Genomic DNA, 55622 nt, shown 5'->3' with positions numbered 1-55622 from the left:
TGGTCCAGTGATGGAGAATCCGCCTGCCAATGCAGGGCACGTGGATTTGATCCCTGCTCCAGGAAGATCCTACATGCCGTGGAGCAAGTAAGCCCATGTGCCACAACTACTGAAGCCCTCGTGCCCTAGAGCCTCTGCTCCACAGCAAGCGAAGCCACCGCAATGAGAAGCCCATGCATTGAAACTAGAGAGTAGTCCCCTTCTTTGCAACTAGGGAAAGCCTGTGCACAGCAGCGAAGACCCAGCACAGCCATAAATAAATAAATAGATATTTTTGTAGGTGTTTTTTTAAAACACCTAAAAGTTAAAGAAAAAATACAACAAACAATGTTTTTGAGTTTTCCCTAGGTATTTACTGCTTGTTCAACTGTTGTCATCTTCTAAAGTTACTAAAAGGCAAGTGATATTTGACTCCAAAGAAGAGACGAAGGATTATGGAAGGTGAGAAAATACAATTCATTAACTTAATTTTATCTATGAATTAGGGGAAAGATCACCATTATCAAGTTGAGCAGTAGAACATATCTCCGTTTAGTTCAAAACTGAGTTCCAAGGGAACCTGTTTGAGAATTCCTATTCTAGACAATCTTGCTACCTTCTCTGCTTATCTTGTACATTGCTGGCGTGTTGCAGAGCAGTCTTCCCAAACTTTAATGTGCACAAGACACATGTGGGCGTCTTATTAAAATACACATCTGATTCAGCACATCTGGGGTGGGTTTGGGGTTCCACCTTTATAACAAGCTCGCAGGTGATGCCAACGCTGCCGGCCTGTGGACCACACTTTGAGTAGAAAAGGTGCACAGAGACAGACCAGGAATCAGCAAAGCCTCGGGATTAAGAAAATAGAACTGCAGCCAAAGATACTTGAGTTCAAATCCTAGCTCTACCCCGTCCCATCTGTATGCTGTTGGAGACATTACTTATTTTCTGTAAGTCTTAGTTCCTCATCCATAAGATGGGAATAATGGTACCTTCTTCATAGGGTTCTTGTGAGCATTAAAAAGAACAATGCGATTATAAATCTCTAAGTATGTAGAAATAAAAAGTCTTTTTAAAAAGCAGTTTCTGGGGGCTTCCCTTGTGGTCCAGTGGTTAAGAATACATCTTCCAATGCAGGGGACATGAGTCCAATCCCTGGTCAGGCAGCTAAGCCTGCGAGCCACAGCTACTGAGCCTGCACGCTAGAGCCTGTGCTGCAGAACAAGAGAAGCCCGCACGCCACAGCTAGAGAAAGCCCGCACGCCACAGCGAGGACCCAGGGCAGCCCAAACAACAACAAGCAGTATCTAACACATAAGTATTTATAAATGACAACTGCTACTTATCAATTGTGTGATCATCTTTACAAACCTAAATTCTAGTCCTGACTTGCTACTGCATAATCTTGGACAAGTTCTTGGCTCCTCTGCATCTTTGTTTTCAGTCATCAAATGGGATAATAATTATGACCACCTTATAAGGTTATAATGAGAATTGAAATAGGGGGAAAAGGATTTAAAATGCTTAGTACAGAGCCTTGCACACAGAAAATATTCAGTAACAGATAATGGAGATGACGATGACCGTTACAAGCCTGGGCTCTACTCCTGTATCTGTGCCTTGTAAAAGGGAGAGTGCTCTGATTGTGCTTAACATCGCTCTGTTTGGGGAGGATGGAGTGAGTCCATCCCCTCTTCACAGGAAGAGAAAATGCTTTGGAAATGAAATGTAAAAATTAAGGAAAAAGCACAGGAGTCAGAATCTGACCTGAGTTCTGGTCTGAGCTATGATTAACTTTGTGATTTACTCTGCTGCTTGGTGATTTGGAATCACTTAACTTCTTGGAGTCTCAGTTACTGATACTTATCTCACAGAATTGGGAAGAAGAAATGAGAATGTATAAAGCAGTTAGTACTTTACCTGCTTAATTCTCAACATTTATTAAGAATGCTTAATAAATGTTTCTTTCCTACCTACAGTAAATACATTCAGGATTATATATTCTTCCAAGGAAAATCATGTATTTCCAAGAATATTTTGATTTTACTTGGAGATTCTCTACATGAAGTTTCATTAACTTGAAGATTAAAGGTCTAAAAACTGAATTGCTAAATGCATTCTATTTAATTATACATCAAGTATCATTCCAATGCTAAATATTTCATCAGTGGCATTCCTGGCTGTTAGGGTGCAGAGCATGGGAAGGAAAAACAATCAAAAGAAATTTAGGATAAGCCCAAACGGAGGTCATCTGTTTTACTGACAAGTAGAAGAACAAAGTTTCCAGAAGTTTTTTAGAGTAACTGACTCAGAGCTTTCCAGAAGAAGCCCTGAACATTGTTTTGCTACAATTCACTTCTCATCAATAAGACTGGAAGATTGGTAATGCTTTTCCACATCCAAATGTTTTTGATGCTTTTTTCACTATGTTACCTGCCATTCTGGTGGAACTCCTTTTGGTTAATTTCTTTGCTTGCCCAGCCTAAGACCTTGTAACATGTTATATTTTTATCTTTCTGGGCTGATCTGCATGAAGAAAGATGGAGAATTGAAAACCTATCAATAATACCCTTTCCTTTGTCTATGTTATCTTCGTGGAGGGTTTCTGGAAGATTCTGAAACCTGAGTTCCAAAACATATTCCAACTGGCTTAGTATGTATCTATTAATATGTGCCAAATACAATGCCTGACATAAAGAATATGCTTCCCCCCCCAAAAAAATGTTCTATATATTTTAGCCAAAAGAAAATATTTCATATCATCTTCCTGCCTACCCCATTTCTCATGAATCAAGCTCTGCAGGGAGGTGGTTTAATGGAGGTGAGGGTTAGGATGCTGGAGCAAAGATGAATGGATGTCATTCTGGTCATATGAGAACATTCCCCATCCTCAAACTGTAGTGGAAAGAGGGAGCACTGCCCAACAACCCTCACACAGATCTCTAAGTACCTGGAAAGTAGGTCTTGAACCTAGCTGAGCAACTTTCCTGCGTGTCAGTGTTTAGGGCCCCTGTCATTTCCCTGGAGCTGATTTCAGAAGCTCTGATCTAGAACCCTTCTCAAAATAGGGCTCAGTGAAAGTGCTGCACTCGATATGTCAGCAAATCCGGAAAACTCAGCAGTGGCCACAGGACCAGAAAAGGTCAGTTTTCATTCCAATCCCAAAGAAAGGTAATGCCAAAGAATGCTCAAACTACTGCACAATTGCACTCATCTCCCATGCTAGTAAAGTAATGCTCAAAATTCTCCAACCCAGGCTTCAGCAATACGTGAACCATGAACTTCCAGATGTTCAAACTGGTTTTAGAAAAGGCAGAGGAACCAAAGATCAAATTGCCAACATCCACTGGATCATTGAAAAAGCAAGAGAGTTCCAGAAAAACATCTATTTCTGTTTATTGACTATGCCAAAGCCTTTGACTGTGTGGATCACAATAAACTGTGGAAAATTCTGAAAGAGATGGGAATACCAGACCACCTGACCTGCCTCTTGAGAAACCTGTATGCAGATCAGGAAACAACAGTTAGAACTGGACATGGAACAACAGACTGGTTCCAAATAGGGAAAGGAGTACGTCAAGCCTGTATATTGTCACCCTGCTTATTTAACTTATATGCAGAGTACATCATGAGAAAAATGCTGGGCTGGAGGAAGCACAAGCTGGAATCAAGATTGCCGGGAGAAATATCAATAACCTCAGATATGCAGATGACACCACCCTTACGGCAGAAAGTGAAGAAGAACAAGAGTTGATGAAAGTGAAAGAGGAGAGTGAAAAAGTTGGCTTAAAGCTCAACGTTCAGAAAACGAAGATCATGGCATCCAATCCCATCACTTCATGGCAAGCAGATGGGGAAACAGTGGAAACAATGGCTGACTTTATTTTTCTGGGCTCCAAAATCACTGCAGATGGTGATTACAGCCATGAAATTAAAAGACGCTTGCTCCTTGGAAGAAAAGCTATGACCAATCTAGACAGCATATTAAAAAGCAGAGACATTAGTTTGCCAACAAAAGTCTGTATAGTCAAAGCTATGGTTTTTCCAGTAGTCATGTATGGATGTGAGAGTTGGACCCTAAAGAAAGCTGAGCACCGAAGAATTGATGCTTTTGAACTGTGGTGTTGGAGAAGACTCTTGAGAGTCCCTTGGACTGCAAGGAGATCCAACCAGTCAATCCTAAAGGAGATCAGTCCTGGGTGTTCATTGGAAGGATTGATGTTGAAGCTGAAACTCCAATACTTTGGTCACCTGATGCTAAGAGCTGACTCATTGGAAAAGACCCTGAAGCTGGGAAAGATTGAGGGCAGGAGAAGAGGACAATAGAAGATGAGATGGTTGGATAGCATCACCAACTCAATGGACATGGGTTTGGGTAAACTCCAGGAGTTGGTGATGGACAAGGAGGCCTGGCGTGCTGCGGTTCCTGGGGTTGCAAAGAGTCAGACACGACTGAGCAACTGAACTGAACTGATCCATAAGCAGGTTTTCAGATGACATGGACACACATCTCCTACATAAGGAGTATGACATTTTTTTAAGGGTGAGAAGGAATAAAAGAAAAATAGTTTTAACTTTAAAATATAAAAAATAATTCATTTCAAATAAATTTTCAATAGTCTCAAATCTTGGCATAAAATTTAGGATTACTTCTTAGCACTCCCCTTCTATCCTTACACAGGCTTTATCCAAATTTTATCATTTAGTTGATATCATCTTTAATTCTTATGACAATCCTGGAAAGTTATATATTTCTAACCCTATTTTATAGATGAAGAAATTGAGACTCTGGTTAAGTGATTTGTCTAAGTTCAAACACATTCATATGACTCCAAAACCCTTATTCTAGCTCAACACAATTTGCTTTCTAATGCTTTCCTTTTGTATTATTTAAAGAAGGCTTTTTGTGTCTAGATATTCTCCATATTTACGTCTTTTAATAACAGCCTGACATTCCATTGTACGTTTATACCACTGTTATTCACCCACTCCCTATTCTTGGGCACTTAGGTGGTTTCGGGTTTTTCATTGTTACAAACATTTTTTTGTTGTTGTGATGTTGCCTCTGTTCTTTTGAATTATTTCCCAGGATAATTCCCAGGACGGTTTTCCTGGAGGGTACAGACATTTATATGGCTCTAGCTCTATATTACTGAATTATGCCACGTCATTGCATCTTGAAAGAGAGTACTGTCTTCTTTTTTTTTTAATTTAAATTTGTTTATTTTAATTAGAGGCTAATTACTTTACAATATTGTATTGGTTTTGCCATACCTCAACATGAATCCACCACGGGTGTACACATGTTCCCAATCCTGAACCCCCCTCCCACCTCCCTGCCCATACCGTAACCCTGTATGCGAGACAGCAAAAGAGACACAGATATACTGTCTTCTTTCCCAGGGCCCTGTGAGAGGTTTAAGGCAAGCCTGGGAGATTTACCAATGAAAACAACCCTTTGTCCCTCTATCTGCTTAGATGTGCCCTAGGGGTGTATTAGACTCCCTGAAAACACTTCATAGCATAAGTATGAATACTCTTGAATAAGATCTCACGTGGGATAATGTGACTCCCTCTTCCCAGGAAAGTTTTCCTTGATTAAGTTGTCTTTTTCTCTTTGTAGTCACAAGATCAGCAGAAGATATTTCAAGCAGCTGACATTTCCATCTTGATTCAGGCAGACTGAGCTCTTCATTTCTGTGTTGGAAAGAGGTGTGGTAGCTGTTAGAAACAGGCCTGGACTTCACTTAACGGTTTTCTATTCCAAACTAGCTGCAGAGGGTCGGGATGAATAACACCAGAGGAAGGAGGCCCCAATAGCAGGTGGAAAATGTTTTAGGAATTTCAGGAGGAAGTAAAATTGGGAAAGTCATATGAGAAAATTGAGGAAAAGCCACCAGGCTCCCCTGGTGGCTCAGAGGGTAAAGAATCCGCCTTCAGTGCAGGAGGCCGGCGTTTGATCCTTGGGTTGGGAAGATCCCCTGGAGAAGGAAATGGCAACCCACTCCAGTATTCTTGCCTGGACAATCCCATGGACAGAGGAGCCTGGCAGGCTACAGTCCATGGGGTCGCAAAGAGTTGGACATGACTGATCAACTTGCAATTTCATGTTCATACTAGAATAAGAAGCTCCATTCCAACTGGTGGAAGGTAATTTGGGGATATATATATATTAATATCTCTAAATCCTAGTTATCTTACATGACAAGAGTACCAGCCACTGGAAGGTACTAAAAGATTTAGCCTGAAATTATATGACATATAATAGGCATTCAATCCCAAGGCACAAGGCACAGTAGGCATTGTGGGAAAAGCATAAACACTGAAGACAAGCAGAACTGGTCTAGCTAGCTCTTTCTAGCCAGGTGACCTAGGGCAAATCTTTAATTCTCTTTGAGCTTCATTTTCCTCTTCTGTAAAATGGAGATTATGATACTTATACACAAAGTTTGTCTTACATACTAAGTGGGAGTGTATGCCAAACATATAAAGCTTGATAAAAAGGTGCTGTGCTGTGCTTAGTCACTCAGTCGTGTCCTACTCTTTGCCACCCCATGGACTGAAGCCTGCCAGGCTCCTCTGTCCATGGGGATTTTCCAGGCAAGAATACTGGAGTGGATAGCCTATCCCTTATCCAGGAGATCTTCCTGACCCAGGAATTGAACCAGAGCTACTACTAATTCACAAATCTATCAATAAGTGTGTCCACTAAGTCTTCCCCTACATCTGTGGTTCTCAAACTTAGTGAGCATAAGAACCATCTAGGTTATTTGGTTAAAGTGCAGATTTTCAGGCTCCACCCCAGAAATTCTGTTTCCATTAGTTTAGGATGGGGCACAGAAATCGACATGTGCCACTCAATTTCAAGGTAATTTATGTTGCTGGTAGTCCATAAACCATACTTTGAGAAACACTGCTCTGTGGTCTCAGGCAATAAAGAGAGAGGGAAAAAAAAAGTTTTTCCCATCACTAATATGCCATAAAAACTCGAAAGCATGCAGATATAAAATTAAATAGATCCAAATAGTGAGTGATTCTATATTCAGGAAGATTTATAGAGTTCTCACCTACTTAAAGGCTTCAGAATCATCCTAAAGTGACATTTTATCCTTTTAACACTCATGGATGAATGACTCTTACTTGGAGTCATCTTGACCCCTCATGGAGATCTCTCTCTCTCTGGACTGTGGCAGTTAATTATCTCCCCCTAGGAATATTGACAGACATTGCCACTTAAATCTTAGGTGGTTGTTTTACATTTCATTTGTGTCTCATTTCTCCAACTGGACTTTAAGTCCAAAGGCAGGGACCAATGTCTTTTTTTGTTTTCTATCTCCCACAAGCATCTTGCAAAGCCTTTATAAATCATATTTATTTTATAAATATATTTGAGTGAATGGAGATGCATCTGACTGTAGCTTAATAATCACTGATAAATTCTTAACCCCAAGAATGGCTCAAAATTACAGTTAGGAAAAGACTATCAGGCTTTTAGGTTTGGAGCCAAACAGAGCAAAGTGTAGCTCTCAGGCCTATGAAAGTGCTATAATTTCTGTGAGCCTGTTTTCTCATTTGCAGGGTAACACTCACCTCGCGGACTGGACATGCAGATTAAGAGAGAATTCATAGGGTTCCAAGCAAATGCCTAACCCCTTGCTCTTACTGTTATATTTAAAAGTACCACATAGAACAATAGATGGACCTGCCACAGATATTTATCTTCAGATGTAAAATAATAAACAACTGATACTCTCGGAGCAAAGCTGATATTTTCTCTTTCTTTTCTCTTCTTTATTTCTGATATTTTAAGGTCTAGCATTTTCAGCTTTAAGTAACAGATTGTCCAGGGATTTGTATGGATTCCCTATGGGGATGGGAAAGGACACAAAGCAGCCATTTTACCAGCCCCAGGCTCTCACACAGAGCAGGACAATCAGGGTTTAAGTTCATGCTTCACAAACCTCCTCTGTTCCAGCCGTGATTCTTGTGACTTTTCTCCCATTACTAAGAAGCAACAATCACCCAGAGTGAAGAATATGCATCCGACCCGAAATTAGAAGGTCCCCTTTTTGTATTACAGATAGGAGATTCACTACTCCCAGGGATGAGATAGACTTTGGATTTCCCATGCAGGTTTTAGGAAAGCTGGGAGAAAAATGTTTACAAAAGTAACAAACCAGGCCTGTTTACTCCTTTAAAGCATTGCTAGTTAGGTATCAGAGGTTCTGTGCAATGGAGGAAACAATAAACATAATTTCTCAATATAAACGGTAATTACAGTTTTATACCTGAAGGCAAAAAACTGAAATGAATAGCTGAGAATAAGGTGGATAGAGGTTAAATAAACCATGATATAGTCACTTGATAGAATGGTAGACAATCATTTTAAATGTTTACCTAGACATACAGAGATATGTTGAAATAATAACGTCTGGAATAACATGGGAAAATGTAATAACATATTGGAAAATGCTTCTGAGCACATTTTAACTAAAAAAACAGAATAAAATTTAGTTTCGACTTAAGAGCTTTCTCCAATTCACAAGTGATGCAGAGCCTTCCCAGAACTGCCTGCCTCTTACGATAGCCAATAAACAGCGTGTACTTAGGTGGTGGGACTGTGACATCAGCAACTATTCAGCCAATCTCCCTGATGGTTATTTGCATAGTTTACACCTCCTATTGCCAACAGAACCCAGTTTCTTTTAGGGAGAGCACTGAGTGAAAGTGAAAATCTCCAAAAGAAAGGGAAGAAAATTACAATAACAAAGGAATACTTGTAATGATGTTGGTATCAAGATACAGTGATTAAAATTATTACATTTAGTGTCTGAAGAGAGTACTTTCACCTTCTAAGCAAAGCACTCTAGTTAGTATGCTAAATCTTAAAATAGCTCTCTGACAACCCACTTGATGTTTAAACATTTTTTTATGAATTCCCACAGAATAGGAAACAATTTCTTGCTATTGGGAAAAGAGAAGTCTTTTATTTCTTAGAATTTATTGCATTTACAAAAAGAAACAACTTTATGCTTACCTGTTGATCTTGACACCTTATCTTCAACACTTAAGGCTTCATCATTTTCAAGGTAAATGAACTGGCTGTTGACAAGGAAAACAGGGTTCTACAAGCCTAATCTTTATCCTCCTTGTTTATACACTTACTAGTTTAGCAAATTTGCTATTACCAGGAGTGTTCCCTTTCAGCAGCCTAATTGGAATTTCCTTTCACAAGAAGCATTAAGCTTAGTGGGATAATCCCACCTCTTCCATGTGGCGGACAGTGGGTTTAGACGAGTTTGTTAATTATTTTTGTTTCATTCAGGCTCGCTGAGCACATACTGTGTGTCAAGTGTTTTCACGCTCGTTTTTCAACAAGCGTTTTCAGTTTAATCCTTACAATAACCATGTGAGGATAGATATTATTAGCCCCTGTTTACAGAAGAGACAACCAAGGATAAGAGAGGTTAAGGGATTTGGTTGCCCCAAAACATGCAGAGAGTAACAAAACCAGGATTCTTACAAGAATTTTCTAATGCCAAGACAAGTGTTCTTCCCACTACATCATGTTATTTATTTATAATTAACCAGTGGAACCAAAGTAAACTGGAAAATGCTACTCCTACATACTGAATATAATCTCTTGTATCGTAAACTTACACATTTTTATCTTACCGTGAACATCAAAATATAGCATGTGCCTACATTTTCCCAAGAAACCTTTAATAGAATAATGTAGTCTTTTAAATAAAATTTCAATCCAAGTATTTTCAAGTTCTCTTTATTTTAGGCACTCAATAATTGACTGTGGCTAATGAAAATTTGTCATCGTCTTCCAACTGGTGGTTGCATGTCACACAGCTCTTTACACAACTTCTCACCCAAACTTCTTTGGCAGCATAATATGACGCTCAATGTAAGTCAGAAATGGGTGAGACACATTTGAACTCCCAAGGATAGAATCACTGGAGTGGAATGTTCAACTTTTAAAGCTGGATGACATTTCTGTTTAAAGCGATGGCCCTCACTCTGCCAGGCAATGTTTAAGTGCTTTATATATATTATATATATAACACCCTATGTTACCCAACACCCTATAAGGTTGGTATCCCCACTTCTAAATGAGGAAACTGGGGCTTAAGGAGGTTAGACAACTTGCCTCCAATCCCACGGTCAGTGGACAGCAGAGCCAGGATTTGTCCGCAAGCAGACTGGCTGCAGAGTCTGAGCTCTTAACCTCTCAACGCTGTCTCTCCAAGAGGGAATGTAAAGTACTGGCTGATTTCATACACACCACTTTTATATTGACCTGCATCACTCCTCGGAAAATATGGGCACAAACAGGAAATCTGGACATCATGCTATGTGTACATGAAAATATAAATATAAAATTCAAAGTCAGCTTCAACCTAGTATGGAAAGGAGATGTAATTCAGGATGATAATGGTCTCTGCTTCCTTAAAGCTTCACACTGACAGCCTCCACTTTTCTTAGGCCTAGAGTCAGGTCATGAACGTACATCCATATGCACTCACCATTTGCCACCCAAGACTTGTCCAGGGTCTGTGGGACCCCTGCACTTCCCTGGGGTGAGCCATCAGGGGACAGCGACTTCGTGCACCAGGGTCATCGGCCCCGGCTGGTTCTGCCTTGTCCTGTCACAGACTTCACTGGTATTCTGCTTTTCCCTCACCACTGAAAATGCTAGAGGCTTGTGGCCTCGTTTTCCACGTTGTGCCTGACACTGAGTAGTGGAGGTGGAGGGGGCTTTACATTTCTAGCCCATTCTAAATTTCTGTGTTCTAAAAATGGAGCTGCCTTGTTTAGAAAGTAGCTGCTTGGCTGAAGTAAAAACAACTTAGGCTCTTCTAGGACACGCATTAAAACAAGTGGTTGGAATGGGAAAAAGAACAGAGTCAGGAAACTCACAGACTAGCAGGACTGAAAGGGTAAGTGAAGTGAGGCTAGAATGGTACCATGGGTGTGAGAGAGCTTGGGAAACTGTGAAACGCTTTAGAGATCACTGTGACTCACACACTAAGTGGCCCCTTCACTACGGTCTAGGCCAGAGGTTCTCAGACGTTAGTATGCATCAGAATGACCTGAAAGACTTGTTGAAACAGAACTTGGGACCCACTATTTCTGATTCAATAGGTCTGGATGGTGTCCAATAATCTGCATTTCTATCAAGTTTCTAGGTGATGCTGATGCTGCTGGTCCTGGGACCTACTTCCAGAACTGTTCATTTAGGCTGCTGGGTGGGCAAAATCCATGGTATCCACAGTAACCACAAGGTAGCTACTCGGATGGGGTTGTTATTATTACCCAGCTCCATCTCTTGGTAACCCCAATATTTGCTCTCTTCTGCCTCCATATTACTCAGCGCAGTTTTGCTGAGATTTATGGGGGGAAAAGATTGAATTCCTTTCCTCTCTTCCATGTTTCAACCTCCTGCCATTAAAACCCCTTCTTATTTAAAAGCTGCTTCACAGTTTGCAAAAACTCTCACATACATTATTGTGTTCAAAAATGAGATACTTTCTCATTTCTGAGCACAAAGCTGAGACTCTTTAGAAAATTAGGGGAGGAGGCGATGGGGCAGAACACCCGATCTCTTCCTTCCCTTTGCATTTGCAGCTCTGAAGGTAGCAATCTGTCCGCGTTTCAGATCAAGGGTCTTAGGATCTGCGTCTTCCTCACCGAAGAGATGCTATAATGTGCGAAGTTAGAGCAAAAAAGGCGTGATGATAAGCATCCCTACGGCGCCTCCTCTAAGCCAAATAAAATGAGTGGGTGGGGGACACCCCGACATGTCGAGTGTTTCCTGGAAGGGTCCCTCGGGTGCTTCTGCTAAAATCGCGCCTCGGTGGCCCGACGCCCCTGATCTCAACTCCGCAGCCCGCTGTCCGCAATGCTAAGACGCAGCACTCCAGCCCTCCCGATTGCTCCTGGGGGATGGCGCGGTGCAACCAACCCCAAGGACGCGGCCGCGACGCCCCCCCGGCCCTCGGGGCTCCCTATTGGCCCGCGGCCGTCGTCACGCCCTCCTCGCCTCGCCTCCCCCCGCCCGGCCGCCGCACCGGCCGGCTAGGTTGCACGCTGGCCGCGGGCTCAGGCCGCGGCGGCGGCTTTGCAGCAGGCGGTGCGGCGGTCGGGGGCCGGGCGCGCGGGCGGGGCGGGGCGGGGGCGCGCTGCGGGCTCCTCCGCCGGCAGGTGCGGGCCGGGGGCCCGCGCCGGGGCGGGGGGCCGCAGTCGCCGCCAAGGGCGGCAGACGAGGACCTGCCCGGCCGGCCGCCCCATGCCTGCCGCGCCCAGCAGCCCGGCCCGCCGGGAGGGATGCGCGGTGCCGCCCGGTTCTCCTCAGCCCTGCGCGTGCCCTGAAGCAGAAAGTTTGGAGGCCGGGGGCTGTCTTCCTCCTCCCGCTCCAATGACTGCCCAAGGACTCCTGCTGCCCAGCCTCGACTGTGACCTGCCTTCGCTCCCCGGGTGGCGATGAACTATTCCAAGCTGTAACCAAGGCTCCCCGCTCCTCGCCCTTCCCTCACCCTCCCTTGAAAAGGTTTATTTTTTCAATTCAAGAGATTGTGATCCGCTCGACTCCCCTCCTCGTTAATAATTTAGACCCCGAGCCTCGTTTCTGAGTGTAAGAGGGGGTGCGGTCTCCCTCCAGGACGGCGCGCTGGAAGGACAGATTCCCCTTGCCGACCCATCTACACCATGAAGAGGTGCAAATCGGACGAGCTGCAGCAACAGCAGGGCGAGGAGGATGGAGCCGGGCTGGAAGATGCTGCTTGCCACCTGCCGGGTGCGGACATCCGGCCTGGGGAGGCCGCGGGTGCTAACTCTGCTGGCGGGCCAACTTCGGATGCGGGCGCTGCCGCGGCGCCCAACCCGGGTCCCCGAAGCAAGCCTCCCGATTTAAAGGTGAGCGCAGACCCTCCCCTTGAGAGCCTAACCGGCGACTTAGCTTTCTCCGCCCCACGCAGAAGCGCTGTAACAGGCTAAAAGTGATGGGGAAGCCAGACAGAGGTCAGAGAGGATGGTCAGATGTTCAGCCAGACCCTGGGCTAGATCTCGGGTACCATTTGTGCCTCTGTCTTTCAGCTTATTTCAGGCCTCTGTGTTTGTTCCTCATTATTCAGCAGACGTTCTAGTGACTCACGCATCCGAGGTTGTTTGAATAATGTGTGTGAAGCGCTATTCGCAAAGAGCTGGAGAAATCCGAAATGCTAACTAAAAAGTTGACATCCCTTCCCCTCCCTGGAAGGGCAAGAAAATGACAGGGGTGGGAACCCAAGCAAAGGACCATTAGCTCCTTTGCTGAATTAGTTCCCTCCTTCTGGGACCTTCCTGGATTGAAGCTCAGTTTGTCCATCTGTGAAAGGGGAGTGTGGGCTTCCTGCCGTTAGGTGGAGCCAGAGGTTAAGCTAGTGCTTGGAGATCCGGGCTGGTTTCCTAAACCAGCCCCCAGGGTGGAGAACTGACAGGTGGCCGCTTGGTGCTTGCGCTGGTTTGGGGCCTCGGTTTAAGTTGCACACAAGCTGAGCCGGCAGGGAGAACCAGGATCCGAAAGAGGCGGCCGCATGCAGCTGGGAGTCCTTTATTTTCCAGCCTGAGGTTGCGGAGACAATTATTGAGCTATACTGGATATGTCTCTATATTAACTAAAACAGCAGCTGTGATAAATAATGCACCTTTGCTGGAGCTGCCACAGGAATTGCAGGCTCAGGCTTCTCAAGCAAGCTCACCGCCGGGCTGAGAGAGATGTCAGCCCAAGGAAGGAACTTAGATGCCTTGGAGATTGATGCCTTGGGGAGATTTTCTCCAGAGAGGGTGCAAGGTCTTGGCTAGGGGAGCAAAAGGACTCCATTATGTTAAATAAAGCCTGTCTCCTATGGCAGCAGCCACTAAGGAGCTCGCCAGAATAAACCAATGACATTCCTCGTTTGGCGTGAGCGGCACAGAGTCAGGAAGTCAGAGCGCAGGTGAGTGTGCTCTTACCTATGTATGTTACCTGTCTGTATTTCTTGGGGAGAGGTAAGAAGGTGACTTCTGCCTCCATGTGTGTATCTTAAAAATTGGTGGCAGATATTTGAACGTAACCTCTGATTTTGCTGCTGCCCTTTTTCAGAGGATCGGGGCTAGCTTTATGTGTAAGATGAGCCCCACTGGGTAGGCAGTGCAGGGAGAGTCCTTGGTACCTGGCCCGCCTGCCACCTCTGAGCCCACCTGAGTGGTCAGGAGCCGTGGTTCCTATTTTCAATGAGATGGTGAAGCAAAAGGGCTGCCCTTAGTGCTGACGCGGGGCGGGGGCAGCCTTCTGCTGCAAACTTCAGCTTCCTTCTGGGCTGATCCAGATGGGTCTGGCCAGCACACCCTGATTCCTTGGCAAGGTGGGATCCTCACCCCAAGTCCGTGAAAAACAGCCTTTGAAACTCCCCCACGATTCAGCTCCGGCCGCAGTGAAAACCACCGGCTCCGTTCATTTCCCCCGCTGCCTTCAGGAGGGAAGGTGGGCTTGTGGTGTGGGGGCTGCAGTGTCTTTGTTTCTGTAGATAAAGCTGCTGAAAGAAGCTCATTCATCTCCACCCACTTACCTCTTATACTCTCTCTCCTTTTTGGGGGGTGGTGGTGGTGGTTGACACTCGGGTTCTGGTTGGGGCAGACGCAGGAACAACAGCTCTACACTTGATAATAAATGCGGGCCGTCCCTGAACCAAAGTTGAGATTAGGTGTGAGAAAAGGACACCTTCTTTTCTTGTCCTTCCAAGTTGTCTTCCACCCCCATCAGAAAACATATTTCTGAGCTGACCACAGCCGTGTGAACCCAGGCTGGCAGCTCAGGGAAAACCTAGCTGCTGCCTGCTCCGTGGGAGCTCAGGGAGACAAGCAGGGCCTTTTCCTGTTTGTCTCCATCTGCTTTATCACGTGTTTACAAAGTAGGGACTTCAGAGACAGACACGAACTTGGGGGCTATAGCAGTTTAATTTGCTGTGTGATCTCAAGCAAGTCACTCAACTCTTCTGAGCCTTTTTCTGGGGAAAGGGACTAGGAATTTTGAAGTCTGTCCAAACTTGTTTTCCAGCACTGGCATAGTTTTCCAGCAATGGAAAAATCCCATCTTTGGCTCTAGCGCTACGTATAAGCTAACTTGTTTTAGATGTGATGGTGGTACTGGAATAGGGTAAGTGATTTTTTAACACCCTCTGTCCCCTACCTGTGTCTGGCCTGGAGCAACCTGCAGTTCTGTTTTCATTTTAAACTTTGGAAATAGGAATTTTTGGTCCCTTAGTCCACTGCTGTTTTCTTGTAATAGCTCCAGGTGTTGTGATGGATTAGGTGCAGTGGAGGAAATCATCTTGAGAAAAAAAAAAAAAGGTTTTGTCTGAAGCACCTCGTGGAAGTTGGGCGAAAGGAGAGGACAGAATGATCCACTTGTGCCCCGATGGCCAAGCTTGTCGAGCAGCCCCAGAGCACGGGCTCCGGTGGTCTCCCTTCTTGTCCTTCAGTGTCGTGGAGGACTGCACTGTAGATTTCTCCTGTGGTGGCCTGGGATCTGAGATTGGGGGCCATGGAGGACCAGTGAGAAGGAAAAATAGTTAAGCAGCAATTTTAAAACTCTAACTGAAAAATAGCCTGAAAAAGTACATTGCCCCACAGGCAGCTTATGCAGGTGCTTTGGAGGCTTCTCAGCTACTCTGCACACTTGATGTGACCTTCAGGGGCAATGTCACCAGACACTCCTGCAACAGGAGACCCCAAATTCAGAGTCACATCGCCTTCCCCCTTGGCTTGTGGCTTGGACTCCGTTGAACCACCCGAGTTCATGTCTTGGATTCATTTGTGGTCATTATCCAGGCCTTTGCTCCTGCCAGTTTCCTTACTAGCTGGGAGGACACACTAGATTGCTGCTTACAGACAGTGTTGGCTGACCAAAAGTACACTGAGATTTTCCAGCAAGTAAACCCACTGCTAGTGAGAGCGGGAGTGGGAGGAGCTCAGGGGAAAACTGCAGAAAGGGACATGGAGCACATGTTCCTGTTAGAAACACAACATGTGGTAGATGTCGCTGAGGCCCGGGATGGGTGGCTAAGCACGAGAGTCAGCTGGCTCTGCCCTGAAGCCTTTTAGAAGCCCGAGGGCAGGGGAGGAAATCGCCAGCCTTGCCATCTCTCCCATCCCTGAGCAACTGGAGGACTTGTGCCTCTCCTGAAAGGAAGGCTCTGGGTGTGCTGGCCAGAAACCATCCCCTAGACTTTCCCTGAGCTTCTCTTTCCTTTCACAGATGTCTCTGCGATTCATTTCCCCAGAGAGTTCTGAACAGTATTAATATTTTTTCCAAGAAGAAGAAGGGGGTGCTCTGAAGTGCATCATCCCAGTCCTGGTTCGAAGTGCTTCTAACTCAGGATTCACTTGGGTGCCTTCATCTGTACCATTCACTGGTCTTCCTGTCTGCTCAGAGTGAAGTGCGATTCGGAACCAAAGAGCTGAGGGAGTCACAGCTGAATCCCGTAGGACTGTGCTTGCTGGCTCGCAGCCTGTGCTGAGCTCGGGTGCACCACGTTCCTCGCCGCTCCTGGAGCGCCCGCTGGCGAAGGCTTCACGGGGCAGCAGATACTGACCTTTCGTGGGAAAACCTGTTTTAGGTTGTGAAACATGCCATATATGTAAAAGTGTCTGAGAGTATGTGTACTCTTTAAATAACAGGGGCAAAATAGATACCCCAGCTACCTGCTACCCGAGAGGGGGAACATGTATATTCCCAAGAAGCTTCTGCTTATTTTTCTGTTCTTTTGTTGATTTTTAAGGCCCTGGGTTTTGATAAAATTTATGGGCCTCAGTTTCTCTACGTTTTCAACGGAGAAGATCAGCAGCTTCAGGGAATGCTGGTGAGGTGGAAAGGTGCCTGTGCTCTAGGGCCTGGGGAAGGGTTCCGGCAGTAGGCAGGGCTCTCTGTGGCTTTCTGCAGCAGGGGGCCCCCAGCTGTCCTGCAGAAGGGACCTGTTCCAGCAGAAGGGACCTGTTCCAGCGTGACGATTTCTGCAGTCTCAGGTGGGAGCGGGACCCTAGGAGAGGTTTCATCTGGAGAGGTACAGTTGAGGTAGGGCCAAGAATAAGGAAATGGGGAATCAGTTCTTTGGCAGCAGGTGCTGCCTCGGCCTCCAGACAAACAGGCTGAAACACTTGCAAGAAAGTCATCATCAAAGCACACCTAAGTTTAAGGGTGCTTCAAGCATCACTGATGAAATCAGAAACATATGAGGTTGATCAGAAGAGGTGTGCTTAGAGCAAGTTGTAAAGGGTGGAACTTTAATTACCAAAGAAGAGGAGAGCACTTTCTACGTGAGAGGGCAAGTGTCAGGTCCCGTGTAAGGCCATTGACTAGATGCAGCTCCCCAGCCCTGTAAGTAGTCAGGCTCAGTGGAGGGTGATGAAGGATGCAGAGGGTGTCTGTTTTTGTCCCACCTGGACCTAACGGGAGGAGCATAGAGGGTCCTTGGGCCTGGGGTTGCCCCTCCCCCACCCCCTCTGCGTTCAGGAATTTTCAGAGACGTTCTGGATATGGACTCGGGAGGAACTGGTGGCCAGTGGGAAAGCACATGCCAAATGAAGCTGTCTGTTCTGCCGCATATTGCGTTCTAGATGAATCCCCAGCTGCCCTTGTCCCAGTGAGAACTGTCTTGCAGGCTTGGCATCTACAGAATGTGCTGTTTTTTGTGTATTTAATTGTCTTCACTGCCAATCCCATTAATAAGAATGTCTCCCTCAGCGAGGAATTGGAACATCTGATAGGACCTGAATTGGGAGGTTGAAGTTTTAAAAAATACGTGTCAGGGTTGGGGAAAAAAAAAATCTCAGGTGGCTTCTCAGTGGTGGTCTTGGAGGCCAACTCAAAACTCATGTCTGACTTCATTTCTCCTCTAAGAAATGGGCTTTGAAATCCTCATAGTTAAGAATGAATACATTCTTAGAACGAGGCCACACTGGTAGGGTCCACCTTTATCAACCAAACACTTAAGCCTCTCTCTCTGTTAAGAACTTAACAAAGCTGTTTGAGGGATCACAGGTATGTTTTGTGACTTATGAAAAAGATAATATTTGATTTTTCATACCTATTGGCTAAAGGCGTCCAGCCAGGTTAGCTGAATGATGTCCACTTGGAAAACAAAGCTGGCTGGGAGAAAATGGGCCTTGACCTAAGCCATTTGTGAGGACAGTCAACACATCCAGGCTCCTGGGTCTCTGTTCATCTTTCCCCAGGAAGCCCGATCTTGGCAGTTACTGAGATGACAGACTGAGATGAGGTTTAAACTGCAGCAGGAGAGATCTGGGCTAGACATGAGAAAAAGTTGTGCAGCTGAGCTTTTAAATCTTTGGAAAAGGTAATTGTCTAAGGATTAGATCTCCTTTTTAAGATGATCTTGTAGATGTGCATAGTTTCCTCTCAGAAATGTATTAAGCAGCGATGGGGCTCAAATGATAAAGAATCTGCCTGCAATGCGGGAGACCTGGGTTCGATCCCTGGGTCGGGAAGATCCCCTGGAGAAGGGATTGGCTGTTCACTCCAGTATGCTTGCCTGGAGAATTTCATGGACAGAGGAGCCTGGCAGGCTGCAGTTCATGGGGTTACAAAGAGTCAGACATGACTGAGCAACCAACACTTTCACTTTCAATGGCCATATTGGTGTGAAGGTCTCTGCCTGCTACCATTGGAGGCACAGAGATAATAGATGATATAGCTCCTGCCCTCCATGTACTCATTGAGGATTCCATCCAGAAGCTAGGGAAAAGTTGGATAACAGTTTGAGAGAGCCATGTCACAAGGCAGAACGTGATTAATGGCAAGATGAATGGTGTAGATAACGAGCTCTCTGGAGTTCAGAGCAGGGTGGTGAGATCTCTTTAGACTGGCGTGGTACGAGAGGACTGTATGGAGCAGGGGAGGTGGGTGGTAAAGGGTGGGTAGGACAAGAAGAGGCAGAGAGAGGGCATACCAGGAAGATAACTTTAATCAGAATCTTTTATGCTGGTATATGTTGAGCCAATTCTGCCTAAAGACCCATTGTATGAGGTCACTTGACCTGACTTGCATTGACTCCAGAATTCTCTGAGCAATAAAGGAATAAGAAGTTTAAATAAAATTGAGAATGGGAAAATCATTTGCCCCTAAGTTGAAATCTGTTCTTTTTTTTTTTTAATGTCAGCTGGGTTGCTAGGGGAGAAAAAAATGATTCCGAAAGTCTTTCATCACTGTGTTTCTAAGAGAGACAGTTGCAGCCGCTCACTCTTCTCCATCACTATGGCCATGAGCGCCAGACCTGGGGTGACTGCTCCTCTCCTGCTCCAGCCCCAGGCTCCCCACCCAAGGCTTCTTAAGGGCAATCGGAGACTTCTGCAATGCACTTTTTATCTTGAGAGTAGGACTCTGTGGGTTTTTACAGTGATTAGCTCTTTAATGCTGGCCCTGTTTCCATAGAGACCCTATAAATAGAGGAACGTTGGCGACCTAGGCTTGCTGAGGCTCACGGTGACCCAGTCACCTCACTGAGCCCTACCCGCCGAACCAGTGGTGGGGCAGAGGGCATTTCAAACCCAGCTGGGAGGAGGGGAGATGCAGTCAGCTGCCAGGTGGGGTAATTAGCTATAGGTCAGCATCACTTTTAAAGATCCTTTCAGCATTAATGGGAGTTATTAAGAACACAGGGACTTGGAAGAATTAGGAGCCTCTTTTGGCTGTTTTTAACCAGATGGTACCAAAGTCACTGCACCCCAAAGCATTTTGCTTGATCTCAGGCAGCTGCGTTTGCAGCTTTTAGAGCAAACTTCCCCTTTTGGGGACCTACACCCAGGGAGGAGAACAGATGAAGCCTAACTGTTCGGAGACCACAGCCTTCTCAGGAAGGATCTTTCGGAAACCATTTAGTCCACCCTTTCTTCCTGAGAGGATGATGGCACCCCAAGGAGGCGGGGCCCTTCCTGCCCTTAAAGACGATTCAGGGGAGGGTAGCAAACGTCCCTCATTTCCCTCTGCAGGCGTGGGCACCTGGCCCTGGGGCTCTCTGCATTCTGCCTCCCTTCTAGCCTCTGGGCAGTTGTGGGACAGTTTGTGCTCCTTCTCGTGGATTGGGATAGCTGTTTGTGTCCCTCCTCTCACTCCGAAGCAGCTCAGCTCTCTCCTCCTAATAAATACATGGCTGCGTTCGGCCACCAAAATGGCTCCTGGCAGCTGGGGAAAAGCAGGAGTCAGTGTGGAGAAGCAAGTGACATTTAGTAGCTGGAACCTGTTAGTCAGAGCAGGTGGTGCTTTCTGCTGCGTTGGTGGCTGAGTTCCCTCAAGCTAGTCACCATGGTTTTCCTCATTTCCAAAACTCATGGCTGGTTATGTGTGTGTGCCGGGTTTTTTGTTTTGTTTTTTTAAATACTTACCATGTTACGTCAAAACTCCTTAACCATCTCCTCTCTGACACCCACATGCATGTAACACTCGGCTTTCTTGCCTTGCACTTTGTGAGGATAAACCCCTTTGTATGGAGCCACCTCCCTCCGCCCATCATTCTTTGTGTTCTTTGTTTTGTTCTTTTTCTTCCTCCCCACCATGGACTTTAGCACACTCCTCCGTGCTGCTGGGACAGAGGTCCTTGGGCCACCCTGTCTCTCCTTGACCTGCAGAACGGAGGGCAGGGTGGGCAAGGAAGACCTGCACCGGTTACAGCTCTTGCCCACGTCCTACAACGTAACACGAGAAGATCCACCGCCGCAGTTCAGGGGACTGAGCTCCCCACGACTCAGGCACTTTGTCCTGTTTTCATCCTGCCTGTGATGCTGTTCCATTGTTGTTGTTCAGCTGCTAAGTCGTGTCCAGCTCTTTGCGACCCTATGAACTGCAGCACACCAGGCTTCCCTGTCCTTCACCATCTCCAGATCTTGCTCAAACTCATGTCCATTGAGTCAGTGATGCCGATATTCTTCTGGGACCTGTGTAAATACTGTGTCTGCTTTAGTCTCAGAATCGGTGTGTGAGCCAGTAGAGGCTCACTTGAGTAGAAGTTGGAGACTCTTCTCCGGGAATGGAACGAGCCACTTAGCTGTGCTCTGCTTACGTTTCTTCATCTGTAAGATGGAGACACATTCTGCCTCCCAGGCTTGCACTCGTATCAGGCGAGAAGGACAGCACACATCGGAAAGCACCTTGAAAAATGCTGTCATATGATGTTTAAAATAATCTGACCAAGGTATTTTGGATGCAGAGCAATATGGCAGACAGTGGTGACTGCTGTCCCCAGCGCCTACCCCTACCTCCCGGGGCTCAGGGAGAGGAGATGCCTCAGAACTCTAGTGCCGTCTTTTGAAGGAAGTCTGTGTCTGAGTCAATGTGGAAGAGGGGCCTCAGTGTTGGAGAAGCTAGGCTGGGAGTGCCAGGGAGGGAAGGAAGAGGTCTGGAGTAGAATGCTAGAAAGACCGTTTGTAATATGTAATGTGACCACTTGGCAGAAGTTGCTGGGCAAGTGCCAGAGCCAGCTGGCCCCATCCGTGATGTCTGCAGGAAGGTCTGGTATCAGCCTGGGCCCGAGGAGGGGGAGGGTGTCCCCGCCTGTCTCTGGTCCAGAGACCGCAGGATCTGGCGGTTTCCAAGTCTGGCAGAATGCACGCCTCAGTCCGGCCTTCCTTGAACGTGGTGGTTTTACCTGAGCCGACGCTGCCCCGGGCTGGCCCTGGAGATGGTGGCTCCATGGAGAGACTCAGCACCTCCAGGGCTGCCCCAGGATTAAATTCTTAAGAAGCAGTGGTGGTCACCTTCATCTCCACACCTAAGAATGGAAATGTTGCTGCTGTTGCTTTTATTAGTTTCTGGGAAAGTCAAGTGAGATCATGCAGGAGAAAGAGCATGTTGAAAACTGTAAACCAGAAGTTCACAGTGAGCTGTGGTGATAAAACTTATCTGGTCTGTAAAATGGGTGTTATAAAGGCCCCGCCTACTTTGAGGATGGTGGGACTATTCAAACGGGGTGAAAAGTGAAAATCCTCCACTTTGACACAAATCCACAGCAGTGTGGGTAGTTCCTGACATCAGATGTAAGTGCAGCTGTCTGCACAAAGCACGCTGAGGTGTCAAGTAGCAGTGAGAGTGCTGCTGCGCTGTGCTTAGTCGCTCTGTTGCGTCCAGCTCTTTGCAATCACACGGACTACAGCCCGCCAGGCTCCTCTGTCCATGGGAATTCTCCAGGCAGGAAGATTGGAGTGGGTTGCCGTGCCCTCTTCCTGGGTATCTTCCCAACCCAGAAATCAAACTGGGGTCTGCATTGTAGGCGGAGTCTTTACCAGCTGAACCACCCGGGAAGCCCTAACAGAGTGAAAGTGAGAGTCGCTAAGTTGTGTCAAACTCTTTGCGACCCCATGGACTGTAGCCTGCCAGGCTCCTAGTCCATGGAATTCTGGCCAGAAATACTGGAGTGGGTAGCTTTTCCTTTCTCCAGGGGATCTTCCCAACCCAGGGATCAAACCCAGGTCTCCTGCATTGCAAGCAGATTCTTTACCAGCTGAGCCACAAGGGAAGCCCAGGAATACTGGAGTGGGTAGCCTACCGTGAGAGTGGGGTCGGCTAATTCAGATCTGAAGATGGTTTTCTCTTGGTGTCTGCATGGTTCAAGTTTTCTCCTCTGTAAGTTTGTTTCTAGAAAAAAAGAAAATCCAGTACTTGTAATCCTTTGGAAGGTTTCCTAGCTGACAGGCTGCCTCCCAAGGCCGTTGCTTACGGATGAAGACGTCCTGTAGCTCACGGAGCCCCGGGTTGTTTGGTTCTGAGTTCCCCTCTCAGGAGTTAAGGGTTCCGCTGGCCCTCCAAGTCCCAGCCCTCTGCCTGCTGGCCCTGAAGTTCTCTGCTGAGGGTCGGCTCCACCACGTGAGCCAGCCCCCATGCAGAAGCAGTGGTCTGGAGTTATCCCGCACGTGGCCTCGCCCTGGCCAGGCAGTAGGCTGCCCCTCTCTGAGCACTTCTGCCTGGGGAGCAGGTGGAGCACCTCAGGGGCAGGACTGTGAAAGCCTGGGGCCAGGGCAGCACTGGGCTCCAGCGCCCCCTTGGTCTGCTCCAGCCTGTGGACAGCTGGTTCTGATGTGTGAGCTGAGGAAGTTGTCACTTTACTGCCTGCAATTCAAGGTGTGCCCGTAGACACAGTTTGTGGGCTTTTTTACATTTACCAGGTTATTATGCCAGATACAAATGAACAGCCAAACGAAGAGGCACACTTCATGGGTGCGATTAACCTGAGTGCACAGGTTAGGCCCTGAGCGACTAACCTCCAGTGAAGATGTTTGGAAGGGTCTTGGGTACAGGAGTTTCTGTTGCCCTGGAACTGGGATGTGGTACCCTCCTGGCATGTGGAAGTATTCATCAACCTGGAAGCTTCAGTAAAATTTATTGTTATGTCAGAAGTGAGATTGGCTATAAATAAGAGAAAATTATTCTAAAGTTGTATAGGTAATGATAGACTTGTTTATTTCATGAACCAAGAATCCCAGGGTAGGCATCCACACCCGGTTTGGTGACTCCATGGGGTCATCAGGTTCCCAAGCATATCCCTGGGGGCTTTACCAAGATGGCTGTTGGTAAAGCATGATCCAGGCATTACCTCCACATTCCAGGTGGGAAGAAGCAAGAAGGGCTAGTGCCTTTATTAGGAAAGCAAAAGTTCCTCCAGAAAGCTCATCTGCTTTTCATTGGCCAAGACTGTGTCATGTAGCTACCCCAGGCTCCTGCGGCCTCTGATGAAGCATGAATTTTTAGTGTGGTGCAGTAAGGCCATGCGATTTGGGAAGAAAGAAAGGAAAATAGATATTGGGTAGGGGATTAACAATATCTGCTACATAGTATAATCTGATTGCATGACCCTGATTTTCCCAAGGAGCATTGCAATGAGGCATCTTTTGGGCCAAAAGAGGATCCTGAGGAAGGATCTGATTTAGAAGGAGGGAGGTCTCAGGGGTGGAGGGAGAATCCATCCAGAGGGATAAAACTCATGAGCCAAGTGCTGCCAGCTTGTGCCACTGAGCCCCAGACTGTAGCCACAAGGATACCGTGACCAGGAACCCTGAACCACGTGTGGATTAGGAGTGTCCTGAGGGAAGCCATGGGGATACATATATCTGGGAAGGAGAGGAGTGGGTCTGGGTTCCCCCCTTCCCACAGCCGTTCAAGGGGATCTTCCAGTTTCAGGTGGCTGCAGGAGCTGCGCTAGTATCCCAGGAACAGACCCCTTACCTCTGCCCCCAACCAGCTTTGCACTCACAGGGTTCTTCGTCCTTCTCCCTTCAGAAAATCCAGCAGCTCTCAGAGGGCTCCATGTTTGGCCACGGCCTGAAGCACCTGTTCCACAGCCGCCGCCGGTCGCGGGAAAGGGAGCACCCGTCGTCTCAGGACCCCCAGCAGCAGCAGCAGGGCATGTCCGACCACGAGTCCCCGGACGAGAAGGAGCGCTCCCCAGAGATGCACCGCGTGTCCTACGCCATGTCCCTGCACGACCTGCCCGCCCGGCCCACCGCCTTCAACCGCGTGCTGCAGCAGATCCGTGCGCGGCCCTCCATCAAGCGGGGCGCCAGCCTGCACGGCGGCGGCGGGGGCGGCAGCCGGCGCGCCAAGAGCAGCTCCCTGGAGCCGCAGCGCGGCAGCCCCCACCTGCTGCGCAAGGCCCCCCAGGACAGCGGCCTGGCCGCCATCCTGCACCAGCACCAGGGCCGCCCCCGCTCCTCCTCCACCACCGACACGGCCCTGCTGCTCCCCGACGGCGGCTCTCTCCTGGCGGAGGAGGCCGAGGGTCTCGGTGACAAGGTGAGGCTGGCCTTCCGGGCAGGGGCCGCCGTGCAGGGGGCCTCAGGCCTCGAGGACCTGAGCTGGGGCCTGGCCTGGTGGGTGCGGACACACCTCCTCTGGGGAGCTGTCTGTTTCATGGAAGGAGCCAGAGAGAGGACCAAGCCAGAAGCAAGGGGCGAGCCCCCCAAAGCCGATTTTTGTTTGCTTAGGAATTTAGTTTTGCAAAATTATCTTTTGATCGGACTGATAGTAATTTTGGTGTGTTTTCCTTAAGCGTGCTCTCAAGAAACAATACATGTGGTAGTTTGGACTAGCATCAACCATGGTTGTGCCACTTTCTGCCTGAGTCAACTCAATTTTTTTGCACTTTAGTTTTTCTCAATTAAAAATAGAAATAATAGTAGTAGAATTGCTTTAGGTTTAAATAGGTTCGTATATGTCACTTTTTTGGAATAGAGTCTGGTGTGGTATAGTTTTTATTATTGCCAGCCCAAGATGACAGAGGAAGAATCCATGAAGGGCTGTTTGGAAGGGAGAAAATCTAATTAGATATTTCTGAATTTCTATGTTCACATTTTCATTCATATACTAAGTATTTCATGCATACTTATTATGCGCTGTAAGAAGGAATGAGCTGGAGGGAATAAGTGGGGGTAGGGCTGTCCTCACTGAATAGAAGGGAGACAGACGGGTGAGCAGGCAGAATGGGGTGATGAGAGTGTGACAGAGGATGTGAGAACTTGTCGGGGAGGACCTTCTGGAGGAAGCCACTGAGCTGAATCTTGAAGAAGGAGTACAATTTAGCCAGAGGACTGGGGGCAAGCATGGGGGCCGGAAGGGTATAGTGTACAGACAAACAGGCCGCTGCTAGGGACTGCCTCGGATTCACTGCGGTTGGCGTGTCCAGCGCTTTTGGGGACTGACAGGTAGGCAGAGGTTAGATCGCACCAGGTCTTGCCATGTGGAGCCTGGGGGAGTGTGACGTTGTCAGAGGGTGTTAGGCAGGAAACTGGCCAGAGGAGGCCCCGCTGGGTCTCAGTGTAGACAGTAGGTTAGGAAGGGGCAGGAATGGAGTCAAAGAAGCATTATCAGAGCTGTCGCTGGAGCCTAGGCCGCATCCGTGAGGATGGGAGGGCAGAGTCAGACTCAGAGGGCCTCTGGCAGTTCTCATCAATGGCCCTAGGCAAGAAGGTGGACGTGGAAGGTGGAACTGAGCTGGGTGTGGATGAGACTTTGAAGCAAGTGTTAAGGACGATGGAGACCGAGAGCTGACACATAAGGGACAGCAGCAGGTCTGTAGGAGTGCACCTGGGGAGGGATGATGTCGAAGCATGACAGAGGAGTTTTCAGAGGGAGAAGGTTTTCAACAAAGTGAAATGCGGTGAGAGTGAAAGGTCAGATCTGGATTTGGACACGTATGTAGATGGTATCAAGCAGTGAGGGTCACTGATAACTGTGGCGAGAAACCGGTTTTAGTAGACTGTGGAGATGGTAGAAGTGGAGGGGCAGCTTTTCTGGGGGGAGAAAGGACAGAATTGGTTGAGGCAGTCTGGCTTGTGTTCGTTTTTAAAAGACGAGCAGGGAGGGCTACAGATCACTTAGTGGGTCAGGAAAAAGGCTTTTGACTTCTTTGCTCAGTGAAATGGGAAGCCGTTAAGTTTTGGACAGATGAGGGACACCCTTTAAGGAGACGGATCTGGGTGCTGTGTGGAGGCCAGGCTGTGAGCAGGGAGGCTAGGAAGCTGTTGGAAGCCCCCAGAGGTGAGATGCCAGAGATTGCTGCAGGGTGAGAGTCGGGGGAGGGCTGGATTCTGGACTCCTCTCAGAGATCAAACAACAATGGTTCCTGAAGGATGCGGGGCAGGGCAGAAAGGCAGCAGGCAGAGAGGGCTCACAAGTCTTGGCCTGGGAGCTCAGAAGACGAAATTGCCGTCCGCTGAGTTGGAGCAGCACAGCTAGACGGACTGTGGGGCAGAAATCAGAGCCCGTCTTTGGACATGTTCCGTTTGAGATGATTGTTAAACATCCATGTGCACATGCCAAATAAACAGTCAGATGTTGGAGTCTGTAGTCTTGGGAAGAGACCCAGGCTGGAGACAGACGTTTAGGGGTTGTCAGCATATAGAGTATTTAAAACGATGGCCCTGAACCATCTGCAAGCTTAGTTTCAACTGCAGAGACGTCTGTGCCAAGAACGAGATCTGGATGTGTCGGCTGAAAGGAAAACGTGGCTTTGTGGAAGGAAGGGAGACCGAGAGGGAACTAGCAACAGGAACCAAGTTGTTCAGCCCTTCATGAGCAAGTTTTTTGTTTGTTTGTTTTGGGTTATTTTTGGCCATGCAGCACAGCTTACAGTATCTTAGTTCCCCCACCGGGGCTTGAACCTGGCAGTGAAAGTGCCTCGCCCTAACCACTGGACTGCTACAGAATTCCCAGTGAGCAAGTATTTTATTTGCAGCAGCCACCAGGCCCGCCTCTTGCTGCTGCTGAGTCAGTGGATACCTTTAGAACAATCCTAAAACAGGGTCTCTGGTCCTGGAGCCATTTCACGAGGAGAGAGAACGTGGGCATTGTAGTCCTGAAGCTGTCTGAGCAGATGGAGTGGGTACACAGCGGGCACTTTTGGAGGCTGGCAATGTTTGTTGCTGTTTGCTGAGTGGGAATGCAGGGGGCTGGGGGGACGGGAGGGCATCAACTGGGTAGTTTTTCCACGAGGTTCATGTTTGGTCTTCACACTGCCCCCAAGATATCCAGGAGGCAGACAGGGTTCTATTCTTTGTTGCTCGTGGAAGACATGACTGCAGACTCTTGGGTGAGCTCACTGTGGGGTGGTTCCCTATGTGCAGGGTGGAAATGGGGAAAATGGTTATTCCTGTGACTGTTTTGTATCCTTATTTAGAAGGTTCATCTTTCCAAAGCTTCGTCACCTGTGTTGTTCAGTTGCTCAGCCACGTCCAGCTCTTTGTGACCCCATGGACTACAGCACGCCAGGCTTCCCCGTCCTTTACCATCCCCTAGAGCTTGGTCAAACTCATGCCCGCTGAGTCGGTGATGCCATCCAACCATCTCATCCTCTGTCGTCCCCTTCCCCTCCCGCCCTCAATCTTTCCCAGCATCAGGGTCTTTCCTAATGAGTCAACTCTTGGCGTCAAGTGCCCAAGTATTGGAGTTTCAGCTTCAACATCAGAACTTCCAATGAATATTCAGGACTGATTTCCTTTAAGATGGACTGGTTGGATCTCCTTGAAGTCCAAGGGACTCTCAAGAATCTTCTTTTGAACACCACAGTTCAAAAGCATCAATTCTTCGGCGCTCAGCCTTCTTTAGGGTCCAACTCTCACATCCATACATGACTACTGGAAAAAACCATAGCTTTGACTATACAGACCTTTGTTGGCAAACTAATGTCTCTGCTTTTTAATATGCTGTCTAGATTGGTCATAGCTTTTCTTCCAAGGAGCAAGCGTCTTTTAATTTCAAGGCTGCAGTCACCATCTGCAGTGATTTTGGAGCCCAAGAAAATGAAGTCTGTCAACCGTTTCCATTGTTTCCCCATCTGTTTCTCATGAAGTGATGGGACTGGATGCCATGATCTTAGTTTTTTGAATGTTGAGTTTTAAGCCAGCTTTTTCACTCTCCTCTTTCACTTTCATCAAGAGGTTCTTTAGTTCCTCTTTGATTTCTGTCATAAGGGTGGTGTCATCTGCATATCTGAGGTTGTTGATATTTCTCCCAGCAATCTTGATTCCAGCTTGTGGTTCATCCAGCCTGGTATATCTCGTGATGTACTCTGCATATAAGTTCAATAAGCAAGGTGACAATATACAGCCTTGATGTACTCCCTTTCTCAATTTGGAACTAGTCTGTTGTTCCATGTCTGGTTCCAACTGTTGCTTCTTGACTTGAAAACAGGTTTTGCAGGAGACAGGTAAGGTGGTCTGGTAGTCCCATCTCTATAGGATTTTTCACAGTTTGTTGTGATCCACACAGTCAGAGGTTTTAGTGTAGTCAATGAAGCAGAAGTAGATGTTTTTCTGGAATTTTCTTGCTTTTTCTATGATCCAACAGATGTTGGCAATTTGATCTCTGGTTCCTCTGCCTTTTCTAAAACCAGCTTGAACACCTGGGAGTTCTTGGTTCATGTACTGTTGAAGCCAGGCTTGGAGAATTTTTAGCGTTACTTTACTAGCGTGTGAAATGAGTGCAGTTATGCAGCAGTTTGTCTTTGGAATTGCCTTTCTTTGGGATTGAAATGAAAACTGACCTTTTCCAGTCCCGTGGCCACGGCTGAGTTTTTCAAATTTTCTGGCCTATTGAGTGCAGCACTTTTACAGCATCATCTTTTAGGATTTGAAAGAGCTCAACTGGAATTCCATCACCTCCACTAGCTTTGTTTGTAGTGATGCTTCCTCAGGCCTGCTTGACTTCACATTCCAGGATGTCTGGCTCTAGGTGAGTGATCACACCATCGTGGTTATCTGGGTCGCGAAGATCTTTTTTTATAGCTCTTATGTGTATTCTTGCCACCACTTCCTAATATCTTCTGCTTCTGTTAGATCTGTACCATTTCTGTCCTTTATTGTGCCCATCTTTACATGAAGTGTTCCCTTGGTATCTCTAATTTTCTTGGAGAGATCTCTAGTCTTTCCCATTCTGTTGCCTGGTGAATCCTGATGGCATCTCTGTGAAGTTGCCAGAGCAGTACTGTTATCTCCATTTTATAAATGAGCAGACCGAGGTCTAGAGGAATCAGGAGGCTGCTTGCCTAAGGGCACCTGGCTAGTCTGTGGCAGAGAGGCGACTAGACCCTATGTTTCTAGCATGTCCACAAGACCAAACTGAGATCTGAAGTCTCTGATACCGCCAGGGACCTTTTATGCAACACCCATGGTGAGCAGGTTGCCTCCTCCCAAGGACAGTGACTTTATCTCTTGGTTGCCATTTCCCCTTCTGTGTACATTCCTTCTGACCTGGTACTGTCCCCCAGGAATGGGTGTGGCCTTGGGGGATGCTGAGAAGAGAGGGTGCCTTCACGTCCTGTGGAAAGGGGTCTTCCAGGCATCAGCGAACCCTGCGTAGTCAGCCAACTCCCTCAAACCCAGAGGCCCTTGGCTGGTGTTGGAAGCTGGTGGTGGTCCCGCCCTGGTCTCTGGGCGTGAATAGAAGGGATTCTTCTCTCTCTAGTAAACACAGCCCCACATGCTCTCTGCAAGCTCCCTGGTGATTACTAGCATCTATTTTTAATTCATAAGCCTCCCCCACTACCCACACCCCTTGCCATTGTTTAGAAACCAGCAGCTGCCTTTCAGCCCAGAGCCAGCCCTGCCAGGGGTTGAATTGCCGATACACCCTGGAGGCAGCTTCAGTTCCTCAGCTGTCCTGAGAGGCTCAGCCCAGCCCCTCCCTAGGAAAGTGGGGCACCTGGAGCCCCATGGAAGGCAGGGCGCAGCAGAGGCACAGAGAGGGATTTGTAGTCCCAGGAGGCAGCTCAGCCCTGGCATGGTTTGCCTCCAGATCCACTTCGAGATTGTGTCTTAAATGATTCCCCTTTCAAAACAGAAACAGATTGTCACCTCAGCCTCGCCATTCTGCTTTCTACTATTGGTGTGACACTGAGCAAGATCACCGCTCTTTTAATCTAGAAAGCAGATACGTGAAGTTATCGCCATTGGTGCACTGGTCCACCGGCAGATGAGCAGGCAGTGACATCCGGGTTCCCCGTTTGCATGTGGGCTTAACCTCTGGAAACCCGGGCCCTGGCGGTTTCAGCAGGAACCGCCGGTGGTATATGCAGTGGCAGTAGTTAGGCCGCTTGATTCCTCGGCAGAGAAGTCTCACCCCTCTCCCCAGTCTCTCTTTTGCTGAGCAGCAGTTCTTAGAAAACGTACTGTACTGTCAGGAAAGCCCAGCAACTCTTCTGTCCTGCCTTGATAACCTGCTCCCAGGCTTTCAGAGAGTGGATTCGTCGTCGCAGGGCGCAGAGACTTGTTTTCCCTTTCTCCCAAGCTGGGCTGGGTCATGGCTTCCCTCTTGGCCTTGTTCAGAAGCTCTCCGTAGCTGTTGCTTCAGAGAAGGCTTGAGCTGGGTGCTGCGGTGGGAGGGTCTCTGGAGAGGCAGAGCCTGGCGTGCTCACAGCTCACAGCCGGCTCTGCCAGCCTGGCCCTGACCTTGCCCTGGTCATCCTGCCCCGTCTATGCAGAGAGGCTGGTCCCCCTAAGGACAAGGCACGGCACGGGTTGGGGGGTGGGTGTCCGAAGCTCACAGAGGGTGTGAGAGCCTTAGGAGACTGGCACAGATTGGCTGGAGGACTTTAGCAACAGGCCAGTCTGTGGCCCCTGGCTTTCAGGGCAGGCGGGGTGGGAGAGAGGCCCAGCGCTGCGGGGAGGGCGTGGAGATGATGTCGTCATGGACGTCCGCCGTGACCTCACCGAGGTGTTATCTCCAGGTCCCAGATGGGGAGGCCGGGGGGGTCCGCCCATCGAGTAAACCAGAGCTCTGGACAGCCTGTTTGGTACACTCCGGCCAGATTTATCCAACAACAAAATTTCCGCTCTGCCATGGTAAATAAGGGGCATAAACAAGCACCCCTGTTTACTGGCAGGAATGCCAAGTGAGGGGCCGCCCTCAGGCCTAGGCTGCTGCCAAGTAGACAGATTTTGGCAGGCGTCGAGGGGCCTGGTTTATTTATGGCTGGGAGCTGGTTCGGAGGTGGGTGGGGCCCGCTCTGCTGAGAGAGGTTTCCGAACATGCCCCTCAAGCGCGGGGAGGCTGGCCTGTTCGTCGGCAAGGTCTGCTGATGTGTGTGAGCGGCCAGGTTCCCTGAGAGGCCGAGGGCCCCGCCTGCCTGCCTGTCCACACCAGAGTGTCCACCTTCAGAGCCGCATCAGAGTCCCTGCGTGCACACGGGGTCTGCCAGCCCAAGCTCGCCACCGGTGCCTGAGAGGACAGCTGCCCTCTCCGTCGCCTCCTCTTCCCTCCTTGCTTCCTCTGTGTGTGGGGAGGCTCCTCAGATGGGGGGCACCCAGCCCAGCCCGGCGGCCTCTGGCTGCCGGCCACTCGCCAGGTCCAGGCGGGTGCCTCCATGCTGCTGCTAAGTCACTTCAGTCGTGTCCGATTCTGTGCGACCCCATAGATGGCAGCCCACCAGACCCCCCAGTCCCTGGGATTCTCCAGGCAAGAACACTGGAGTGGGTTGCCATTTCCTTCTCCAATGCATGAAAGTGAAAAGTGAAAGTGAAGTCGTTCAGTTGCTTCCGACTGTTAGTGACCCCATGGACTGCAGCCCACCAGGCTCCTCCGTCCATGGGATTTTCCAGGCAAGAGTGCTGGAATGGGGTGCCATTGCCTTCTCCAGTCCCAGTGATTAAAAGCCCCTGTCTCCCAGTGTGTTTGTGGTATCTGGAGAGTTGAGACATTCTTCCTTTAGTCTGATTTGAGTGCCTCATGTTCAGGTGAAATCCCTGTGCCCTGTAGGGGTCCTCTCCAGTCAGGAGAAGGGTCAAGAAAACGGAGGACTTTGCCCCGTACTCCCCGCTCTGACAGCAGAGGTTGTAAGCAGCAGCCTCTTTAGAGCAGGATTTGGGGCTCAGTTGGCCCAGTAGGCTGCCGGCCTCTGGGACTAGCCTTTAGTCATCTTTTCCGCGCTGACATCCACAACTCTTTCCAGATAGAAAGTACCCAGCGCTCCCCAGGTTAGCTCTGGCTTCTGGAAATACAGCATCCCCCCTGGGTACGGAGGTGAAGCTAGATAACGTCCAGCTTACCTGGCAAGGCCTAGATGGCATGCCTTCCCACCGCACCTGACTCCAAGCCCTGCCCCAGGAGGGTGAGGTGCTTCCAGCTCAGACACAGGCCGGAGGCCCCGTCAGGCCCAGCCTTCCCCTCAGGAGCCTCAGCCCCTTGCAGCCGGCCCAGTGCCCAGGGGGCGGTGTGCCCAGGGCTTGGGTGTCAGCCCCCAACGCCCGCGCTGGTGACAGCGGCAAGGGAGGCTGTGCCTTCGGCTCCCGCTGACGGGGAGCCGGCACTGGCGGCGTGGGCCGGGTCACGGGAGCTGGCCCGGGTCTCCCCCGCCACCAGGCACATTCCTCTGAATCCAGCCCATCCCTGGAATGTGAAACCTGACCCTGGTCCCCTCTGGTGCCAGATGAGGCAATGGAAATACAGTATTGTTTAGCCGATCCCTGCTCCGCCTCTTCTTGCTCTTCAAAGGCACAGCTTAGGCTTTCTACCTGTGCTGCAGGGCAGAGGACCCTGAAACGGGAGCAGGGAGGCTGCACACACCGCACTGCATTCCTTCCAGGCTCCGAGGAACCCAGGGCTCCCCCGAGCTGCAGCGGGGGCTGGGGGCAGGGAGCGAAGTTCCAGGGAACAGGAGCCTTCTCTGACCTCCTTCCCTCTCCAGTGACAGGCCCCAGGGTGTGACAGGCGGCGGGTCCGACTGTTCTCTGCCTCCCTACCCCTCCACTGCTGCAGCCCCTATACCCGTGTCCTCCACACTTTGAGCCTGCTGCGCCTGCGTCTTTCGTCTCTTTGGCCTTCCTCCAGGCCAAAGATTTGGGAAGTGTGGTCACTGCGTCCTCTTCAGCCTCTTCAGGTGCCCCACCACTGGGACCCTGAGCTGGGCCAATATCCATAGCTAGTGAATAATTCAGTGTGCTCCGCAGAAGCTAAACCAGATCCTAGGTGATACTGTAACCAGAAGGCCTCCTTTGGGTGGCCAGAAAGGCGAACCCTGCCCTGGAAAGGAAAGTGCTCTGTAATGTTAACTTCATTATATAAGGTTTCTTCAGTGCCTGAGAAGGCGGCTTCAGACGCAGATATAATCTGGGCACTGTGCCTGTCTGCTGGCTTTGTGGGCACCCCCAATCCATGCCCTGGCCTTTGACGCGTCCCTTTGAGCCCCCTGGCACTGGCACCGCGTTGGGGAACACGCTGCACTTTGCAGACTGCTTTGCTTCCACATACATTTCTCCCTGAATTCCCGTCAGTTCGTGGTAAACTCTGATCCCCTGAGTCAACAGGATGCCCCGAGAGTTCTGTGTTTCAGCCCTCTGCTTCTAGAAAGGGGTCATTCTAAATTTTTCTTGGCAAGTAGGGTGGGGTGGAGGGCGCTCTGCTTCCTCAAAACTCCCCCAGAAGGAGAGGCTGCTTCCTCTCTGGGTCACTTTCTTCCAGGCCTGTGCCCGGTATCGCCTCCCCCAGGGAAGTCGAGCGGCTATAGGAGGCATGGAATCATCCCTTTTTCCTACTTTCCTGGCACCAATTCTGATTTTCCTAAAAGTGACCTTAGGTGTGTGGTCGTCTCCACTGCCCAGCATCTGGCTCGTGACTGTGCCTGAGCAGGACTCTGTAACATGAGTGTCCATGGCGTTAGACAGGCCGGGAGCTTGAGGGCGGGAGAGATGGTCCCCCCGATGGTCCCCCCTCCCTGGAAGCAGCTGCGAGGCGGCGTGGAGTGCGTGCCCAGTGGCAGTCCACCCTGGCCTTCCCAGTCTGCTTTCCCAGCTCGTGTGGCCGCGCCTCTCCACGTGCTCCTAGGAAGTGCACCCACGTTGGTTGTTCCAGTTCACCCTGGAGAAGATGCCCGTTTCTGCTGTGTGTTCCCTGGAGGAAGCAGGGCGCCTGGGTGACTTGAGTTTCTAAGAAAGCACACTGACTGGCTGGCTGTAAGAGAGTTAGGGCAGGGACCGCTAAGGACTGACCACTTCCTGCCCCTCGTTTCTGAGAGGTGACCCTGGAGCAGCGGCTCGCCTGTTATGGAGGAATCCTAACTGGGAGATTTTCACAGCACATTTGAAGCCTGAAGTTTTTTTTTAAGGCCTCACCTGGTATTTGAAATGACTAAATTTAGCTGCTCTTCAGCATTTGTCTTTGCTCCCAAAGCCTATGACTTCTCAGGTTTCCCACCCTTCAGAATGTGTGTGTGGTGTGTGTTTTTTCCCCCAAGAGAAAGAAAACTAAGTAGGAAGATTTGAAATAAGGTTTAAAATGTGTGTGTTGGGTGGCAGGGGTGGGGAACCTGAAGAATAATAGTAAGGGCTGCTGCTGCTGCTGCTAAATCGCTTCAGTCATGTCCGACTCTGTGCGACCCCACAGATGGCAGCCCACCAGGCTCCCCCATCCCTGGGATTCTCCAGGCAAGAACACTGGAGTGGGTTGCCATTTCCTTCTCCAATGCATGAAAGTGAAAAGTGAAAGTGAAGTCGCTCAGTCGTGTCTGACTCTTAGCAACCCCATGGACTGCAGCCTACCAGGCTCCTCCGTCCATGGGATTTTCCAGGCAAGAGTACTGGAGTGGGGTGCCATTGCCTTCTCCAAATAGTAAGGGCAAAGGAAGAAAAAATGGAAAAAGGGGGCACAGCGTGAAAATGAGAGGAAGAGGAAGCTAAAGGGGACCCAGGGAAAGAGAGGGCTGAGGCCTGCGGGGCGTGCAGAGGAAGGCCGGCCTCTTCCAGGACGATGGGAGCCCATCAGTGGCCTCGGGACTGGGGCTAACGCGGGCAAGCGGACAGAGCCAGGCACGCCTGCGAAGGGCCAGCGACTGCCCTGCTCCGCTCAGATGGGGCCCGTCTCTGCCAGGCCAGAGGGGAGGTGGCAGGGTGTCCAGAAGTTGGTGGCAGGTACCCGGGGCACCTTCTCTCTGTGCAAGGACCGACGCTAGGGGCTCCTGTCTTCTCAGGGCCTGTTGCTTTAGTGCAACTCTTCCGTGTCCGCCTGCCCCTCTCTCATCTTTGCTCCACGTGTAGCTACTTTCTGGCTTTGTCTGTCCCAAGTGCACGCTTCCACGCACCTCCTAGAGTGACTGGGGGGGGGGGGTGTGTGTACATACTCGTGTGAAGGGGCCTCAGGACTCCTGTATTTCAGTGAAACGTAAGATGCGTCAGGTATTTTTACTCATGTTCCCCTTTGATCCCCAGTGTAGCCCTGGGAGGTAACAGTCGTATGTACGGTTTTGCAGCTGAGAAAACAGATTCAGCTGCAGAGGTTGCTAGCTCCTGACACCACCGGTCTCATCCCTGAGGCCTCTTTCTCCAAGCCACTGCTTTGTGGGTGCTGCCGCCTCTTCTTGCCATTGTGAAGAGGTGTGAACAGGGCTTGTGGAGGGCACAGCAGGAGCGAGTTGGCGGGGTGTGGATTTACATCGGGCCTTCGGACCTGACCCTCGGCCTTGCCACTGAAAGACAGGTCTGCCCCCCAGGGAGCCACATGTCTTCCTGCAACACATTCCCTCCTGCTGGGACTTTCCAAGCACCACTTCCACTTGCTCTCCCAGTGCAGTTGTGGGCACTGCGTCTCACCTGTACCGACCTGACCCAAGTCCCATAGCTGGTATGGGACCCCACCGCATCGCGATGCCCTGGGCTCCTGCTCCTCACCCCTAGAACAGGAAGCTCTGCATCCTTGACACGTAAGGACAAGAACCGACACTCGAGGAGAAGGGACCTCGCTCGGCTGGCTTGCCCAGCAGACACCCTCGGCTCCTGTTTGCCTCTTCTCTTGCCCTGAGCTCCGCCCTCCTTTCTCTTGCTCTCCAGTTATTGTGCTGGTGGGTGAGGTGTCCCTGCAGGCAAGCTGAGCCTCCCATCAGGGGGATGCCAGACGCCTACTCGGGATCTTCCTGGTGGTGCAGTGAGGCCTGGAAGGGACTTCTTCCTGGTGTTTCTGAGCCTTTCTGACACCGGCAGCCAGGAGTGAAATTGCACAGTGTCGTGAGAGCCCCACCGCTCAGCTGACTCAGCCCCCTCCTCGCCTCTGGGCTCCTGCCTTCTCCTTTTTCCCTCCTGCTGTTAATGCTTGTAAGGAAAGGCTACAAAGACTAGCTTGGCAGAGCCTAGAAAGGAGGGGGGCAGAGGAGGGATGTCTTGACTGAGAAGTCCAGGCTGCCTCCGGGGCTACCTCGGATGGACTGCAGTAGATGGCGTGCCTTCCATCTCTGCTCAGTGGGGTAGGTTAGGTGGTCCTTATACACACGTCTTATGCTAGGCACAGTGAAGGGCCAGATATAGTTAAGATCTGACCCCTGACTGTCTCAGAGCATTACGACTCATTTATGCAAGAGGAGCAGCGCACAGTGCCCAAAGAAAGAAAGAGGGTCGTGTCTGACTCTGCGACCCCATGGACTAACCCGCCAGGCTCCTCTCTCCATGGGATTCTCCAGGCAACAGTACTGGAGTGGGCTGCCATTTCCTTCTCCAGAGGATCTTCCTGATCCAGGGATTGAACCTGGGTGTCCCACACTGCAGGATTTACTGTCTGAGCCACCAGAGAAGCATGAAGTGAAAATCGAGTGCCGTAGGCGGGAGGTCATTTACAGATGAGGGGAGCTGCTGAAAGTGTTCCTGACCCCATGTGTCCCCGACGCACATGCTTGGAAAAAAAAAGTAAAGTGTTAGTTGCTCAGTTGTGTCCATCTCTTTGCAACCCCATGGACTGTAGCCCACCAGGCTTCTCTGTCTATGGGATTCTCCGGGCAAGAACACTGGAGTGGGTTGCCATGCCCTCCTCGAGGGGACCTTCCAGACCCAGGGATCGAACCTGGGTCTCCCACTTAAGCCGGCCCCCAAACTGGGACCTGTGTGCTGTGCCCTCGCTGGGCTCCTGTCCTCGCAGACCCCAGGTCATCGCCACCACAAATGTTCGTAAGGTTTCCCCCAGCCCGGGGTGTGGGGACTCGTGCTCTTGGTGTTTTGGCTGAGGGCCCTGGCACTGGGGCCTGGAGATAGCACTGGGCCCTTATCTGGGTGCACCTTCTTGAACTGGGGACCGCCCCGTCAGCATGATCCATGCCGATCCTTCATATTTAAGCCCCAAGTCTTTCGTCAGCCCCCAGTGGGCACAGAATCTGCGTCATCTCTGACTGGTGATCCTGCTGTTGGAGGCTGTCCTTGGACCCAGCAGACCCTGCACCCTGCCGGCCACCCCGTGCCCTCCTCACGGTGTGCGCGCCCTACCTGTGGATCTCTGGCCCCCTCTGCTGGCCACTTGCAGGATTTCCTGCTGGGACTGGCAAGATGAAGTCCAAGGAAGAGGAGAAGGCTGTGAGTTTGCCATCCATCTTTTTATCTTGGGTGCTTTTGCTGGGGGGTGGGGTGAGGAATGGGAAGCGGAAGCCAGTGGTGTCCAGCGCAGAAAGTAGATTTCTAGAATCTCAGAGAAGAGAAAGTCAAACAGCCACTGGAATAGGAAGGATGTCTGGGGAGTGAGGGTGCCTTCAGCCGTGGGCAGGGCCGCAGGGAGAAGGGCAGAGGACCTCAGGCTGACCCGGCCGTGTTGGGATCTGTCAGAGAGTCCCTTCCAGGCTTCAGCCTTTATGGCTTCGAAGAGCTTGCCTCCACCCCGGAAGCCTGGCTAGGAGGTGCACTTCTGTTCCGAGGCTGATGAAGGGAATCAGTGGTGCCGTGCCTGTTTGTGAGGGCTTTCTGAGGGCAAGAAGCGTCTGCACCCATGAGAGGGTCTCTCTCCCATGAGAGGTGGGAGAGGCCGAGCATGCGTCTGGGCGGGTGAAAGATGCAGGAACCGTGTCACCATGTGCTCTTGTAACCTGCCTCCAGGCAGGAGTTGCTGTGGGTCACACCCAGATGTCCTCCTGCACATTGGACTCAGAGTGGCAACAGCTGGCCTCGGGACAGGCAGTGTGGAGGAGGCCCCTCATCAGATCGGTACCCCCGCTCTGCTCTGTGATCTCCCTTCCTCCTCCCAGATGGGAAGGAGCAGCCATGAGCCCCAGGGCGGGGGGGATGTCCCTGAGCAATCCGCCCCTAATCCCCAGGCCTGGCCTCAGACTGGAGATGGCGGGTGCAGAGCCCGGGAGCTCCGGGACACCTGCTCGCAGAGCCCGGCTTCCCTTGGCCAGCCCAGTGCTGCCCCGGGACTGTGACCCTGGGGGCCTGGCACTGCCTGCGGAAGGCTGGGCCCTCAGAGCCCCTGGCACCCCGTCGCCAGCCCGGCTGCGGGAAGCAGTGCCCACACAGGTGAGGCCCTGGCAGGGGCAGGGACGGGAGAGACGCAGTTTGTCAGATGAGTCGGGTTCCCCACATTCTCTCGGGGTGCAGCCCCTTTCCTCTAGTGTCTGCGTGAGAAAGATGGGAGGGAGACAAGGCTGACCAGCAGGCCTCCATGCTTGGGCCGCTGGACGCTGGCAGGGCCCCCGGGGTTGGGGGAGGGGACTCCGGCACAGAGCCCTGCAGAAACCAGCAGCGTGTGTTACTCCGCTCAGGCCACAGGAGCCTCCGTGAAATTAGGCAGAAGGGGTGAGCAGGCAGAGGGGATCGCAGGCCGCCTGCTGGACAGAAGGCCATTGTGCTCAGCAGTGCGAAAGGAGGCCGCTAAGCCGAGGGTGTGGTTCCAACCAGAACCGGGGGTGGACCTCAAGGAAAGGACTGGCATCCCAGGGCTGGGTGAGAGCCGTGACATTCTGCCAGGCAGAGTTGCCCCTAGGACCAGGGTGGGCGGGCGCCCTTGGGCTGCCGGGCAAGGCTGATGGAAGCCTCAATGCCCGGCTGCCTGGAGGCCATGGGCACTGCACGGAACGGGGAGGCAGTGAGTCTCCCCGTCTGTGTGGACTTGGCCCTGCAGTCCCTGGCGGCAGGGTAAAGCTCCTGGTTAATCCGCTGAGGGCGGGGTGTCAGGAGGACGGGGCGCTGCATCAGGAGCCAGCCCCCCTCGACGTGCGCCCTCGAATCCCTGGGGCCTCACTGCAGGAGTTTTTCATCCTCCTCTTCTCCAGACCCAGGTGCGTGTGCGTTCCTCCACGTGTGCCCGTTTATCGAAACACTGGCCTCCCTGCCCTCGGGAGCGGAGCCGCTTTGGCTCCCAGGCTCCAGCGGAAGTGGTGCCCTCCCCTCCTCGCTCTCGCCTTCCCAGCCCTCCCCCGCCAGCTTGGGCTGGCAGTCATTATGCTCCAGAGCTGGGGTGAGTGGCCTCACACGCCTGCCTGTCCCTAGCAGCAGGAGAAAGCCCGCAGGCCACGCCTGCTGATCCGGGAGAATCAGGGCCCAGGGTTGGCGTCCTCCTCCCAGCCCGTTCTGGCCCGAGAGTCAGGTCAGAACGGGAGGCCTCGGGTTGCCTCCCTCCCAGCTTCATCACTGGGGCACCTGCCTGTTTGGGCAGAGGGGTGTTAGCTGGCCATGACTGCCCCTCTCCACCCCGGCCTGACTCCCCTCCCTTTCCCCTGGGGAGCAGTGGAAGAGGAATCCGTGTGCTCTACTGAGAAAGGTGCTCAGATCACAGTCACGGGGCCAGAAGTCAGCAGATGGAGGCATCTCTGCTGAGTCACCCCGGCCCACAGCCCCGTTACCCTTGCCTGCAGGGCTCTCGGCCTCTGCTGCCCAGGCCTTGCCCAGAGGTAGTGCCCTGAGTGGGCTCGGCCCGCCCAACCAGACCCATGGGCAAGATGGGATGGATGCCTGACTCCATTGCTCTCCAACCCTGGAAGGGGACCACAGGCCACCTGGCCCAGGATGTCGGGGCCACCCTGACCTCCTAAAGGGAAGCAGAGGAGCCCCAGTGCTTTTTTCTCCCTTTTTTTTCCTAAAAGAGACCTTAGCATTGGCTTTTCGACTCCTGAACAGGGAGCTAGAACAGGAAGGCCCCAACTTCTGTGTCAGCCTGCTCTGGGGACCCCTTTGTAAGCAGGGAGCACTCTGTAAATGTAGGCAGGGCTGTTGTCCCCAGAGAAGGAGTCGCAGCGGGGAGCCTCTGTGCTGTCCTGGGAACCTGGGAGCACAGGTGTGGAGCACACACTCCTTGCAGGTGTGACTGCATGTGGTCCATCCTGAAGAATGTTCGTGATGTACTGTTGCTGGGGAAACTGACCCCTGACACGCTAGTGCCCTTTCCGTCTGCGTGGACGGGCTTCATGAGAGCCTCAGAGACCCAGGCTGCCGGGCTAGCGTGTGGGAGGAAGACCCGGGTCCAGTGGGGTTAAGCCGAGGATGTGAGCTCAGGCCCCGGAGGAGCTGGGAGTCTTGGGAGGCCCCGGGGAGCCTGGGCCGGGAGCCCTGTAATCTGGCGGAGCACCTGATCTGGCTTCACTGGGTGCTGCTGGAAGGGGGCAGGGAGGAGAGCCCGAGGTGCTGTGAAGCCTTGTATGAGGGTGCTCTCAGGGGCGTGTGGAGGGGGTCTCACCAGAGCAAGGAGACGAGCAGGGAGAGTTGTATCCCAGACACAGGCAGTGCCCCCACTTTGGCTCTTCCAGAACGTTCATCAGCAGTTCTGGGACCTTGGTGTCTGTGACCTCAGCCCTGCTGTTGGTCACCCTGAGCAGGGAGCACCACTGCCTGCTGGTAGCCTCCTGGCCGCCTTGTGTGGATAGGGGTCATGGAAGAAGCAGGCTCTATGGTTCGCCTCTTCTTAGAACTTGCCCCGCACCCGACGGCGCTCAGGGATTCATCGCGGGGCCAGGTACCTGCAGAGCGTCCGGCCTCTTAGATGGGAGAGCGGGGAGAGGAGGCCTTGGTGCTGGTGGCTGGACCTGGACAGAGGGCTGGGGCCCGTGTAGCCCACCCAGCGCCGTGCTCCAGGGCCGGTGGGCCCTGGGAGTTTTCTCCTGCTAGCGACCTGGAGCTCAGTGATCTGTATTGCACCTCTTTTGAGGGAGTTAGAGCTTCTGCCCTGTTCAGAATGTGGCTGTAAGAGGAAGGAGCCTGACGCCCTCCTGCCACCCGCTCTGTAACAGGACATGGGCTGGACCTGCAGCGCAGGCCGCAGGCTAGGACCAGGCCTCGCACACCCAGGCTGTGCCGCCCCGTCCCCTCTGTCTAGCGCCAGAGCACTAGCGCCTGGCCCCTGCCAGGGCCTCACCTGTGTGGGCACTGCTTCCCGCAGCCGGGCTGGCGACGGGGTGCCAGGGGCTCTGAGGGCCCAGCCTCCGCCAGAGGAATCCTGGACCTGTTAAGCGGCCGCTCCCCATTTCTCCCTTCCCCAGCCCCTGGCAGCCGTTAATCCGCCTTCTGTCATGAAGAGTTTAACTATTCTGGACATTTCATATGAAAGGAATATGACCCTTAGTGCCTATTTCCTTTTACTTGGTGTTCTTGACGTTCATCCGTGGTGTGGCATATGTCAGTCCTTCTTCATTCTTTGTACAATCAAGTGATATTCCATGGTGTGACTGTATGAGTTTTGCTTACCAGTGATCAGTGGACGTTTGACTTGTGTCCACCAGCCTCTGGCTATGGTACACAGTGCTGCTGGGAACCCGTGTGCACCAGTGCGTGTTTAAATACCCACCTTCAATTCCTTGCAGGTGTAGCTAGGAGTGGAATTGCTGGGTCGTATGATAAGTCTGTGTTTAACTTTTTGAGGAACCTCCAAACTGTGTTCCACAGTGGATGCACCACTTTGCATTCCTACCAGCACGGTACGAAGGTTCTGATTTCCCCACATCCTCGGCAAGCCTTGTTATCTCCCTTTTTAAACTGCAGCTCTCCTGGCAGCTGTGCGTTGTCAGTTGCCTGCGGCTTGTCTCTGTGCCCCAAGGCTGTACCCCGGCCATTGTCCTCACGGTCTCGTTTCATTCCCCCGACAATCTGTCGAGGTGGGTAGAATTACCCCTTCTTTTCTAGACGAGAAAGCTGAGTCCCAGGAAAGTTAATGACATATCCGAAGGCAAACTGCTGGTGGGGGACAGAGCCAGTGCTCTAAGCTGGTGTCCGCTTGCATTCTTTGTGCCCTTTCTAGTGCCCCGCATGGGTCCTGCATCCTGTCTCATTGCCATTCTTCATTTTTTGTGGGCAAATCTCATTCTCCTCTGGGGCTGCTTGTTGCGACCCTCTTAACAGCTTTCTCATCTTTTTCTCCTAATGTTCTAATTTTCTTTCCTTTGTTAAACCGTAATCCCTCTCTGAGCCTCTGCCCGTCTGTCTGCAGCCTCCTCGGCTCTCTTTCCCAGGGGACCCTGTTTTTATTTATTTCTAAAAGGGTGTTTCAGGCTTGGGGGACGTGCTGGGGGACGTGAGGGAGTGGAGAACTCCCTACTTGCCTCCCTCGGGGGAGACAGAGGAAGAAAGTGGGGTGTTCTGTAACCTGAGGTGACCAGAGGCTGCAGGCATTGTAGACCTCAGTGGAGGGGCAGGAGGGAGCTGGGGCCCTGCTGCAGGACCCCCAGGCTTGAGTCTGAGCCCCATGGCAGAGAAGAGGGCTGGCTGGTGAGGAGGAGCTTACCACCAAGCCCTGCTGGTTTCCTGGAGTGTCTGTTCTCATTCATGGGGATTTCACAGCCAGTTTCAACTCTGCTTTTCTACTTGTAAGCTAGACAGCCGCCAGATCGAGGGGTAAAAGGCTCAGAGCTGCCAGGCTGGAGCCAGGACAGGCAGGGAATTTGCTGTCTTACACTCCCTTGTAATCCCAAGAACTTCTGCTTCTCGCAGGCTTTTTGAGTCCCTGTCTCATTAGGTCTTCCCACACTCCTCCAGTGGGCGGACTGACGCGCTCCTCTTTATAAAGACAAGCCCAGGGCCCAGCTGAGCACCAGCCAGAGAGGCAGCCAGATCACAATCGTTTCTGGCTGTTCTTTCTCCTGTGAAGAGAGCGGAAGAGAGGAAAAGTGTTGAGTCTTTTTGGAAAGCACCTGTGGAAAGTGACCTTATAAAGGGGTCAGGTTCTTTAACACATTATTGACCAGAGACGTATGAATACATCTTTGGCTCTTGTTCAGTCGCTACATCGTGTCCAACTCTTTGCGGTCCCATGGACTGCAGCACACCAGGCTTCCCTCTCCTTCACTGTCTCCCAGAAATTTTCTCAAACTCATGTCCATTGAGACAGTGATGCCATCCAACCATCTCATCCTCTGTCGTCCCCTTCTCCTCCTGGCCTGAATCTTTCCCAGCATCAGGGTCTTTTTTTTTTTTTTTTTTTTCATCAGGGTCTTCTCTAATGAGTCGGCTCTTCATGTCAGGTGGCCAAAGTAGTGGAGTTTCAGCTTCAGCATCAGTCCTTCCAATGAATATTCAGAACTGATTTCCTTTAGGATTAACGGGTTGGATCTTCTTGCAGTCCAAGGGACTCTCAAGAGTCTTCTCCAACGCCACAGTTCAAAAGCATCAATTCTTTGGCGCTCAGCCTTCTTTATGGTCCAACTCTCACATCAATACATGACCACTGGAAAAACCACAGCTTTGCCTATGCTGTCTTCCCTGGTGGCTCAGATGGTAAAGAATCTGGCTGCAATACAGGAGACCCGGGTTTGATCCCTAGGTCAGGAAGATCCCCTGGAGAAGGGAATCGCTACCCTCTCCAGTATTCTTGCCTGAAGAATTCCATGGACAGAGGAGCCTGGCAGGCTACAGTCCGTGGGGTTGCAAAGAGTTGGACACAACTGCGTGACTAACACTTTCAACATCTTTTTTACCTGAACGTTATTGACCAGAGAGGTTTCAATATCACTGTGCAGCAAATTGCCAGCCACAGGCATTAGTTTCTGCAAAAATCCCCCAATCAATAACGAGTTAGTATGAAAAGCTGTGTTGCATGTAGAATTTAATTTTGTCTCGTAGTTTCAATGATGAGTGAATTTTTTGGTATCATCTTTTAAATAATTTAACTTCATTTCCTCCACCACACAAAGTTGTGCTGCCAGACCCAGCCAGCACAGATGAGTACCTCTGTGTGCCCACACTGTGCCAAGTGCCCTTGGACATCATGTGGGATGCCCCTCACCAGAGGCCTGAGAAGAGATGCGAGTGTCCCCATTTTACAGAGGGGAAGACCGAGGCTCAGGAAAGCCCAGAGGCTGGGTGTTTGCCATCACTGTAGGGACCAGCACAGGTGGGAGGGCTTTAACTGCAGGATGCCGTCTGAAGTCCGTGTGATGCAGTGAGTGGTCCTTGGGATCGGTGTGGGCTCCTCTGGTGTACAAAGTCATGAAGATACCAGCACCTGGCAGAGGGCATGGGGACATGAGGAAAGTCCCAACCTTAGGAGGGATGGGAAGGGATGGTATTGTTCCCAGGATCCCCAGTGGTACCATGACCTGGAAAGGCTGGAGAGGAAGCCCACAGGGGAGCCACCCTCCCCTGGCTCCTGACTTTGGCAGGGCTGTTGTTTTGCATGGTGTTTTCCAATAACTTTGTACCTTGCGAGAAATGGAGCCCAGTGACTTCTGCCTGTAATTGGCACGGGCTGCTTCCGTTGCATGAGCTGAAGGGGCCGCTTTGTTTGTGTTTAACCCCTTCCCCCACGTATACCTCATCCTGCCCCCACCACAACATACGCATAGAGAGTGAACGACCTGACCCGGCCGCCGTCCTGGGGTGTGCTGTGTGTAAAAATACATGGGGTTGAGCCATTTCCTGCTGCTTCCGTTGCTGCATGGTGATAAGACACTTGGGGACTCGGCTGTGGACCGAGGTCCTGCAGCAGACCGAGGGGGGTCCGGCCCTGGAGAGTGGGGCTCTAGGCCTGCCTGTTTCCATCCAGCCTGTCTCCCCCTCGCCCATCCTCTGTGCCCCTTCCTGCCCCTTGCTCCACCTCCCCATCTTGTCTCCGTCTCTGGGCTCCTCTCTTTGTGCTGCCCTGATGCACCCGGGGAGCCCGCCTGCCGGAGAGGAAAAGGCGCTGTCCGCTCCCTGCCGCCCAATCAGCTCCTTCCACGCTGGGCGGCAGGTATCCCCAGGCCCCTCGCCTGGGCCCCGCGTCCCTCACCCTGTGGGTGCCTTCTGGGACCCCAGCCCCCTGAGACCCCATTGGCAGGCAGGGGGGTGTGCTCCTTGCCTGCTCCTGCAGGACAGGGCGGGCCCAGGCGCCCCCGCCACCATGAAGCGCAAGAGGCTGCTGACGACTCCAGGGAGCAGCAAGGTAAGGGCAGGACTGGGAGAGGTGTCGGCAGAGCTGGGCGGCCTGCTGAGTCACACTGGGGAAGCCCATGTGGGAAAGTGGTTGCTTCCCAAGTGAGGCTCTGGTCAGCCCTGAGAGAGAGGCCTGCGTGGGGCCCGAGTGAGGCTCCGGTCAGCCTGAGAGGGAGGCCTGCTCCAGGCAGGAGCCTTATGGACGCTTGAGTCCAGAGGAACGGTGTGTCTGCAGCCTGAGAAATAACCTGGAATAACGGTGAAGCCTCAGGCCTGCTTGGTCCATGTGATGGGGCAGCAAGAATCCTGGGCTGCCGGTTCTGTCTTCCTGTAGCTGTTTATCCCCAACCAACTTGCTTGAACTGTCTGTGCCAAAGGAGGCGCAGGTCTGCCTAACTGCACGGCAGGGACATTGTAGGGATCAGGCAGGGGGCAGGTGTGCATGCCCTTTATAAATGCCGGCGGGAGGGGATTCTGTTGTCACTGCTGGGACTCTTTTGGACTCCTTCCTTAAAAACTTCCTATTCCTCCTGCGTCCATTTTCCAGAGAGCGAAACCAAGTCCAGAGGCTCCGGGGACCCAGGAGAGCCTCCTATGGGGCCCCCTTCCCTCGGTTTCCTGATGGACTGCAGCTTCCTTTGCCTTCCTCCCCAGGTCGACAAGGGGGACTTCCTGGCCCTGAACCTTGCTGGCGGCCCCGGCCATGGTGACGCCGATGGCCCCATCAGCTTGGACGTGCCGGACGGGGCCCCGGACCCCCAGCGGACCAAGGCGGCCATCGAGCACCTGCACCAGAAGATCCTGAAGATCACGGAGCAGATCAAGATCGAGCAAGAGGCGCGGGACGACAACGTGGCGGAGTACCTGAAGCTGGCCAACAACGCCGACAAGCAGCAGGCATCCCGCATCAAGCAGGTGTTCGAGAAGAAGAACCAGAAGTCGGCGCAGACCATCGCCCAGCTGCACAAGAAGCTGGAGCACTACCGCCGGCGCCTGAGGGAGATCGAGCAGAACGGGCCGTCGCGGCAGCCCAAGGACGTGCTGCGGGACATGCAGCAGGGCCTCAAGGACGTGGGCGCCAACGTGCGCGCGGGCATCAGCGGCTTCGGGGGCGGCGTGGTGGAGGGCGTCAAGGGCAGCCTCTCGGGCCTCTCGCAGGCCACGCACTCCGCTGTGGTATCCAAGCCCCGGGAGTTCGCCAGCCTCATCCGGAACAAGTTTGGCAGCGCCGATAACATCGCGCACCTGAAGGACCCCCTGGACGACGGGCCTCCCGAGGAGGCGGCCCGGGCGCTGAGCGGCAGCGCCACGCTCGTGTCCAGCCCCAAGTACGCCAGCGACGACGAGTGCTCCAGCGCCAGCGCCAGCTCGGCGGGTGCGGGCAGCAACTCTGGGGCTGGGCCCGCTGCCGCCGCGCCGGGGAGCCCCAAATCCGGCCAGCTGTACGGGGCCCCTGGCAACGTGGACGCTGTGCTGGAAGAGCTGCGGGAGATCAAGGAGGGCCAGTCACACCTAGAGGACTCAATGGAGGACCTGAAGGCGCAGCTGCAGAGGGACTACACCTACATGACCCAGTGCCTGCAGGAGGAGCGCTACAGGTGCGTGCGCCGCCCCGCCCCGCCCCACCTGCGAGAGGGGCCGGATTTCAGGTTCGGTGGTGGAAGCAGACGCAGCATCTCCCAGCGCCGCTGGAAGGGGCCAGGAGGAGGCCCCCGAGGAGCCTTCCACCCACTTCCAGGGCGATTGGAAGATAGGATGACGGGGCCTCTGGAAGAAGCGTTGTGGCATCCGTACTTGATTACATGGTGGTTGTACAAAAGGGGAAACCGAGGCAGGGGCCAGCTTATCTGGAGAGACTCTGGCTAAGAGCACTGACCCCAGAGCCAGGTTCCCTGGGTTTGGATCCCAGCTCTACTCTTCCCACTCTTTACCTTGGACAAAGTACTTGCTGTCTGCACCTGGGGTCTCATCTGTGAAGCGGGAATAACGTGAATCCCAGCTCACAGGGTTTGTGAGGACGGCGCCCTGTGCAGGTACCCGGTGCGGTCCGTGTGAACGTCAGGCCAGAGCTCGCGAGCCAGCCTGGGATCAGCTGGAGCCCCACCCCCTGCCTCTGCTGGCTCTGGTTTTGTTCCTTGGGATCCTTAGAGAGTTGTGCTTTAGATAGCACTTTCCCTCCTTGACATATTTGAAGAAGGTTTGGAAAATGGGGGGAGAAACCTGCCTGAAAACTCAGTGCCCCCACGTAACAGTCGTCCTCTGATATCTGTGCCTTTGGGACAGGGACTGTGCCTCTGTGTCCCTGTCCCCAGGGGAGCACCTTAGCCCAGGCCCAGGGCCCAGGCTGTGGGCAGTCAGGCCCCGACCCCCCTTCCATGACCTCCGTGCTCTCAGGTGGTCCCCAGCGCCTCTGGGCCTCAGTCTTCTCATCTGTAACATGCAGATGGCGCCAGTCCTTATCCAAAGATTTGTGAGGAGGACCCCAGGAGGCAATGTGGATAAAGTGCCTACCACAGAGCCCACCTCTAAGAAGGGCTGTGTGTATACATGTGTGTGCTAGGTCACTTCAGTTGTGCCCAACTCTGCGACCTTACGGGGTACCAGGCTCCTCTGTCCATGGGATTCTCCAGGCAAGAGTACAGGAGTAGGTTGCCATTTCCTTCTCCAGGGGATCTTCCTGACCCAGGGATTGAACCCACGTCTCTTATGTCTCCTGCACTGGCAGGCGGGTTCTTTACCACTAGCACCACCTGGGAAGCCCGCTGTGTACATAGTAGCTTTCTTGTTGCTGTTAAAATTGGACAGGGCTGGACACATGGGGTGGATTGAGTCATTGTTGAGAATGAGTGACATTGACCCTGGGGGAGGAGCTGGGAGACTTGGGGGGCCAGGGCTGGTGTCATGTGTTTTTCCTCCTGCAGGTACGAACGGCTGGAGGAACAGCTCAATGACCTGACCGAACTTCACCAGAATGAGATGACCAACCTGAAGCAGGAGCTGGCCAGCATGGAGGAGAAGGTGGCCTACCAGTCCTACGAGAGGGCCCGGGACATCCAGGTACTACGGCCCCGAGAGGAAGCTGGGAGTGGGCTGCTTCCGCCCCTTCCCCTTAATCAAGACTTCCACTTCCCCTCAGCCTCTCCAAATAGTCAGCATTAAAGGACCGGGGCCCCTAGCTGCAGCTGACCACCCTCCAGAGGGGTGTGCCCTGGACATTGTCACCTCCCGAGGGGCAGGTGGGGTTCGGACCGGAGGTCTCCCCATCCTAAGCTCACCCGCCCCTGTGCCCCTGCAGGAGGCCGTGGAGTCCTGCCTGACCCGGGTCACCAAGCTGGAGCTCCAGCAGCAGCAGCAGCAGGTGGTGCAGCTGGAGGGCGTGGAGAACGCCAATGCGCGGGCCCTGCTGGGCAAGTTCATCAACGTGATCCTGGCGCTCATGGCCGTGCTGCTGGTGTTCGTGTCCACCGTCGCCAGCTTCATCACACCGCTCATGAAGACCCGCCTGCGCGTCTCCAGTACCGCCCTCCTGGCCCTCGTCCTCCTCCTGCTCTGGAAGCACTGGGACTCCCTCACCTACCTCCTAGAGCACGTGCTGCTGCCCAGCTGAGGGCCCCGTGCTCCCCCCAGCTCCCCGCTGGCCCCTGCTGCTCCAGGGGGGACCCTGGGGCTCCTGGGTCTGTGGGGCGTCTTCACGTGTCCAGTTTGACCTCCTGCCCAAACTGTCTGTCCTGGCGACTTCTGCCCCCTTCTCTGTGTGTGCTTCTTCTGTCTGATGCCTTTTCCTTGTTGGGCTGAAGGGAGCGTTGAGTGTAGCCCCCGCAGGAGGTTGGGGAGATGCCTGTGGCCACGCGGAGCTAAGGACCCGGATGGACTGTTTACAGTCACAGCAGAACTTATCCCAGCAGACTCCTGGGGTCAGGAAGGCCGAAGAGAGCTTTCCTGGGGGGGAGCCCACGCTGGAGACAGCTCTAGCCCCGGCTCGTGGAGATGGTCGGGATGAAGGCAGGAGTACGGGTGGCCTCCCTGGCCCAGGAGGCTCCCCAGCTCACCCCTCCCTCCTCCAGAGCTGGGTCCTGGGTGGGGCCTTTCTGGGATCTGAGGATGCCGGCTCTGTAGGCCGGGCAGGTGCGGCTTTGTGATTGTGTTTTCCCTCTTCCTCTCTCTCTGCTGGTCACTGGATCTGCTCTTCAGGGAAGGCGCCCCCGGGGGCCCCAAGCCTCAGCCCACACTCTTAGGGCTTTATTTATTTATTTATTTGTTCCTTGGTACCTTGTCCTGAGCTCCAGGGAGAGGTCCCCTGCCCGCCTCCCGGGTGCCCTCTCTGAAGCCAGGGCCACGTCTTGGCCATCGGCACTTCCGTCAGTTTAGCTCTGGGTGGTCCCGGCTGGGGTGGGGCTGGCCTCTTTTATACGTGTTTATTTTCTATGTGTGTCCTTGCGTGGGGGAGGTCGTTGTGGCTGTATTTTTTAAGGCTCTGGAGTGTTGTGTGTGGTTTCTCTCCACATCCCAGTCTCCCCAGGGGCACTTCCGAGAAGAGAGGGGATCTCTCACCAAAGGAGAGAGAACCTCCTGGAAACAGGGGAGGGGAGTGCCTGCCAGTTGCTGTGGACCTTCCCGAGAAATAAATCCTCCAGATTTTCAAACCACCCTGTCTAGTGTTGGTCGATTAGGCTGTTTCCGTGGAAACCACCGAGTTGCTCCCAACACTCAAGCATTCTGGGTAACACAGACTAGGCCTCACCTGTGGGCCCAAGACCTTCTTCCTTCCTCTCGGACCTGACGTCGGACAGATCCAGCCTTCCCATTTGCTTTCTGCAGCTGAAGCACTGGCCTTGGTGATAGGCGGGAGAGATGGTGCCCACCCTGTCTGGCCCCCACTGCTTTCTAGGAGGAGGGGAATCAGAGAGAAGCCTCTGGAGGCCCGGAGGGCAGCAGTCATGCCCAGGCATGGCCACAAGAGGGCAGCGGTGTCCTTACTCCGCACTTCCTTGGGTTTCAGTCGCAGAGAGGAGCATCAGCTGGAGTTGGCTTGGCCTTGTTAATGCTGTGTAGCCAGAGCTGAGGTTCCCCTGCTCACCAGGAGCTGGAGCATAGAAGCCAAGCCCTCAGAGTCTGCCCTGACAGCTCTGGATTCCCAGCTGGAAACCTGTGGGAGCTTGGTGGGCCCACCTGAACCCCCTTGTTGTGAGCAGGAGACGCCCCCGGCTTCATGCAAGTGGGAGGGGTGTAGCAAAAGCACCCCCGCCCTGAGACCTGGCTCATAGTCAGTGCTCCTGTGGCCAGTTCCTGTCTCTCTGGGCCTCAGTTTCCGCATCTGTAACATGGGTGGATGAAGGGCTCTGACATCTGTGGTTCTGAAGGTCTGAGAAGTCAGGTCACAGCTGTACCCATGGCCGTGGGCTTCAGAGGCCTTTAGGGGTGAGGGACTGTGCCCTTAATTGGATCAGAGTGCGTGCTGGGCTGGCACCTCCAGGAGGGCAACCAGACGGCTCAGCTTCACCTTCTATAACCAGGCTGGAGTCTCACCCCGTGACCTTTCAGGGCCTTCCAACAATGCCATTCCTGGGCCCCGCACCCACCTTCTCTTCCGGCCACACATGCACCTCCCTTGGGGGCCACGGGCTGCTGGGCCAGGAACCCGCATTCCTGGGCCCCAGGTGGGGGGTGGCTGCCAACATTTCACACATTCCTCCCCAAGGTCAGGCGCCTTCTCTGCACTGGTTCTTCAATGTCACTGCCAGCCTCAGTCCACACTGAGCGGGAGGGGGGAGGGGGGGACATTCTCAGCAGATCCTGAGGCCACACAGCTAATAGCCTGAGGAGGGGGGGCACCCGCCTACAGAGCCATCTTCTGCAAAAAAGAGGAACTGGCGGGCCTTATGTTGGCCTCTTTGTGACAAAGGCCTTCGCGCAAAGCCTAGGCTGACCAGGAGTTGAGTTTCCTTCTTCTGACAGTCACTGCCCTTCTGTGTTTATGTCTGAGCCTCTCTGCGCTCTGTAAACAGTGAACGAGTTGCTCTTGTCTGAACCCACCTGCCTCACCCGCCAGGGCTCACAGGGTGAGACGCTGAATCAGGGCCCGCTGTCCTCTGGACTGCAGAACAGCAGGCAGCCTTTGTCCCAGGTCGCGTGTCCTCTCAGCCCCAAGCCCCACACTGGGGTTCGGAGGGCTCGGCCTGGCTGGCACATTCCCGCGGCTTCAGCCACCCAGGGCGGGGGCAGAACTGCCTGGGGCCGGGGCTCCAGCAGCACTTGGCGGGCAGCTGGCCGGCCTGGGGCCGGCCTGTTTGCTGTGCCAGCCGCGTGCAGACCGTGGAGCTGCAGCAGGTGCAGCCTGGGCCAAGACCAAAGGCCTTGAACGGTAGGAGGCAGAGGGTGCCACCTAACCCTCCCCACGCACGGTTACTCAAGGGTGATTCCAGGGCGGGGAGAAGAGACCTGGAGCCCCGGGGTGGGGGAGGAGGGGAGCTTTAGCCAGGGCGCCCGCTGGATCCAACCCCACTTGTGGGGTCAGCTTTCCCGTGTAAGACCCTGGGCTTTGGCGCCTGCAGACCTGGGCTCGAATCCAGCACCACCGCTCGGGTTAGACCAGGTCCCCAGTGTCTCCGTTAGCCTCCTCCTCTGCCCATAGGAACACAAACGATACCTGGCTTGCAGGTTTGGGGTGCAGGGGAGAAGACATTCTGTGTGTCAAAACCTTAGTCTGGTGCCTAGAACATGGTCAAGGACTAACCCGAGGCAGTTATGATTCCTCCTCCTTCTTGAAGTCAAGGGATATTCAAGTGCAGAACTGCTCAAGAGACGTCTACAGCAGACCCCACAGATACAAGCGAGGCCAAGGGTGACTGAGGAGGTCGTGGCCTTCAACTCCTGAAGGCCCAGTTGGGGAGCTCACAGCTCCCCTTCCCTGGTAGCTGAGAACCTGCTTATTCCAGACACCTTTACCCTAAGACCTACAGACAAATCCAGTCCCGAGGAATCAGGCCCCAGCCTGAGACAGGACTAGGTGAGGTCTGCCTGGCCCAGGTCCTCTGAGTGTGGGGGGCCCTGCCTCCCCCAGACCGTGGGCCCTGGCGTGCACTTGAGAATCCGCATCTGGAGGCCCAGGTTTAAGTGGACACTCAGCCACTCAGCACTAGCTATGAGGTCGCGGGCTTCTGTCCTCTCATCTGAAATAAGGACACCGGGGCTGGCCAAGGGGCAGGGTGCTTGTGAGGCTCAGAGAAGATGTGAAATGTGGGTGCCCGCCCTCCAGGTTCCCAATCTCTCCCTGAGGCAGACGCCTGTCGGGGTGCTGCTGGGCCATCTGGGGTCCCCCACGGAGGAGGGCTCTGACCTGCTCCGGGGCAGGGCTTGAGGGGGTGGCCGGCGGCGGCCTTCAGGCTGACGCACTGCAGCCACCCTCCCAGCGGAGCGGGAAGGAGGAGGCCCGGCCTCTACCTGGAGTGCTGAGACAGGAGAGGGGAGCGGGGGAGCTGGATTTGCCTCAGCACATCCAGACCTGCCGGCAGGACCTGAGTCATCCAGCCGGCTGCAAGGACGGTCCAGGCTGGGGACGCCAGCTCTGCTTCCCAACGTGGGTCCTCCCCGAGGCGTGCACCCTCCGCAGCCCATCCCTGGGGCCCCACCCCCCAAGGCTAACTGTCCTGGGCCCAGGGGTGCTGGACGGGCCACCCTGGCCATGACCCTGCCTCTGGGGAGCCACCCACTGATTGGCTCTGCTTCCACAGGAGATTCCACAAGCTCTGGGTGTCTCCCTGGGGCAGCAGGCCACCCGGGGTCCCCAAGGAAGGCTCTGACCTGCTCCGGAACAGGCCTGGGCAGGGCTTGAGAAGGGGCAGCAGGGGGCCCTCAGGCAGAAGCGTTGGACCCGACTTCCCAAAGGAACTGGGAGCTGCCTTGCAGCCCACCAGCTTCCCAGCTAGAAAGTTCTTTGATTGCCTTGTTCTTAGAGCAATTTCAATGTACTGCTGGTAAGACTAGAGTAAAGGCTTTAGAAAGATCTAGCTCTCCGGCTGGCTTGGGCACTCTGATCTCTGGGCTCCTAAGGAAGGCTGAATTCTCTTGGTGCTGCTTTCTTGGGTCCCTTTGTTCTTTTTCAAGTTGAGCCCAGCCCAGACCTAGCACTCAGAGTTGAGATGGAGGTGAGGAGGAGAGGACTTCCCACAAAACTGGGCCTTAAAAAAACTCATGCAAGAGACAGGTCACCAGCACAGACCTGTCGTGTATCTCAGTCTGGTCCCCTCCTCATCTTCTCAGCCAGGCAGGGCCAGGCCAGGCCAGGCCAGGGATGGAGAGACCTGGAAAACGGCAGCACGCATGCTGAGAAAGAAGGGGCTGAGCGGGGCTCCTGTTCCTTCCTCTTCGTTCGCTGGTCTTGGAGCTCCTATCACAGTCAGGCAGCCTGGAGTCCAGGTGGGTGGCCCCCAGTTTCCCTGAGCCTTGGGTTCAGTGAAATTTCAGAAGAGCAGTTTTGAACACCTACTCTGTGCCAGGCACTGGAGACAAAAAGGAAAGCAAGATAGGGTCCATATCCATAGGGAGCCCACGGCCTAGTGTGGGGACACGCATACACACACACACACACACACAGAGGCAGGAAGAGAGAACCGCTGCAGCAGAGCTGGGGGTGGGGGAGGCCCAGGGAGTGAGAGCTCTACTCTGATGGGGACCTTTGGAGAGGATTCTCCAATCACAGGACAAGCAAAAGGCAAGAACACCCGCCAGGCAAGAGGCAAGCAGGGGGAGTGTCCTGTAGCAGAGATGGTTTCAGTCAGGTCCCGGTTTCACAGGTGAGGCAGAGGCATCACGGAAGGCTTGTGCGAATATGCAGTGTTTCAGGCATCATACTGCCGGCCCTCATCCCAGAGGGCAGACCACCTGGGAAAGGGGCTTCTAAGGCCACTGCAGGGAGAAGGAGCAGAAAGAGGGGAAGGGAACCCCACTCCAGAACTTCTGAGGCTTGGGGGTCTCAGAGGGGTTGTCTGTGCTTGGAAGTGAGAGGGAAGGCGTGGGGAGTTTGGGGAGATAAGGCAGGGAGAGCTGGGACAATCTGGAAAACTAGGAACTTGGGGGCTCACATTTAACTATGCTGTGTGGTACTGGGAATATCACGCAACCTTTCTGGGCCTTAGGGTCCCTATCTTCACACAAATGGAGAATTTAGGATGGAGAGACTGACAAGGCTGGTGAGTCTGGGAGATTTAGAATGTGTCTCTGTGAAGCAGACTCGAGGGATGGAGGGGAGGGTTGAGTTGGGCGAGGTCTGTGAGCAGGAACGCAGGCAGACAGGAGTCAGGAGACTAGCGCTCCAGCCCTGGGGTCCTAACTGCTGATGCCCAGGGTGGGTGGGAGGCGTCTGAGGGTGCGTGGGAGAGCCGGGTTGGGCCTGAAGTCTCTCCTGGCCTCCCTCTTACCTTCCCCTGGCGGTGGGGATAAAGATGAGAGAGGTGCCAGGGTTTTCTTCTCTGCTTGGTAGCTATAAGATCAAAAAGGAGGTGGCTTCCATGCACGGCCGTCATCTGCCCAGGTATGATTTTGAGGGCGTGGGGAGGCCCTACCCTGGCCCAAAGCCATGGCAATATCACTCCCTTTTCTTAGCCAGGAACTCACAGCTCACAATGCTTTTTGTGTGCATGGATTAATTTTATCTCCATCATAACCCTAGAGGGTGACTAGAGAGATGTCATAAGACTCCACTTACAGATAGCAAACCGAGCCTCAGGAGGGTGAGGGGGACTTACTCACGGACACAGCTGGTGAACGGCAGCCCCAGGACAAACCCAGGCTTGCTGACAATGCCACTGCCTGTAACTGAAACCTGATACCCACAGTCAGCTCAGGCGTTGCTTGTTACATGTACAAATGCAGGTGCCCCTAGGAGGAGTAAACCTTGAGCCCTTCACATGTTAGTACGAATTAGTTTATCCCTCAGAGCACTTTATTTACTCTGCCAGAGGAAAAAAAAGTTAGAGTTTGAGAGATTGAGGAAAAAACATTTTCAAGGAGGAAGAAAGGGAAAAAATTTTTTCTACAAATTTTATTGACTT

General features: G+C 52.5%; 1 protein-coding gene across 4 annotated transcripts; it reads left to right on the top strand.

Moving 5' to 3' along the window:
• Nucleotides 1-12186: 12186 nt before the first annotated feature.
• On the top strand, nt 12187-50219 carry TMCC2 (transmembrane and coiled-coil domain family 2). Of its 4 annotated transcripts, XM_044943278.1 has the most exons (6): nt 12768-12906; nt 13884-13967; nt 24293-24805; nt 46228-47171; nt 48495-48630; nt 48869-50219. In XM_044943278.1, exons 3-6 carry the CDS (start codon nt 24320-24322, stop codon nt 49178-49180), a joined length of 1878 nt encoding a protein of 625 aa, XP_044799213.1. In that variant the 5' UTR covers nt 12768-12906; nt 13884-13967; nt 24293-24319; the 3' UTR covers nt 49181-50219. The 4 variants fall into 4 exon arrangements, with proteins under 4 accessions (XP_006062327.1, XP_044799215.1, XP_044799213.1 ...); XM_006062265.3 differs by lacking the exon at nt 13884-13967 and having other exon boundaries at nt 12187-12906; XM_044943280.1 differs by lacking the exons at nt 13884-13967; nt 24293-24805 and having other exon boundaries at nt 12187-12906.
• The last annotated feature ends 5403 nt before the right edge of the window (nt 50220-55622 follow it).

This window comes from Bubalus bubalis, chromosome 5, assembly GCF_019923935.1.
Source record: "Bubalus bubalis isolate 160015118507 breed Murrah chromosome 5, NDDB_SH_1, whole genome shotgun sequence".
NCBI lineage: Eukaryota > Metazoa > Chordata > Mammalia > Artiodactyla > Bovidae > Bubalus > Bubalus bubalis.
This window is presented reverse-complemented; position numbering and strand designations above follow the sequence as displayed.

Excerpts from the sequence above, each read along its gene's own strand:
- TMCC2 (XM_006062265.3), top strand. The coding sequence starts at position 12,700 with ATGAAGAGGTGCAAATCGGACGAGCTGCAGCAACAGCAGGGCGAGGAG. Across the intron at positions 24,806-46,227 it reads CCGAGGGTCTCGGTGACAAG|GTCGACAAGGGGGACTTCCT; the intron begins GTGAGGCTGGCC and ends CTTCCTCCCCAG. Across the intron at positions 47,172-48,494 it reads CTGCAGGAGGAGCGCTACAG|GTACGAACGGCTGGAGGAAC; the intron begins GTGCGTGCGCCG and ends TTCCTCCTGCAG.